Source organism: Nicotiana sylvestris, chromosome 6 (genome assembly GCF_000393655.2).
Source record: "Nicotiana sylvestris chromosome 6, ASM39365v2, whole genome shotgun sequence".
NCBI classification, from domain to species: Eukaryota; Viridiplantae; Streptophyta; class Magnoliopsida; order Solanales; family Solanaceae; genus Nicotiana; species Nicotiana sylvestris.
The window spans coordinates 22,242,022-22,314,110 of NC_091062.1; the positions used below are offsets into that span (position 1 = coordinate 22,242,022).

General features: G+C 41.2%; 3 pseudogenes; all 3 read left to right on the plus strand.

The window, feature by feature from the left end:
- Window positions 1-7,783, plus strand: part of LOC138870356 (zeatin O-glucosyltransferase-like) — a 7,796-nt pseudogene extending 13 nt beyond the window's left edge.
- A 30,570-nt stretch (window positions 7,784-38,353) lies between these two features.
- On the plus strand, window positions 38,354-39,921 carry LOC104216330 (sugar transport protein 12-like; annotated as a pseudogene).
- A 1,146-nt stretch (window positions 39,922-41,067) lies between these two features.
- LOC138870358 (zeatin O-glucosyltransferase-like) lies at window positions 41,068-47,100 on the plus strand (annotated as a pseudogene).
- Window positions 47,101-72,089: the final 24,989 nt, after the last annotated feature.

Here is a 72,089-nt window from a genome sequence, read left to right on the forward strand (position 1 = left end):
TAGGGTTACAGGCGGGTTGTAAGCGGGCTGAAGTTAACGGGTTGGTGGCAGGTTGGGATTTTTCGGGTCCTATAGGGCCCGTACTGGTTCGGGCCTAGCGGGTTTGGGCGGGTCGGGCTTTCGTTTTTTTTTTATTTTTAATTATCTTATATTTTTCTTTTTCAATGTTATTGATAGTTAAGTACTTAAGTGTTTTCAAACTTTTAAGGGTTAAAATTAAAGATTAGAATTGAACTTTTAAGGGTTAGAATTAAAAGAACAAACTAAAAATCTAAAATTTGCAAACTAAAAGTCTACAACATAAAACATATTAACATAAATGCATAAGTCTATATAAAAAATATTGAATAAGAGTATAAGACATTATGCAATATAAAAAATTCACAATATTTAAGTAACTTTGATATATTTATTGAATAGTATATAGTACTTCTAATTAATTTGCGGGCTATCGTGGGCTGAGGCCCGTTAAGAACCCGTTAAGCCCTTAACGGGTTGTGGCGGGTTCAGGTACCCGTTTGGCGAAAACTTAACGTTACTAGCCCGCCTCCCGTCCAACCCGTCCCAACCCGCACACATATGCACAGTAACGAGTTGGCCCGGGTTGAATCGGGTTGTTAGCGGGTCAACCCGGCCCGATTAACACCTTTAGTCTAAAATATAGGATAGAATTGGCACACAGATGAAAATAGTTCATCGTATAGCTAGTTTACTGTTTTCTCTCTTTGTATACTCCATCTTTTCTTTTTCTAATGTTTTGGAGTTTTTTTGGGTGTTTTTAGACTTTGTTATTTTCTATAGTAGTACTATTTTTCTTTCTATTCAATATGTAATCTTGTTTTCAGTAACAATTATTTCTTATGATATGCAAGAGTAGTTTTTTATAGTAGTAGAAGTAGACTCAAAAGAGCACCTTAATTAGCAAAAGGCACTCTTGACCGCAAAACTGTAATAAGTCTGTCTCAAAGGTGTGCAAAAAACGAATTGTCTATTAGGCTCAGAACCTTTTAGGTATAAAAAGATTAATGGTTAATACAAATATGCTTGTTAAATGTTCAATTTGCAGTCCGAAACAAAGTTTTGTCTAGAGCTTTTCGCGAGTTGTCACAATTTTGTCTAGATCTCTTCTCGAGTTGTCACACTTTTGTCTAGAGCTCTTCTCGAGTTGTCATGAGAATTATGTCATCAAACAATTATAACTAACTCAATTAGATATTGTTCACTTCATTAAAAGGCATGGACAAATAATATTATTCATGTACTTTCACTAAATATTCACAAACCGATCATCCATACAATAATCTTGTAGAGTTAATTTTATTCAGAACATTTTTCGCCTGTTTAAGGATATATATATATATATATATATATATTCTAAAGTTATACTCGTCTTATTTAGCAAAATTAATCAGGCCAATGAACTTCAACTACTGATCAATAGTCAAAAAAGAAATATCTCTTGTTTTTATTTCCCAGATCTGCATATGGCATCATGTTTATCACGTGAATTTTGGCACTTGACCATATAAGATAAGGCATTTCCCATCGTTAAGCCAAAGCTCATTGTACAATTTTCATTTCTTCTTTTATCACGTGATTGTGGTCATGGTTCCATTTCTTGAATATAGCCGTCTCAATCAGTTCTTCGTTCTTGCTCGTTTCATCGCCTCTCATAATATACCAGTACACTTCCTCAGCCTTGTTGATCAAAACCAAGATTTGAAACTGCGCGTCCAAAGTGATCTCAAGGCCTCTGACATTCATTTCAATGACCTTTTGATACCATCTTCTCCTTCAGAAACAGAAGATACCGAAAGTGCTGGCGCTAGTGTGCTTTCGATTGCTGTGTTTGATACACAAACTTGAAGATCCCATTCGTAAAATATGCCTTGAACTCTCCACCATTGCAAAGGATTGGTACTAATTCAGGACAATGCTATGAAGCATTCTATGGGGGATGTGTTTTCATTTCCAAATGTCGAGTCTTATATTTTTCACTCCGATTAAGCTTTTACTAGATACTCTTTGCTCCGTCAATGTCATGATCATGATTACATTGTTGTTGATGATGATCATGACCAAATAGTTTGGCAATTGCAGGACGAGTTTCCTACGATGGAGAGCTGAGGCATTGTTCGTTAGAATGGCACATGAATGGACACTCAACTCTAGAGAATTCATGAACTCCCATAGAGATGTGGAAGGAAAGTACCTTGATTTATTACTTGCCAATAATGAAAAATACAAGAAGCCATTGTGGGCTGTTGGTCCACTTCATATGCTGCTAGAATCACACGAATCTAGTGACAGAAATTGTATTGGTCAAAATATGACCACTTCGACCAGGGTGGCCACGATCCCATTCTTGCCACCGGATAGAAGAGGTCAATAGAGTTAACCTCATCCCTCCTTTAAGGCATTCGACACAGAAACAAGGGCAATGCCTTCCCACGACAAGGAAACCCCACTTAGCCAAACACGTCAAGTCGCGACAGGGGTAAGAGGGTTATTTCGACTATATATACAAGCAAAAGGAAATTCCCATAGGGGAGGGGGGCTCTCCCTCTCCCTCTCCCTCTTTCTAGAAAATATGTAAACACACCTCTCCAAAGAAAGAAGAGGATTGGTGATCCCATATCTTCATCAGATCCAAAAGGGTCCTAAGGTACTTGTATTTGTCTATCATTCACCTTTATTAAATGAAAGAAGATTCGTCTCACTGAAGATCGGGAGAATCTTTTCCTTTATTCACATTTTTTGTTACTTAATGCATCTTTCTTTATGTTATTAAATCTGGCCATAATCGCTATCAACATTTATATCCGGCTATGTTTTATAATTCATAATATTTATCTCGGATCTAGAGTTAATTATCTTTAACTAGGATTAACCCCTTCATCTTCTTTGATTGATTTGCTTAAAAAGAGTTTAAAATCTTTTGAGCCAAAAAATTTGGCGCCGTATGTGGGGATTTTCTAGTTAAAATTTTAGTTTCCTCTAGATCTGGAATTCAATTCCAGTTTCACGTTCTGTTCATGGTAGATATTAAATAGTACGGTTGTCTACCATAAGATGGAAAGACGAAATAGCTTTCTTAAACTCTCTTTCGCTTCTGCAGCTTCAAACTTTTAATATACTATCCGTATAAGAGAACATTCATACAACTTCCGCATTCTTTAAATGGCAAATCAAGGGCTTCAATTGCACGAAACAAACTCAAGAAAATGACAGCCCATAGAACGTTGAAGTGGAAAAAGCGGGCAGATGGAGCAATCTTAACTTTATGTTTGAAATATCATAATATGCTATCTGTACAACAAAAAAAATGAACTTTACTAAAGCGGACAGCCACACCAAAATTGGTAGCGGCCACTGAAAGCATAACCGAAGGGAATATGGTCACTCCTCTCCACTCGTCGACCGATCAAATCGAGGTAACAAACGCTTTTATTTTGTTTTAACTAACTATTTCTCTAAGTGGAATAGAAGTAGAAGCAAACTGGGACTCCCCCAGGATATACATCATATTCTCCAATGCAAGCAAAATTAAGCAAACTAGGACTCCCCCGGAAAATACATCATATTCTCCAATGCAAGCAAAATTAAGCAAACTGGGACTCTCCCAGAAAATACGTCATATTCTCCAATGCCAGCAAAATTAAGCAAATTGGGACTCCCTCAAGGAACACCCCTTAAGGCCAAGGGCCTTCACCAAAAGAAGAGTTCGACATCGACCAAACGATGACGGGTTAACATTTTGATAAGTTTGAAATAACACCCTTTAAGTCCAAGGTCCTTTGGCAAGAAGAAGAGTTCGACATCGACCAAACGACGACGGGTTAACATTTCGATAAGATCGAAATAACACCCTTTAAGGCCAAGGGCCTTCGCCAAGAAGAGGAGTTCGACATTGACAAAACGACAACGGGTTAACATTTCAATAAGTTCGAAATAACACCCTTTAAGGCCAAGGGCTTTCACCAAGAAGAAGAGTTCGACATCCACCAAACGACGATGGGTTAATATTTTGATAAGTTCGAAATAACACCCATTAAGGACAAGGGCCTTCGCCAAGAAGAAGAGTTCGACATCGACCAAACGACGATGGGTTAACATTTTGATAAGTTCGAAATAACACCCTTTAAGGTCAAGGGCCTTCGGCAAGAAGAAGAGTTCAACATCGACCAAACGACCACGGGTTAACATTTCAATAAGTTCGAAATAACACCCTTTAAGGCCAAGGGCCTTCGGCAAGAAGAAGAGTTCGACATCTACCAAACGACGAAGGGTTAACATTTTAATAAGTTTGAAATAACACCCTTTAAGGCCAAGGGCCTTTGCCAAAAAGAAGAGGTCGACTCCTACGGCCAAGAGCCATCGCCAAAAAAGAGGGGCTCGACCCTTACGGCCAAGGGCCGTCGCCAAAAAGAAGAATTCGGCCTCGTCCGAAATGACATTCGGCCTCATCCGAACCAACATTCAGCCTCGTCCGAATCAACACTTACGACCAAGGGCCATCGCCAAAAAGAAGAATTCGGCCTCGACTGAAACAACATTCGGCCTCGTCCGAATCGACCTTACGGCCAAGAGCCATCACCAAAAAAGAGGAGCTCGACCCTTACGGCCAAGGGCCGGTGCAAAAAAATAATAGGTCGACCCTTACGGCCAAGGGCCATCGCCAAAAAGAAGAATTCGGCCTCGACCAAAACAACATTCGGCTTCGTCCGAATCGACATTACGGCCAAGATCCATCACCAAAAAAGAGGGGCTCGACCCTTACGGCCAAGGGCCGTCGCCAAAAAAGAATAGGTCGGCCCCTATGGCCAAGTGCCGTTGCCAAAGAAGAGTTCGACATCGATCAAACGATGACGGGTTAAATTTCGATACGTTCGAAATAACACCCTTAAGGACAAGGGACTTCGCCAAAGAAAAAGAAATCGGCCTCGACCAAAACACCATTCGGCCTCGTCCGAATCAACATTCGGCCTCGACCGAATCAATATTCGGCCTCGTCCGAATCAACTTTCGGCCTCGTCCGAATCAACATTCGGCCTCGATCGAAACAACATTTGGCCTCGTCCGAATCAACATTCGGCCTCGACTGAAACAACATTTGGCCTTGCCCGAATCAACTTTCGGCCTCGTCCAAACCAACATTCGGCCTTGTCCGAATCAAATTTTGGCCTCGTCTGAATCGACCCTTACGGCCAAGGGCCGTCTCCAAAAAAGAATAGGTCAACCCTACGGCCAAGGGTCGTCGCTAAAGAAGAGTTCGACATCGATCGAACGACGACGGGTTAAGATTTCGATAAGTTCGAAATAACACCCTTAAGGCCAAGGGCCTTCTACAATGAAAAAGAATTTGGCCTCGACCGAAACAACATTCGGCCTCATCCAAACCACCACTCGGCCTCGTCTGAATCTACATTCGGCCTTGACTGAAACACCATTCAGCCTTGTCCGAATCAACATTCAACCTCACCCGAATCAACATTCGGCCTCGTCCGAATCAACTTTTCGCCTCGTCCGAATCAACATTCGGCCTTGATCGAAACAACATTCGGCCTTGTCTGAATAAACTTTTGGCCTCGTCCAAATAAACATTCGGCTTCGTCCGAAACAACATTCGGCCTTGTCCGAACTAACATTCGGCCTCGTTCGAAATAACACAGCCTCGTCCGAATCAACCTTGGTCCTTGTCCAAATCAACATTCGGCCTCGTCCAAATCAACATTCGGCCTCGTCCAAATCTACATTCGACCTCATCCGAATAAATCTTCGATCTCGTTTGAACCACGACGGGTTCACATTTCGACAAGCTCAACACAACACCCTTTAAGGCCAAAGGCCTTCGCTAAAAAGAAGGGTTCGACCTCGATCGAACGATGACGGGTCAATATTTCGACAAGATCAAAATAATACCCTCTAAGGCCATGGGCCTTCGCCAAAAAGAAGAGTCCTACCTCGATCGGACAACTACGGAATGATATTTCGATAAAAGTTTGAAAACGCACCCTCGGTGCTACGAGCCATCGCCAAAGAGAGTTCAAAAGTTTCCTAAGATCTGGTACTGTCAGAAAATATAAAGGGAAAGAAACACTGGGACTCATCACGTGGGAATCTACCTTGCACCAAAGTCGCGAAAATTAAAAACACAAAAGTACAAGGCGAATAACAACAAAAATTCTTCTTTATACAATGTCACTGCGAAAATAGTTGCGGATTACATACGGCATGGATCAATAGTCAAAAGAGACAACTATCTTTTCACTCAGTGTCGTCATCGCCACCGTCATCATTACCATCTCCATAAGGCTCGTCAACATCACCATCCGTACCCCTATTATCTTCGGGTGTCGCCACGTCATATCCATAATTTGTACGAGCCTCACGAGCTTTCGTTCGCGCTTCATTAAAAATTGCCTCAGTCACAGTGCCTGTTTCCCGCGCCACCCAAAATACGTAGAGCGCAACTAAGGAACAGAATGAGGGGTCAGATTCCTCTAAACTACGTCGTATGCGTGTTCCGTCCGTTGGGCCCGACGAGGCACGACCCCGACGAACAGAGGGACTAACTGTATTGGTCAAAATCTGACCACTTTGACCAGGGTGGCCACAACCTCATTCTTGCCACCGTATAGAAGAGGTGAATAGAGTTAACCTCATCCCTCCTTTAAGGCATTCGACATATCAATGAGGGCAATGCCTTCCCACGACAAGGAAACCCCACTTACCCAAACACGTCAAGTCTCAGCAGGGGTAAGAGGGTTATTTCGACTATATATACATGCAAAAGGAAATTCCCACGGGGGGGGGGGGGGGTGTCTCTCCCTCTCCCTCTCCCTCTTTCTAGAAAATATGTAAACATACCTCTCCAAATAAAGAAGAGGATCAATGATCTCATATCTTCATCAGATCCAAAAGGGTCCTAAGGTTCTTGTATTTGTCTATCATTCACCTTTATTAAATGAAAGAAGATCCATCTCACTGAACATTGGTAGAATCTTTTCCTTTATTCACATTTTTGTTACTTAATGTATCTTTCTTTATGTTATTAAATTTGGCCATAATCGCCGTCAACATTTATATCCGGCTATGTTTTCTAATTCATATTATTCATCTCGGATCTAGAGTAAATTATCTTTAACTTGGATTAACCCATTCATCTTCTTGGATGGATTTGCTTAAAAAGTGTTTAAAATCTTTTGAGCCAAACAAAAATCGTCATGAATGCCTAGAATTTCTCGACAAGCAAGATGCTACTTCAGTAATATTCACATCGTTTGGAACAAACACTAAGTTCTCACAAGAGCAGATCAATGAGCTCGTGCTTGGTTTAGAGTAGAGCCAACACAGATTTATTTGAGTACTAAGAGAGGCATATAAAAAGATGGGCGTGGAGAAATTCGAAGAGAAAGAAGGAAATAAGATTAAATTACCAGAAGGGTTTGAAGAGAGAGTGGAAGGAAGAGGAATGGTGGTGAGAAATTGGGTACGCCAATTGGAAATCTTGGGACATCCGTCTACGAGTGGATTTTTGAGTGATTGTGGATGGAAATCTTGTTTGGAGATAATTAGCATAGGAGTTCAAATAGCAGCTTGACCAAACAATGCAGACCAGCCCTATAATGCTGGTTTTGTAACTAGTTTTCTGAAAATTGGAATCTCTGTGTGGAGTTAGGCTCGTAAAAAAGAATTGGTGACAGTATACATGTCTTTTGTGCATTTGGGTGATGATCCACCAGAATACCAGACGACGGGTTTCAAAGATTTCCTGTCATAACCCGGATTTCCCACCCTATAGAGTCATGATGGTGCCTACTGATGAAAGCTAGGCAAGCCGAGTATTATAAATTCATTATCCCTTTTTATTAAGCATATTCAATAATTCAAAGTAATAAGTGATTTAAGCAACAAAATAAACTAAATAACCAGAAATGCAGAAGACGAAAACTTAATCATTAACCGAATATTTGCTACATAATTTGAAATACAATACTACCCAGAATTTGGTGTGTCACAGACTATCTAAGAATACCTAAAATAAAGTCTTAATGGAAATACACAAGTCTGTCTCTAAATAAGTAATAATAGAAAGTGAAAAGATAGGAGGAGACTCCAAGGCCCGCAGACATATGCAGGACTACCTCGGATTGCCTGAATGGACTGAAGACAACACCCTCACTACAGTCCTAATGCTCCGGTATTAGTATCTGCACATAGTGCAGAGTGTAGTATCAGCACAACCGACCCCATGTGCTGGTAAGTGCCAAGCCTAACCTCGGCAAAGTAGTGACGAGGCTAGGACTAGACTACCAAATAAACCTGTGTAGTTAAATCATATACAGCGTAAATAAAAGCAAACAATTACAGCTAAAGTTGGGCGGGAGAAACATGCCGCGGGGAGTAACAGATAATAATAGAATAACAGTAGATAAATGTTAGGAACACCATAAATCAATTACCAGGAAAAGATAAGGAAATAAGAAACAAGTACACATGTAATATCGTTGCACGCGTGCAACCCAATCCCATTTCATATAATACTGTTGCTGGCGTGCAACCCTCCCATTTCATATAGTACCATTGCAGACGTGCAACCCGCTCCCTTTTCATATAGTACCGTTGCAGGCGTGCAACCCGCTCCCATTTTATATAGTACCTAGTGAGTGCGGGTACCTATTGTGAGAGATGTGATATTGCCCGAGGGGCTGTTGCTGTTACATGTTATTTTTCGAGGGGCTAATTAGGAGTGATTGTAAGGTAGCCTGAGGGGCTGGTTCTGTTGATTTTTTGCCCGAGGGGTAGTTGTGGTACATATTTTGCCCAGGGGCTGTTTACATTTCTATTCTTTTACTCACTATTCTCATCACTCGTTTGAAACTATTGAAAGTGGTTTTAAAAAGGTTTTACTGAACTAAGTTGTTTTTACGAGTTTTATTAATTTACTATATTATTCTGGGCATATACTTTTTTGTTGTAGTGCTATGACGTGAAATTACCTGTTTTCTTACAGCTCAGCTACTTTTACTTTTATTACTTACTGAGTTGGCGTACTCACATTACTCCCTGCACCTTGTGTGCGGATCCAAGAGTCTCGGGACACGATAGTGAGTGCTGATTAGTCTTCCAGCAGGTATCCGGAGTTGACTAGGTAGCTATTTGACGTTCGCAACCCAGTGCTTCTCCTTCCTATCTTATTCATATTGTCTTAGTATTTTGTTTTCTGACTATGTTGTCCTTTCTTATTCCTAGACGAGTTGTAGTTGATCATGACTGGTAACACCCGATGTTGGGCTTTGTTATATATTTTCCGCACTGTTTATTTTCATTATATTATGGGATTTTAGCTAATTAATGGCTTAAAATGACGTATTATGAATTTCTGGTTAGTTTGGGGTTTGTGTCGGTTGTCATAGTTTCACATTAGGCGCCATCATGACCGGGTCAGTTTTAGGGTCGTGACATTCAACTCCTCGCACACATGATGCCTAGGATTTTGATGAAAGCTGGCCAGTTTACAGACTTAGGCCAAGATGTGTTTATGAAGAAATGGTTTTTTCAGCAAAGGTAAATTCAATGTGTCATTCATTCATTTTACTCATTTGTTTGGTTTGTTTAGTAACTAATTGTATCTTTTATTATTGTAGTAAAATCAATTGAGTATATGTAGTTAAATTTATTGACTCCCTCCTAACTAGTACTCTGATGGTGCAACTTAATGACAAGCAAATAGATTTATTCAGGAAAAAGAAATTACAGTAAATATCTTCAGGGGAAGGATGGACCTGTCACGACCCTAAACTAACCTGCTCGTGATGGCGCCTGTCATAAAACTAGGCCAGCCGACACAAACCCCTACCACCAACCAAGAAAGTATAATAAGCTATTTAAAGACATTAATAATCTAAAATCCCATAGAATAAAGTAGGATAAAATAGTGCGAAAACCAAAACACAGCCAAACATCAGGGGGTCACCAGTCATGAGCATCTACAACTTGTCTAGGAATATGAAAAGACAACATAGTCTTATACAAAGCTAGTACAGAGCGAAATAAATATTGGAAGGAAATGCACTGGGCTGCGAACGCCAAGCAGCTACCTAGTCAACACTGAAAAAAGCCTGCTGGAAGAAAATCAACACTCGCTAGCGTGACCCGAGACTCCTGGATCTGCACACAGGGTACAGAGAGTAATGTGAGTATACCAACTCAGTAAGTAATAAAAGTAAAGGCATCTAAGAAGTAAGAAAAGACAAAAACCATAGCATAATGCTACCACAAAACAGTATAAATCCAGAACAATGCAGTAAAGCAATAAAAACTTGTAAAAACATTTCAGTTCAGTAAAACCCTTTTAAAACATCATTCAGTAGTTCAAACGAGTGATGAAAACAGTGAGAAAAAGGAAAGAAACATAAAATAGCCCATCGGGCAAAATATTAACAGAACTAGCCCCTCGGGCTACCTCACAATCACTCATATCAGCCCCTCGGGCTACCTTACAATCACTTGTATCAGCCCTTCGGGCAATAACGTGAAACAACATTAGCCCCTCGAGCAGTATCATATCTCACAGGTACCCGCTCTCACTGGGTGTGTTCAGACTCCGGAGGGGCTCCTACAACCCAAACGCTATCACAAGCCATCTCGTGGCATAACAAAATCAGGCCCTCGACCTCTCATATATCACAATCAGTACACATGTTGCGACACTCAGCCCGATCCCATAATAATCCTCACCACACAGGCCCTCGGTCTAACTCAACCAGAATCTCTCAAGACCCTTGGGCAATAGTAAAACATGATGCTAAACCCAAAATATAATTTTGAAATATCGAAAACGGAGTAAATATGGCTGAGTTATGAAAGCAGCAGAATACAACATGACTGAGTATAATTATGAAGTAAAGACAGTGAGGAATAGCAGTAAAAAGCCCTTAAGGGTCCAAAACAGTTGGCACGAGGCCCAAATATGGCATTCAGCCCAAGACATGATAGTACTTTCCAAAACACAATGATATCAAGCAGTTCTAAATCAAATATGCGACTTAATATTCATACAGGACGGACCAAGTCACAATCCCCAACGGTCCATGACCCCACGCCCGTCATATAATGTGTGCGTCACCTCAAAGTAACACAACGATGTGAAATCCGGGGTTTCATACCATCAGGACAATATTTATAATCATTACTTACCTCAATCCGGTCCAAATTCTATCCTGTGATGCTTTGCCTCTCGATTCGACCTCCGAATGCTCCAAATCTATCCAAAAATAGATTTATACCATCAAAATTTTCTAGGGGAACAAAGCCCACTCGAAAATAACCAATTTACATCAAAAATTCCGAAATTGGTCAAACCCGACCCCCGGGCCCACGTCTCGGATTCAGATCAAGATTGCAAAACTAGAATCCTTATGCTCTCACGAGTTCATACATATCAAATACATCAAAATTCGACCATAAACGACCCCTCAAATCCTCAAATCAAAATCCCAAATTCCAAGCCTTAACTCTCCAATTTTAGGCTTTAGATTCCGTAAAGTTCATGTTTAATTAGGTAGAAATCATAATAGGATAGAGTATTAAGTCCATAAATCTTATCTCCAAGTGTTCCCTTTTGATTCCCTCTTCAATTCTTCTCAAAAAGCTCCAAAATCACTCAAAAATGGTGAAAGTTAGACCCAAAATTGCGGACAAAGACTATTTAAACATTTTGCCCAGGTGACCCTTTCCTTCTTCGTGAACGCGGTCAACGCCTCGCATTCGCGAAGTACAAAATCTGTTGACCACTTAAATCCTTCATCACGAACATGACATCCTGAATGCGAACGCGAAGCTTCAGCTCCTCAACCCATCGCGAACGCAACCTCTAGCTCGTGAACGCAAAACACAAATGAACATGGACCCAGCTGCTTCCATTTACTCTACGCGAACGCGAGAAACACATCGTGTTCCTGGTGAACACTGAACCTAACCCTTCGCGAGCGCGGGACCCACATCACGAATATGAAGGCCAAACTTCCTGCCTCACACGACATCCTTTCGCGAACGCGAATGCCAAATGTCTGCAACACCAATAGCAGATTTTTCTGCAACTTCTCAAACATGATTTTGATCCATTTAACCACCCGAAACTCACCTGAGGCCCTCGGGACATCAACCAAACATGACAACACATCCCATAACATCATTCAAACTTAGTCGAGCCTCTGAATCACTCAAAACAATACTAAAACACCAAAATACCATCGGATTCAAGCATAAGATTTCCAAAAACTTCCAAATTCCGCTTTCGATCAAAAAGTCTATCAAACCTCGTCCGAATGACCTGAAATTTTGTACACACGTCACAAAAGACACAACAGACCTACTATAACTTCCGGAATTCCATTCCTAACCCTATATCAAAATCTCCCATATTAACGGAAAACGCCAAAATTCCAATTTTGCCAATTCAAGCCTAAATCTCCTCCGGACCTCCAAAACATATTCCGATCACGCTCCTAAGACCCAAATCACCTCCCAAAGTTATCCGAATCTTCGAAATTCACATCCGAGCCCTTTTTCATATAAGTCAACATCCAGTTGACTTTTCCAACCTAAGCTTACTCAAAAGAGACTAAGTATCTCATTCCTTTTCAAAACCTCTCCGAATTCGAACGAACCAACCCGATAATACATAATACAGCTGAACAAGACAATAAGAAGCATAAATGGGGGAAATGGAGCGGTAACTCATGATACAATTGACCAGGCCATTACATCCTACCCCTCTTAAACAGGCGTTCGTCCTCGAACGGGTTAAAAAACATACCTGAAGCCTCAAATAGGTGAAGGTATCTACTCCGTATCTCCCCCTCGGTCTCCCAGGTAGCCTCCTCCACGGGCCAACCTCTCCACTGCACTTTCACTAAAGCTATGTCCTTTGATCTCAACTTTCGAACCTGACACTCCCAAATAGCCAGTGGCTTCACATCATAAGTCAAATCATCATCTAATTGAACCGTGCTGAAGTCCAAAACATGAGACGCATCGCCAATATACTTTCGAAGCATGGAAACATGAAATACCAGATGTACACTCGATAAGTTGGGTGGCAAAGCAAGCTCATAAGCCACCTCCCCAATCCTCCGAAGCACCTCAAAAGGCCCAATGAACCGAGGACTCAATTTGCCCTTCTTCCCAAATCTCATAACACCCTTCATGGGTGAAACCTTCAATAGAACCTTATCACAAACAATGTAGGACACATCTCGAACCTTCCTATCAGCATAACTCTTTTGTCTTGACTGTGATGTACGAAGCTGCTCCTAAATCACCTTCACCTTGTCTAAAGCATCTTGCACCAAGTCTGTACCCAAAAGCCTAGCCTCATCCGGCTCAAACCAACCGACCGGAGATCTACACTGTCTCCCATACAAAGCCTCATTTGGAGCCATCTGAATACTCGACTAATAACTATTGTTATAAGCAAACTATACGAGCGGTAGAAACTGATTCCATGACCCTCCAAAATCAATGACACAAGCGCGCAACATGTCCTCCAATATCTTAATAGTGCGCTTGGACTGCCCATTCTTGTGAGGTGAAAAGTTGTGCTTAACTCAACCTGAGTACCCAACTCTCTCTGCACAGCTCTCCAAAATTGCAAAGTAAACTGAGTACCTCTATCTGAAATGATGTAAACCGGGACACCATGCAAACGAACAATCTCTCGGATATAGATCTCTGCCACCCGCTCTGAAGAATAGGTAGTACACTCAAGAATGAAGTGCACAGACTTGGTCAGCCGACCCACAATCACCCAAATAACATCGAACTTCTTCAAAGTCTGTGGGAGTCCAACTACAAAATCCATAGTAATCTGCTCCCACTTCCACTCTGGAATATCCATCTGCTGAAGCAAGCCATCTGGTCTCTGATGCTCATATTTCACCTGCTGACAATTAAGATACAGAACTAGAAATTCGACAATGCCTTTCTTCATTCTCCTCTACCAATAGTGCTGTCTCAGATCCTGATACATCTTCATGGCACCCGGATGGATGGAATACCACAAACTATTGGCCTTCTCTAGAATCAACTCCCAAATCCCATCCACGTTGGGCACACATATCCGGCCCTGCATCCTCAACACCCATCATCACCAATTGTCACATCTCTGGCATCGTCGTGCTGAACTCTATCCTTAAGGACAAACAAATGAGGATAATCATACTGGCGCTCTCAGATGCGATCAAATAAGGAAGACCGAGAAATTACACAAGCCAATACCCGACTGGGCTCCGAAATATCCAACCAAATGAACTGATTGGCCAAGGCCTGAACATCAACTGCAAGAGGTCTCTCCCCAACAAGAATAAATGCAAGACTGCCCATACTCACCGTCGTCCGGCTCAAAGCATCGGCCACTACATTGGCCTTCCCCGGATGGCAGAAGATAGTAATATCATAATCCTTTAGCAGCACCAACAACCTCCGTTGCCTCAAATTGAGATCCTTCTATTTGAACAAGTGCTAGAGGCTACGATGATCAGTAAACACCTCACAAGACACACCATACAAATAATGCCTCCAAATCTTCAACTCGTGAACAGTGGCAGCCAACTCTATATCATGAATAGGGTAGTTCTTCTTATGGGGCTTCAGCTGAAGAGAAGCATAAGCAATAACTTTACCCTCCTGCATCAACACACACCCAATACAAACTCTCGAAGCATCACAATACACGGTATATGAACCTGAAGTTGATGGAAAAACTAACACTAGAGCTGTGGTCAAGGTAGTCTTGAGCTTCTGAAAGCTCTCCTCACACTCATCCGACCACCTGAATGGAGCACCCTTTTGAGTCAATTTGGTCAAGGGTGATGCTATAGATGAAAATCCATGAATGAACCAATGGTAATAACCCGCCAATCCAAGAAAACTACGAATCTTTGTGGTTGAGGACGATCTGGGCCAACTCTAAACCGCCTCTATCTTCTTCATATCAACCTGAATACCCTCACTGGACACCACGTTCCCCAATAAAGCCAGTGAACTAAGACAAAACTCACATTTGGATAACTTTGCATAAAGCTTATCCTCCCTCAACCTCTGCAACACAACTCTCAAATGCTCCGTGTGCTCCTCCTCACTACGCAAGTACACTAAAATATCATCAATGAAAACAATCACGAACGAGTCAAGATAGGCCGAAACACGTTGTTCATCAAATGCATTAACGCTGATGGGGCATTGGTCAGCCCAAAAGACATAACAAGGAACTTATAATGACTATATCTAGTCCAGAAGGTTGTTTTAAGAATATCCGAGTCCCTGATATTCAACTGGTGATAACCTGAACGAAGATCAATCTTGGAGAACACTCTCGCTCCCTGAAGCTGGTCAAATAAATCATTGATACGAGGCAAATGATACTTATTCTTGATTGTGACTTTGTTCAAATGCCTGTAATCAATGCACATCCTCTTCGTGCCATCCTTTTTCTTCACAAATAGAACAGGCGTACCCCAAGGCGTCACAGTAGGTCGAATGGACCCTTTATCAAGGAGTTCCTGAAGCTGCTCCTTCAACTCTATCAACTCTGTTGGTGCCATACGATATAATGGAATAGAAATGTGCTGAGTGACCTACACCAGATCAATACCAAAATCAATATCCCTATCCGGTGGCATGCCTGGCAGGTCTGCAGGAAACACATAGGGAAAATCCCTCACAACAGGAACATAATCGATACTAGGAGTCTCTGCACTGACATCCCTCACAAAGGCTAAGTATGAAAGACAACCTTTCCCAACCATCCACTGGGCTTTCAAGAACGAAATCACCCTACTGGCAACAAAATCAGTCGAACCTCGCCACTTAACACATGGAACACCCGTCATAGCTAACGTCACTATCTTAGCATGATAGTCTAATATAGAACGACACGGATATAGCCAATCCATGCCCAATATCACATCAATGTCCACCATACAAAGCAACAAAAGGTACACTCGGGTCTCCAAACCCCTAATAGTCACCACACACGACCGATACACACGGTCCATGACAATAGTATCGCCCACCGGAGTACATAAACAAATAGATGAAATAAGAGACTTACAAGGTATATCCAAATAACGAGTAAAATACGATGACACATATGAAAAAGTGGAACCAGAATCAAATAACACAAAGGCATCTCTGTGGCAAACCAAGACAATACCTGTAATCACAGCATCTTAATAAATAGCATAGGGTCTAGTTGGGAGTGCATAAAAATAGGCCTAAACACCACTTGATCGATCTCCCCCTCTGAGGCGACCCCTAGCTAACTGACCTCCATCCCTAGCTGGCTGGGTGGTGGTGAAGTAACTAGTGCTAAAGTTGATTGTTGGCTCCTCTAGTGAGATGAACCCCCAAGACAACGAGGACACTGACTCCACATGTGACCCAACTCTCCACACTCATAACAACCCCCTATTGTTGGAGACGGGGACTGAAGGGAACCCCTAGCACCGGGATGACTAGCAGAAGAACCTGGCATAGAGGAGCACTGAACTGATGGAGCACGGGACGAACGCTGGGCTAGAAGGGCACTGAGTGATGAATGTCCCTGATGAGAACTGTAAGAACCATGGCCCGATGATGCCCCATGATAACCTGGGTGAGATGACTGAGCATGCCTGAATGGACGGCCTCTGCCGTGCTAAAACTGACCCCCATGAGGAGTACCACTGAATCCACCCTGACCACAAGGCCTCTTAGCCTCCTTCTCAATCCTCTCCTGACCACGAACCATCTTAATTTGTCGAGCTATGTCAACAACCTCATCAGAAGTAGCACCACATACTCTCTTTCTAGTCGTAAAAAATCGAAGCTGAAAACTGAGGCCATCTATAAACCTCATGATACTCTCTCGATATATGGAAACCAACCAGACCGCATGACGAGCTAACTCAGAGAACCGCATATCATACTATGTAATAGACCTATCACATTGGCGAAGCTGCTTGAACTGCCTACGCAGCTCCTCACGGCGAGACTCAAGTACAAACTTCTCAGAAAGAGGACGGAGAACTGCTGCCAAGAAAGGGGTTCTGCGTCAATCGGCCTACGCCTCTGGTAAGCCTCCCACCAACTAAGTGCAGCCCATGAGAATTGGAAAGTAGAGAACGCGACCCCACTGGTCTCCAAAATACTAGCTATCTGAAGCATCCTCTGACACTTGTCCAAGAAACTCTGCGCATCCTCACCCTCTACACCACTGATAGTTGAAGGCTGAAGTCTACCAAACCTCTCCAACCTACGCTGCTCGTCCTCTGGCATAACATGAGCAACATAGTCCTGAGCAGCTACAATAGGCTAGGCTGGAGGTGCCCCCGGTGTCTGAAGTCCATGCATAACCTGCTCAGGTGTGCGAGCGGCGGGAGTTTGAGTGCCTCCCTGGCCTGAGAAGTAGCTGTGGCTATAGTAACTGAGACCGTCTGAGCTAGGCCAGTACACGCTGATAGAATTTGGGCCAGGGCCTCTTGAAGGCCTGGAATCATAATAGTCATAGCCGGTGCCTGAGCTGGTGCTGCTGGAGCGTCCATAACTGGGACCTGATCATGAACTAGGGCGGCTTGTAGATTTGAAGGTACTGCCCTAGCTATTGTGTGGGCTAAACTCCAGCACTTGCCACAGCCTCGACCGCATCCGCGGGCTCTAGTGGCCGCAACTGGTGGTACTGGTGGTCGTCCATCCTGACCGGTAGCACGTGTCCTCACCATCTGTGAGAGAATAGAAGAACAACAATTTAGTACTTGATAACTAGGGATTTTGATACATTTTATACTCTTTCTTGCTTAAGTTTTGATTAGAAATGTGTACAAAATAGTCCCAAAGGCTCACAAGTTGTGCTTGATTTCAGGTTTGATCAACAAAGTGACAAGAAGTGAAATATCAGCTCAAAAAGAGTGAAACTTGCACAAGTATCAAGACAAGACAAAGCTCAGGCAAAACAAGGCCAGTGCTGCCGCACACCATTCTGTGAGGTTTAGAGAGCATGACATTCAGGCACAAAGGCAATGTGGTCGCACTAGGTTTTGTGCGGTCCGCATTAAGATCAATGCGGCCGCACTCGATTTAGTGTGGTCCGCAGTAAGGAGGATCAGAGAGTTGCCAAATTTCGAGTTCAAGCCAATGCGGTCCGCGCTCCATTTTATGCGGACCGCACTAGAAGCCTCTGCAGCCGCAGTCCATTCTCTTCGGTCCACAGTACCCGAGTTCAGAGAGTTAGATTTTCAAGCTCAGAGCCCTAGTGCGCCCGCACATCATTTTGTGCGGTCCGCACTACCCTCGCAGGGGGTATTTTTGTCAAGATTTTCCAGCTTAGTATAAATAGTTTCTTTTCCCATTTTTAGGGTATCAGATAGTTTTAGAACATAGCTGCACTCGTGGGTTCGAATATTTTAGCCATTTTGGGCAATTTTATCTACATTTCATCATTGAATATTATTTTTTATCTTAGTAATTAATTAATATGAGTTGTTCTTCATCTATTTCATGTTTTTCTTCTTTTATTATGAGTAGCTAGACCCATAAGCTAGGGTTGTGGCTCAACCCTAGTGTGGGTAATTGATGGGTCTTGAATTTTAGGGCTAGATTGACTATGGGTGTTTGATATTTGGGCCAATTTCATGGTTAATTACTGAATTAGCGGTTGCAAACACTAGTTTGTGTTTAGTTGACTTGAGCTCTTCTTGAGAAAGAGAGCCTAAGTCTCCGAAATTGGTCCAACAAGGAATTGGGGCGTACTCAAGAGATTGATAGCCCCAATTAAAGAGTTAAACATCGAGAGAGTAATACCTGACTTGAACCTTGATTGCTTGTGCAAATTTACATACCCAATTGGTCTTGAGAAAGTCAATTCGGACAAAATCACTCGAACCACCGAGAGGTGTAGAGTGGGTAATATCGTGCAACAGTTAAATCATACTCCCTAATTATGTCAATCGTGTCTTAGATTCAATTACCCATCAATTGACCACCTAGGTGAAAGTCACTACCCTATTGCCTTTTAAGCCATTTGAACAACCCTCTTTAGTTTTACTCTTAGCTTAATCTATTCATTTACCATTGTAGTTTGATAAAAGTAGAAGTAAATCAAAAATACCAAAAATGATTAGAAGTGCAATTTAGAACACATATGCAATCCTAAACTAGATAGACACTCGATTCCAAATTCTAGCTCTCTATGGAAATCGATCCCGACCCTAAATAGGGTAAAAACTGCTCTGACCCTCTCTTGCTACTCAATAGTAGTGCGGAGTAGGCCTCGATCAACTTTTTGGCACCATTGCCAGGGAGCTAACGGTTTTGGCTATCTATTCAATTAATTTTGTTTGACGGGGAGCTAATGGTTTTGGCTATCTATTCAGTTAGTTTTGTGTATGGTTCTTCTTTCCTTCTTTGTTACTAACTTGTTTGTGTCATAACTAAAGTACCAAATGGCAGGGAACAATGCTAATGACCCTCTTAGAAATGTGATTGCGGGGGAGGATGTAGATGATGTCGGAGATGATGAGGTGCCTCATGTACCTCAAGGAAAACGTAGAGGTCGCCAGGCTAATGCTAATGTTAATGACAATATTCCATACCCTCCTCCGCCACTTCCAAGAGTGGCTCCTAGAGTGCTTCCGAACCAAGGCTATGCAAGTGCTATTGTCCCACCCCGAATCCGAGCAGGCAATTTTTAAATAACCAATGTGATGTTGACCTTACTAGAGCAACACGAGTACTTCATGGGCGCTGCAAACCAAAATGCTTACAAACAATTCAAGGGATTCGTGGATACATGTTGGGGGAGAAAGCAGACTAATGTGTCCGAGGATGCTCTTAGGTTGAGACTCTTCCCATTCTCACTTAGAGGGAAGGCATTGGATTGGCTCGAGCAGCTTCCCAACCATTCCACCACCACTTGGGATGAGTTGGCGGATACGTTCATTGCTAAATATTTCTCACTGGGGCATATGGCAGCATTGCAAGATGAGATATTGGCCTTCAAGCAAGAGCCCACGAAACCTTTGCATAAGATTTGAGAGTGTTATAGAACAATAGTGAAAGAATGCCCCAACAATAATATGACTGAGGTTATGATCCAACAAACTTTCTACCGGGCCATTAACACCACAAAGAAATGCATAGTGAACCAACTTGCCGGGGAAACTTTATGAAGCTGTCATATAATGAGGCATGTGATATACTTGGCGAGATGGCTGACACTTCTTCTGCATGGCAAAGTAGAGCCAATGTGCCTCAAGGTGACCCTACGGTCACTAATTTGCACAAGGAATTACATGATCATGGGCAAGCTATAGCTGAGCTAACAACTACAATGAACCAATTGGAAAAGGCACAGTTGCAACAAGTCCAAAATCCTCGCCAAGTGAATGTCATGGAAGGTGTCAATATGCTTGTCAACAAAAGAAGGCAACAAAACCAAGGGAATTCTGAGCAATTTGATGATGACTGTGATGGTTTTCAAAATGATGGTTATGATGAACAAAGTGAAGAGGTTCAATACGTGAATAATTATCAAGGCCAACGGGGCAACTCTTCCAACTGACAACAATGGAGACCTCAAGGAAATTGGCACAATCAACAACAAAACAATGGTAATTGGGGGAACAACAACCAAAACAACAACTGGGGAAATCAGAACAACAATCAGAGCAACCAAGGGAATTTGAATGGAAATAACAACAATTGGGGTGGCAATAACAATCAAGGTGGATGGAACAACGGAAACCAAGGAAACCGGGAGCAAGGCTTTCAAAGGCTCCAAATGTACCAGCAATCGAACAATCCACCCCCATTTCTATCCTATGGTCCTAGTTCTTCTAGCAATGATATAGGTAGAATTAAAATGATGATCGAACTGATGATGAAGAAGAATGCGGACTTGGATGTGCAGTTGGCTTCCCACAATACCTCTATTAGAAACTTGGAAGTGCAGTTAGGCCAAATCTCACAGTCTTTAAATACTCGCCCTAAGGGTGCTCTACCAAGTGATACGGTAGTGAATCCGAAAGGTAGGAACAACCATGTTATGGAGGTTACAACAAGAAGTGGGAGAGGTAGTGATGTGAATGCCTCCAAACAAAAGCAAATCTTGGATGATAATGTTGAGTTGCAAGAAGATGAAGTCCCTTTGGTAGTTGAAGATGCGGTTGATGAAAATGTGAACAAAGAAGTGAGGATTGATATTCAAGATGTCGAGGTGGAAACTCAAAATGATGTGAACCAGTCTAGGGAACACATAATATACATGCCGGAGCCGGTTGTGCCAAAAGCCAAGGCTCATTTGCCAAGGCCACCTCCACCTTGTCCTTAAAGGCTCGTGAAGCAGAAAAGTGAGAATTAGTTTAAAAAGTTCATTGTCATGATGAAGAGCTTGTCCATTAATATGCCTTTGGTTGATACTCTTGAATAAATGCCGGGCTATGCAAAATTCATGAAAGACTTGGTCACAAAGAAGGGTTCTATGGATTTTGAAACTATAAAGATGACTCACCAAGTTAGTGCTATAGTGCATTCAATGTCCCCGAAGCTTGAAGATCCTGATGCTTTCACCATTCCTTGCACCATTGGGAGTGCGGATTTTGGTAAAGCTCTATGTTATTTGGGGGCTAGTATCAATTTGATGCCCTATTCCGTTTTCAAAACTTTGGGTATTGGGCAGCCGAGGTCGACTTTTATGAGATTACAAATGGCAGATAGAACAATGAAGAGACCATTAGGTATTAGTGATGATGTGCTTGTCTGGGTGGAAAAATTTATCTTGCCAGCTGACTTTGTTATCTTGGACTGCGAGGTGGACTATGAGGTTCCTATCATATTGGGAAGACTTTTCCTAGCTATGGAGAAGGCATTGGTTGATGTAGAAGTAGGGGAACTCACCTTCCGGGTGGGTGATAAAATTGTGGTCTTTCATATGTGCAAATCAATTAAGCAGCCCAACAGTACAAAGGTGTGCTCTTTTGTTGACCTCGTCACATTAGTGATAATTGATGACACCGGTGCGATTATCAATGTGGAGGACCCATTGGAGGCTGTACTATTGAATCTTGATGTCAATAAAGATGCAAGCCGGGTGGAGTGCGTGAATGTTTTACATGGAATGGGCTCTTATTCCTATGAGCCTAGAAAATTATCTTTGGACCTCGAGAATAGAAAGACTCCACCAACAAAACCTTCAATTGAGGATCCTCTGGTGTTGGAGTTGAAACCACTGCCTCCACACCTCAGGTATGAGTTCTTAGGCTCAAATTCTACTTTGCCGGTTATTCTTTCTTCTTGTCTTACTAACCTGCAAGTTGATGCCACATTGGCGGTGCTTTAAAAGCGGAAAAAGGCAATTGGATGGACTTTAGCTGATATTTGGGGGATAAACCCCGCATTTTGTATGCACAAGATTATTCTGTAAGATGATGCAAAGCCTTCCTTAGAGCATCAAAAGAGGTTGAACGAGGCAATGCAAGAAGTTGTGAAAAAGGAGGTGATCAAGTGCTTGGATGCAAGGGTTGTGTACCCCATCTCTGATAGCTCCTGGACTTCACTGGTGCAATGTGTACTAAAGAAGGGTGGCATGACTGTGGTTTCAAATTCACAAAATGAGGTTATTCCTACCAGAACCATCACCGGTTGGAGGGTGTGCATGGATTACCGCAAGTTGAACAAAGTGACCCACAAGGATCACTTTCCTTTGCCTTTTCTTGATCAGATGTTAGATTGACTTGTTGTGCGTGCCTTCTACTGTTTCTTGGATGGGTATTCTGGGTACAACCAAATCTTGATTGCTCCGGAAGATCAGGAGTAGACCACATTCACTTGTCCATATGGCAATTTTGCCTTCTCTGGGATGCCTTTTGGGTTGTGTAATGCACCAACTATATTTCAGCGGTACATGATGGACATTTTCACCAATATGGTGGAACACATTTTGGAGGTGTTCATGAACGATTTTAGTGTTGTGGGGGATTCATTTGATAAGTTTTTGAAGAATCTTGATAGGGTGTTGGCCCGTTGTGAAGAAACCAATCATGTCCTCAATTGGGAGAAATGCCACTTTATGGTGGAAGAATGAATAGTTCTTGGTCACAAAATTTCGAAGCATGGTATAGAGGTAGATAAGATGTGATTTCAAGGCCCCCTCCCCCTACATCTGTCAAGGGAGTTTGAAGTTTTCTTGGGCATGCGGGGTTGTACCATAGATTTATCAAAGACTTTTCGAAGGTAGTGAATCCCTTGTGCAAATTGTTGGAAAAAGATGCTAAGTTCGTGTTTGATTAAAAATGTATGCAAGCCTTTGAACTTCTCAAGCATAAGTTGACCATCACTCCTATCATTACCACACCTAAATGGAGCTTTCCATTTGAGCTCATGTGTGATGCGAGCAATGTTGCGGTTGGGGTGGTTTTGGGTCAACGAGTGAACAAAATGTTTCATCCGGTGTACTATGCGAGCAAGACAATGAATGATGATCAATGAACTACACGGTGACCAAGAAGGAACTTTTGGCTATTGTGTTTGCTATGGAAAAATTCCGGCTGTATCTTATGGGTGCTAAGGTTATTACTCATACCGACCATGCCGCACTTCAGTACTTGATGATGAAGAAGGATTCCAAAGCGAGACTGATGTGATGCATCTTGTTACTTCAAGAGTTTGATTTGGAGATTGTGGACCGGAAGGGTAGTGAGAACCAAGTGGCGGACCACTTGTCCCGCTTGGAGGAGGAGGGGAGGCCTCGTGACATCTTAGAGATCAATGATTCATTTCCCGACGAACAACTCCTTTCGGTGTCGATGAATGATATGCCATGTTTTGCCGATGTTTCTAATTTCTTTGTGACTGGTATAATCCCGTGTGAGCTCTATTCTAACCAAAGGAAGAAGCTCAAGCAAGATAGTTTGGATTTCTATTGGAATGAGTCGTACTTGATCAAGATTTGCACAGATGGGGTGATCCGAAAGTGTGTCTCAGAGGAAGAGCAATTGAGTATCTTGGAGGCTTGTCATTCCTCTCCCTATGATGGCCATAATGGCGGGGCGAGGACGACTTCTAAAGTTCTTAGTTGTGAGTTTTATTTTCCAACTTTGTTCAAAGATGCGGGTGATTTTGTGAAGAGATGCGACGAATGCCAAAGAGCGGGTGGAATTTCAAAGAAAGATGAGATGCCTCTCAATACCATCCTTGAGGTTGATTTTTTGATGTGTGAGGTATTGATTTCATGGGCCCATTTTTTATCTCTTGTGGGAATACTTACATTCTTGTGGCGGTGGACTATTTTCAAAGTGGGTTAAAGTTGTGGCTTAGCCAACAATGAGGCCCGGAGTGTTGTTGCATTTCTCAAGAAAAGCATTTTTACAAGGTTTGGTACTCCGCGTGCAATCATAAGTGATGGGGGTCTCATTTTTGCAATAGAGCTTTCGATACTTTGCTCTCAAAGTATGGTGTCAATCATAAAGTTTCTACCCCCTATCATCCTCAAACAAGTGATCAAGTTGAAGTCTCCAATAGGGAAATCAAAAGCATATTGTCAAAGACGGTCAATGCAAATAGGACCGATTGGTCAAAGAAGTTAGATGACGCTCTATGGGCTTATAGGACTGCTTACAAGACTCCAATTGGTATGTCTCCGTATCGGTTGGTATTTGGGAAAGCTTTTCATCTACCTGTTGAGTTAGAGCACAAGACCATGTGGACTTTGAGGAATCTAAATCTTGAGTGGGATGTTGCAGCCAATCTTCGTGTGGAACAACTTAATGAACTTGATGAATTACGATTCCATTCCTACTCCAGTTCATCCTTGTACAAGGACAAGATGAAGTACCTTCATGATAAATATGCTCATAGAAAGGAGTTTAAAGTAGGTTTCTCGGTTACGTCTGTTTTCGGGAAAACTTAAATCAAAATGGAATGGACCTTTTGAAATGGTGTTGGTGACCCATTTTGGTGCTCTTGATTTGAAAAACAAAAATGGAGAGGTCTTCAGAGTTAATAGGCACTAGGTCAAGCATTATCTTGAAAAAATTGATGACAACCACGTGGTGGCACTTCTTCATTTCAAATGATGTAATGGTAACCTGCATCGTGCCGCGATGTTAAATTAGGGGCTTCTTGGGAGGCAACCCATGTGTTTTTCTTATTGTTTTATTTGATTTTCATTGTAGTTAGGATTGATTTTTGGGCTAACTGGTTGTGTGATGTTACAGGATTGTGTTGGTGCAGTGTAGGACATAGTGGAAAAAGTGTTCAGGCCTCTGAACTTTGCAATGCGGTCGCACTACATTTAGTGCAGACCGCACTCGTGAAGGGTGAAATGTTGACCTCTCTAAAGTTTTCCACTGCGATCGCACGACATTTTGTGCGGTTCGCAGTGGACCACTGCGGCCTCATGACATTTTGTGCGGACCGCAGTGTGTTGCCTCCTCAAACTTGGAAGTAGCTGTGCAGTGCGGACCGCGATCCATTTTGTACGGTCCGCACTGGGTTGGTAAGCTGGGCCCCATGTCCTTTTCTATAAATAGGGCCTGAGGCCCTCCTTATACAGTTTTCGAACCTTTGAATCTCAGCACTCTAAAATCACTGTTCAACATCCCCGTTGCTCGTAATTAATCATTTGGACTTGTTAGTCTTCATTTCATCTCACATCTGGTAACTCTACTGCTGTTTAATTGTTTTAATTTCATTATTTTCCTTCCTTCTTTTGTTTTTCTTGTCTTTCACCCTATTATTCCCGTATTTTCTTCAATTGATTAGGTTCGGGTAATTAATTCTTTGATTAGAGTATATTAAGGTAGTTAAAAACAATGGGCAATCACTTAGTACATTATTTAAGTGCAAAATTGGGCTTAAAATCAAAATTTATGAAACCCTAACTCAGTCTCAAAGCTGGGCACTCAGTGCAGACCGCAGTAACATTTTGTGTGGACCACATTGCTAATTGTCCTGAAAGCTGAACTATGGGACTGCGGCCGCACTATATTTTGTTCGGACAGCATTGGTCCCTGTGTGGCTACACTATATTTTATGCGGTCCGCACTGCCTGGATACAGAGTGTGGGTAGTCTGATCCCCACCTTTGTACGAACCGCTTGGCCATTTTGTGCAGTCTGCATTGACCCTGTGCAGCCGCACACCATTTTGTACGGTCCACACTATGTGACTTCTGAAAATTGTTTGCACCTTTTCCTTCATATTCTGCAATTCTGTTTCTAAATTGCTTGTATTGATACTAACAAGTTTATTGGATTGTGTTTGCAGACAATGGTGAAACAATGAGGTAAAGGTTCTAAACAGCCAGGCAGAGGTGAATCCTCCCGGGGAGGGAAACAGAAAATGGTTAAACTCACTCCCCAAGCCAGGCAAAACATAAAAAACATGAGGAAGATGATTAAAGCTACTGATAGGGCCATTGACATGTCTGGGATTGAGTACGAGCCCTCCCGGGAGATATCTTCAGACTCAATCCCAAAATACATCCCTGACTGGCCGGAAAGAAATAGACTAAGAGACATTGTTCCCACTGCCCTCGCTGCCCAAGCGTCGTTAAATGTGTCTTTTGGGTCGTTTGAGGGCTCAGCTAAAGGCAGTGGGGATGAATACTCCACCTCTCCCACAACTTCATTATCTGGAGAGGGTGCAGTAGGAGATGATGAGGAAGTAGGAGGTGAAGAAGTAGTTGGAGAAGGGGGTAAACCTCAGGTTGGCAGGATGGTTAGAACTAGGAAAATGGAGGTGTGGCAAGACGTGTTTGTAAGTGAAGTAGCATATCATAATTTCAGGGAATGGTGGCCGATGAGGAAATTAATCCCAAAGTGGAGTTTTATTGATAGAGATCTACTGCCTCACAACCCCAATGTGAGGAGGCAGTTTAGGGAGAGAGTTGGCTGGGAGTATTTTCTGGATGAATGTGTAGATGCCCATGAGCACTTTGTCAAGGAATTATACACCAACGTTGCCCACATCAAAAAGGGCTCCAAAGTGACCAAGGTGCGAAACCTGAATGTGCTATTTGACGGAAAAACCATAAATGGCTACCTTGGCTTTGATGAGGAGGATGAGTCACTATATATTGCGAAGATGGAATTGGGTGAGGAGGTTCGTCCCTGGTTGGCACAGTACATGGCAATCCTAGGTACCACCCCGGATTGGTTGACTGGGGGCGTCAAGTTTTTGAGATGTAGTTTGAATTTTGAGACAAAGGGGTGGGAAACATTTGTAAGTAGCAGGTTGGACCCCATGACTCATGACAACTCCCTCCCTCTTCATCGGGCAGTTTTGGTGGCTTCGATTATGGCGGGGTACCCAATCAATGTGGGAAATGTGATGTCGAGGATAATTACAATTGTGGGTGTTGAGAATGACAGAAACTTCCCGTTCCGTAGTTTTCTGACTATGTATTTCCGGGACATAAAAGTTGAAACGAGACCCTTCGACATCAAGGTCAAAGCGAAGGCCCCATTTTCTTAGTACAGCATGCAGGGGATGATAACCCCAAGAGCAAAAAATTCAAGGGAATAGCAACTGCTCTAACTGGCCAGTCTGAAGAGCTAGTTGTGGTAGTGGCTCCTACTCAGCCTTCCTCCACCTCCACTGATATCCCTTTTGGCCCATCCACCTCAGTAGACCCGGAGATACCATCTTCCCGTGCCTATACGATGACTGCCCACCGACTGAGATAGACTCTCCTCAGTATCAACAATTGGATGCAGGTTGCGTCATCCGTGTTATCTACCCTCACTACCACAATAGAGGCTCAGTCGGCACCTCCACCTCCACAGGTCCCCCAATCCATAGAGGATGCTCTTAAGGATATTTTGGCCAACCAGCAGAAAATCCTCGACACTCAGAAAGTGCTCACAGAGGCAGTTGATTCACACAGCAAGGCTATCAAGGAGCTTGCTAGGAAGCACAAGAAGTTGAGAAAGACGCGGGCTTCCAAGGAGTCTGTAAAGGCGCTAAGGGTTGATGTTGACAGAATGAAGGCAGATTATCTGCCTTTGGACTTATTGCTACAGGACCCAGTACCATCAACTCATCCCCATCTCGAGCAGTCCCAGAGGCCTCTCAAGAGGAAGAGGATGATCCCCAGAGCGGACGATGCACTCATCCAGTTGGCAGACCCACCGGAGACCTCCTCTAGTCATCCACATGATGCACCTCAGGAGCCTGTCCAGGCCTAGGTCCCAGCAGTAGGCCACATGGAACCGATCTGAGGTTCCCGAGCACAGTGAGGACCCAGGGACCACTCCGGAGCCCATGCAGACAGATAGGCCATAGGAAGTCCCTATATCCTTTTTCCCTTTCTCTTTTTGGTGCTTTATTTAGTTGAGTTGGCATTGGGGACAATGCCAGCTTTCATTTGAGGAGGTAGGCCCTACTTTTATGGATTTATTCGGATGATTGTATATATTTGATACTTTTTATGCTTTCTTTATCTTTTTATCTTTGGGTTGTATATGCTTTTAACATTTAGTTACATTTTTCGCACTTTTATTTTACTTTGGGTCTGTATATAAAGTTATGCTACATTGTACATATTCATCCCATCTATTGTATATTCGACAAATCCCCTCTTATGTATATTCATTTTACTTTCCGCAACTTTTCATTCTTAGCTTCTTATTTATGATTTGTAGCTTCTTGTTTTGAAAGTTTGCAATAAGCCTTTGGTTTTCTTAATGCCACGGTTCTTTCCAAAGGTGGAGTTTTTTGTGAACCGGGTGGCTCTCCCAAATGATGGATGGCATGACAACCTTCTTAAGAGTTTGAGTCTGTTTTAATTTTTTTCTTTTTAGTAGTTAGTAGTTAAGGGTGTCTCAATCAAAGCTTCACTTGGGCCTAGCACATTTGCCTTTGATCTTATGGTCAAAAATAAATTGTTGTGTTTAGGAAGCTGAAAGTCGTGACCTTGAGACTCTTGTGTTGAACAATAATCATCAAGTGGTTTTTCGGGACCAGTGTGTGCTCAAATCTTATCTAAGTGGGCCCCCGACTTTATGTCTTTAGCGACCCCATAGCTTGTGTGGTGAGTAATTGCATTGCAAGTCCATGTCCCGAGCCATTGGTTTAGAACTTGCCCTGAATGTTTGTTGAGGCAAAATCCTAAGTGAATTTTGACTTGAGACATGATTATAGGCTCTCCTTGGTCCAAATGATAGCTTGAACACTTCCATAACCTACCAATGATAAGATCCCTAGTCAACCCTTTTGAGCCTTAGACCTTTTCCCTTCAAGACCCATAATACAAGCCTATACCCGTTCTAAAAGATACCCTCTCTTGGCACCCGATCTTTCCTTTAGCACATGGCAAAAGCATAAGTTTGGGGGAAGATACGTGGACTGTAACAAAGTGGTAAAAAGGCACAAAAATGAAGAAAAAGAAAGGCAATGAAAAAGAAAGAAAAGCAAAAAGATAAAAAGAATATTCAATGTGAAAAAGAATAAAAAGGCACTCAAGAAACGCAATGAATGAAAGGTGTGGAAAGTTGAAAAAAAAGGAGAAAAGGTTTGAAATGTATAAGAAAGAGTGACAGTGTGTCTCTCTAACCTCTTAGAAAGAAGGGAAATGACTCTAAGTGTCAAGTGAATGTGTGCCAAATGAAACAAAAGAAGTGCTTAAGGGAAGATGGAACCTACTTAGACCAAACAGCTCCTACCCTGAACCAAAAGCCTTCACAATGTCTCCACAAAAGCCCTATATGATCTTAAGTTGAATGAAGCTACATTAGTGGTGACTCACATAAGGGGCAAGCATATGGTATTTAGAGCCAGACTTGTGACTTTTTCTTGAGATAGATGAGTGAATTTCCATTAACCCCGTTCTGAGTACCACTATTCTAAAGGTGAGGTATTCTTAGGGAGAGTTGAGGATGTGTGAGTTTGGGTTCCACAATGACCAAAGTAATAGATAGAGTTTTTTGATGTGTTGAGTCAACTCTTGATGATCCTATGTTGCACTTAATCTATAGAGTTTCAAAGAGTAAAAGTTTTTAATGATTCATTTGTATTGAGGGCAATTGATAGTCTCAATTGATTCTAGATGAGGTTACTTTGGGACAACTGAAATTTTCTTGGATGTTCTCTTGAGGAGTGGATCTTATTTTGTTTTCTTGAGGACAAGAAAAAGCTTAAGTTTGGGGGAGTTGATAACTAGGGATTTTGATACATTTTATACTCCTTCTTGCTTAAGTTTTGATTAGAAATGTGTACAAAATAGTCCCAAAGGCTCACAAGTTGTGCTTGATTGCAAGTTTAATCAACAAAGTGACAAGAAGTCAAATATCAGCTCAAAAGGAGTGAAACTTGCACAAGTATCAAGACAAGACAAAGCTTATGCAAAACAAGGCAAGTGCGGCCGCACACCATTCTGTGCGGTTCGCACTGTGAGGTTCAGAGAGCATGACATTCAGGCACAAAGGCAATGCGGCCGCACTAGGTTTTGTGCGGTCCGCACTAAGATCAATGCAGTCGCACTCGATTTAGTGTGGTCCGAGGAGGATCATAGAGTTGCCAAATTCCGAGTTCAAGCCAATGCGGTCCGCACTCCATTTCATGCGGACCGCACTAGAAGCCTCCACGGCCATAGTCCATTCTCTACGGTCCATAGTTCCTGAGTTCAAAGAGTTAGATTTTCAAGCTCAGAGCCCTAGTGCGGCCGCACACCATTTTGTGCGGTCCGCACTAGCCCCGTAGGGGTATTTTTGTCTAGATTTTTCATCTTAGTATAAATAACTTCTTTTCCCATTTTTCGGGTATCAGATAGTTTTAGAACATAACTGCGCTCGTGGGTTCAAATATTTTAGCCATTTTGGGCAATTTTATCTACTTTTCATCATTAAATCTTATTGTTTATCATAGTAATTAATTAATATAAGTTGTTCTTCATCTATTTCTTGCTTTTCTTCTTTAATTATGAGTAGTTAGACCCATAAGCTAGGGTTGTGGCTCAACCCTAGTGTGGGTAAATGATGGGTCTTGAGTTTTAGGGTTAGATTGACTATGAGTGTTTGATATTTGGGCCAATTTCATGGTTAATTACTGAATTTATGGTTGCAAACACTAGTTTGTGTTTAGATGACTTGAGCTCTTCTTGAGAAAGAGAACCTAAGTCTCTGAAATTGGTCCAACAAGGAATTGGGGCATACTCAAGAGATTAATAGCCCCAATTAAAGGGTTAAACCTCGAGAGAGTAATACCCGACTTGAACCTTGATTGTTTGTGCAAATTTGCATACCCAATTGGTCTTGAGAAAGTCAATTCGGGCAAAATCACTCGAACCGCCGAGAGGTGTAGAGTGGGTAATATCGTGCAATGGTTAAATCATACTCCCCAATTATGTCAATCGTGTCTTAGATTCAATTACCCGTCAATTGACCACCTAGGTGAAAGTCACTACCCTAGTGCCTTTTAAACCATTTGAACAACCCTCTTTAGTTTTACTCTTAGCTTAATCTAGTTTAATTTACCATTGTAGTTTGTTAAAAGTAGAAGTAAATCAAAAACCCTAAATTTGATTAGAAGTGCAATTTGGAACACATATGCAATCCTAAACTAGATATGTAACTTCTGTGGAAATCGATCCCGGCCCTAAATCGGGTAAAAGCTGCTCCGACCCTCTCTTGCTACTCAATAGTAGTGCAAAGTAGGCCTCGATCAGTACTCAGATCAACAGATTTGCACGGCAAGAATTCTAAAATATGAGGTTTTCCTAAAGGTTCTGCAGCCTTCCGAGGATAAATACAGATGTCTCCGTACCGATCTGCGAGACTCTACTAAACCTGCTCATGACTCGTGAGACCTATGTAACCTAGGCTCTGATACCAACTTGCCATGACCCTAAACGGACCTGGTCGTGATGGCGCCTGTCGTGAAACTAGGCCAGCCGACACAAACCCCCAACACCAACCAAGTAAGTATAATTAGTCATTTAAAGACATTAATAAGCTAAAATACCGTAGAATAAAGTAGGATAAAACAGTGCGGAAACCAAAACACAGCCCGACATTGGGGTGTCACCGGTCATGAGCATCTACAACTCATCTAGGAATATGAAAAGACAACATAGTCTGATAGAAAGCTGTACAAAGAGAAATAAAGATTGGAAGGAGATGCACTAGGCTGCGAACGCCACGCAGCTACCTAGTCAACTCCAGAAAAGCCTACTGGAAGACGGTCAGCAATCACTAGTGTGACCCGAGACTCCTGGATGTACACATAGGGTGTAGGGAGTAATGTGATTATGCCAACTCAGTAAGTGATAAAAGTAAAGGCAGTTGAGCAATAAAAAACATGTAAACCACAATATAATGCTACAAGCAAATAGTATAAACCAAAACAATGCAGTAAAGCAGTAAAAACTCATAAAAACATCTCAGTTCAGTAAAACCTTTTAAAAACATCTTTCAGTATCTCAAACGAGTGATGAAAATTGTGAGAAAAAGGAAAGAAACATAAAACAGCCCCTCGGGCAAAATATCAACAGAACCAGCCACTCGGGCTGCCTCGTAATCAGTCGTATCATCCCCTTAGGTAATAACATGAAACAACATCAGCCCCTCGGGCTATATCATACCTCACACTAGGTACCCACGCTCACTGGGGGTGTTTAGACTCTGGATGGGCTCCTACAGCTCAAGAGCTATAAAAAGTCACCTCGTCGCATAACAAAATCAGGCCCTCTGCCTCTCAAATATCAGAATCAGTACACATGCTGCGGCATGCAACTCGATCCCATAATAGTCCTCACCACATAGGTCCTCGGCCTTACTCAGTCAGAATCTCTCAAGCCCCTCGGGCAACAGTAAAACATGATACTCAGCCCAAAATATCATTTATAAATATCGAAAACAGAGTAAATATGGCTGAGTTATGAAAACAGCAGAATACAACATGACTGAGTACAATCATAAAGTAAAAATAGTGAGGAATAGCAGTAAAAAGCCCCTAAGGGTCCAAAACAATTGGCACGAGGCCCAAATATGACATTCAACCCAAAACATGATAATACTTTCCAAAACATAATGATATCAAGCAGTTCTAAATCAAATATGCGACTTAATAGTCGTACAGGATGGACCAAGCCACAATCCCCAATGGTGCACGACCCCACGCTAGTCATCTAACATGTGTGTCACCTCAAAGTAGCACAACGATGTAAAATTCGAGATTTCATACCCTCAAGACAACATTTACAATCATTACTTACCTCAATCCGGTCCAAATTCTAGCCCACAATACCTTTGCCTCTCGACTCGGCCTCCGAATGCTCCAAATATATCTAAAAACATATTTATACGATCAAAATATGCTAAGGGAACAAAGCCCACTCGAAAATAATCAATTTACCTCAAAACTCCCGAAATTGGTCAAACCCGACCCCCGGGCCCACTTCTCGAATTTTAATAAAAATCGCAAAATTAGAAACCTTACTCTCTCAGGAGTTCGTACATATCAAATACATCAAAATCTGACCATAAACGACCCCTCAAATCTTCAAATCAAAATCTCAAATTCCAAGCCCTAACTCTCCAATTTTAGGCTTTACATTTCATAAATTTCATATTTAATTAGGTAGAAATCATAATTGGATTTAGTATTAAGTCCATAAATCTTATATCCAAGTGTTTCCCTTTGATTCCCTCTTCAATTCTTCTCAAAAAGCTCCAAAGTCGCTCAAAAATGGCGAAAGTTAGACCCAAAATCGCGGACAACGGCTATTTAAACATTCTGCCCAGGTGACCCTTTCCTTCTTCGCGAACGCAGTCAACGCCTCGCGTTCATGAAGCACAAAATACGTTGACCACTTAAATCCTTCATTGCCAATGTGACATCCTGAACGTGAACGCGAAGCTTCAGCACCTCAACCCATTGCGACCTCTAGCTCGCGAACACAAGGCACAAATGAACCTGGACCCAGCTGCTCCCATTTACACTACGCGAACGCGGGAAACACATCGCGTTCGCGGTGAGCACTGAACCTAACCCTTTGCGAAAGCGGGACCCATATCACGAACGCGAAGGCCAAACTTCCTGCCTCACACCACATCAATTTGCGAATGCGAGAGCCTACTCGCGAACGCGAAGGCCAAATGTTTGCAACACCAACAACAGATTTTTTTGCAACTTCTCAAACATGATTTTGATCCGTTTAACCACCCGAAACTCACCCGAGGCCCTCGGGGCCTCAACCAAACATGCCAACACATCCCATAGCATCATTCAAACTTAGTCGAGCCTTCCAATCACTCAAAACAATATTAAAACACTAAAATACCATCGAATTCAAGCCTAAGAATTCCAAAAACTTCCAAATTCCACTTTCGATCAAAAAGTCTATCAAACCTCGTCTGAATGACCTTAAATTTGGCACATACGTCACAAATGACACAACGGACCTACTTCAACTTCTGGAATTCTATTCCGACCCCTATCAAAATCTCCCCTATCAACCGAAAAATGCCAAAATCAAATGGACCTTCTATGATTTTTATTACGGTATATGGTTTTGTTCGCCTTAGGTATTATATTCCGTATTGCTATTATTGGATACTGTTTTCCTTCCTTACTACCCTCTACTTCTTCTTTCCATTCCTGAGCCCAGGGTCTGTTGGAAACAACCTCTCTACCTGATTTAGGTAGGGGTAAGGTTTGCGTATAGACTACCCTCCCCAGACCCCACATTTTGGGATCAAACCGGGTTTGTTGTTGTTGTAACCGGAAAATGCCAAAATTTCAATTTTGCCAATTCAAGCCTAAATCTCCTCCGGACCTCCAAAACACATTCCGATCAAGATCCTAAGTCCGAAATAACCTCCTGAAGCTATCCGAACCATCGGAATTTACATCCGATCCCTTTTTCACATAAGTCAACATCCGATTGACTTTTACAACCTAAGCTTACTCAAAAGAGACTAAGTGTCTCATTCCTTTCAAAAATCTCTCTGAATATGAACCAACCAACCCGATAACACATAATACAGCTGAACAAGATAATAAGAAGCAGAAATGGGAGAAACGGAGCGGTAACTCATAAAACAACCGACCGGGTTGTTACATGACCCTTCCTAGTTTTATTAGTATCATTGAATAGGTCATGGGATAAACTTTTTGTTCGGTGAACTAGTTATAATTTATGATATTTGCATCTACCTTTATAAGATGAAACTACCTTTTTGTCGATTAACCATTGTTGCTATTATTTTTTGTTTCGATGCACTTCCTTTTTGTATTACAATAAGCTAGAGGTTGCATAATAGACAATGCGTCTAGTAATAAATTAGCTACTTGATTGCTTAATAAACACTTGGTCCATTAATAAACTAGTTATTTGGTTGAGTAATGACTCAAAGTCGCATCTAATAACTTCATCAAATATCACATTACATCAGTAGAACATTACATGTTCTAGAACACTTCCAACAAAGAAAACTTAGAATAATTAAATTATTCCTACCAACAACAAACTAATATTGCTTTTCATCATCCAAGCTGCCCCAAATCGGAGAATGTTGCACAAAAGCATAATCCATTTATTCAGTCTCATTCAATTTGTCTTAACCATCCCCCCAACATAATTATCTACATGAATCTGCCTTACTTCCAATTCAATTCTTCCATCATCATCATCTTCTACCTGAACATCCATTGCTAAAATATTTTCTAGTTCAACCACCTCCATTTGCAGAATTATTTTTCCATGCTTAAGAGCGTCATTTACGTACTTCAAACTACTAATATGGCCAGCAATCCTTAGATCTAGCAGATCATCGTCTCATTTCCAAAATTGACATCTTTTACCCTATCCAATGAAATCGAAAAAAAAATTATCAATAAACTTGAAACCTTAAAATTAAAAAAGGATGAATTATTAAATTTATCTTACCTTAGGTTTCAAACATTTTGAGAATTATCGCAGTGAGAGTTCTTTCTCGACCCAAACAACACACTCGATCCTTGGATCATCTTCTTCAACTATTTGACCAATGCTTTTTCAGAAGTAAAAATTGAACTTGAAATGTGAGTAATTTTGGTTTTTAGATAGCCGGTCAGATTGAAATTTTATAGGGGTCAAAAAAAAGATTTGGTTAGGGATATGGCACGTGGATATATTTTAATTAATTAACAATATGTATTGTCTTCCATCAACCACTAATCGTCGATAAACCCTTTTAATGGTCTATTAACCCTGAACCTTAACCCTTAACATTCAACCTAAATCAATATCCATCCTTAATGTTCGGTGTCAACTTTAGGTTGCGTCCTCCACTCTTATTGTGGTCGAGGATAAACACACGGTCCTTAACAAACCCCTTAATGGGGGTTTTGGATTTTTCTTTTTCCTTTTTTTTAAAAAAAAATCTGGAAATATTATATTTATATAGATTGGGACAAAAGTGTAATAATTAAAATAATAGGATACAGTCTAAACTTTCCCTTTTTCTTTATAATTAACTCAAATCCCATTTAAGCACTAATTAAGCAATAGGGTCAATCCTAAAATAATTAAAACTTGAAGATCAATTTGCAATCAAGTTTAAAAAAGGTTCAAGTGTCTAAGAGGAAATAAATTTATTATTTTTCAAATTCTTCACACGAACAAAGTTATTTTTTAATTAATTGAACCTTTGTGATACATAAATTTGTTTCCGTGTGAAGAATACTGAAGATGAAAAGAAATCAGAAAAAACAATGAACTCAGATATAGTTAGTATTACGAATCAAATCATTAAAATGCAAAGTTGAATCAATAACAATGAAATAGAAGAAGACAAAATATATTCTAAATGGGTTGCTATTAATTTTTTTTATACTTTTAGATTTTTTCCAACAAATGACGGTTCTCTATATTGTTTATGAATTAAGTTATTTGTTGTAACATATTAGTAACTCAATTTTGATCATTGTATATTGCCACTAGTCAATTTTTTATGCGCCAAAGGGCAACATTTTCATTTCCGAATTTCTAAAGGACCAATGTATTGATTTTCAATTTGTGTTATCTAACAACTTTTTGAAGAGTCCTTGATAAATATATTTTTGTGGTACTTGTTTGTTTAGTATTATATTATAATAATAACAACAATTTGCATGGGTATTCCCACAAAAGTTCCCAGAAATCACAACTAGGCATCTGGTAACTTTTGTGGTACAAAATTTCTTTATTTATTGAGCTCAAATACATTATTTGATACTCCATTCGTTTCAAAAATCATAATGCTATTTTTTTAGTACGTTTAAGAAACCAATAGTAGTTTTTAAAATTTAGAAATAACTCAACATAAATATTTTATTTTGCATTTAATGATAAACTTTTATAGTCACTCAGATGTTATGGTATGTTTACGATCACAAAATTCAAAAGTCTTCATTTTCTACTTTCTTAAATGTTATATCTAGTCAAACTACGTAATATAAATTGAAACAGATGGATAATATTTATCTAATTCTTTAAAGCTATATACTCATTGATATAGTTACACGCGTAACGCGCAGCCTAAAACTAATATAATATAGATATAGGTATAAATATAGATGAATTGATGATGATACGATGATAGGTTTACAGTTTTTCGATTCATTTTATTTGAAATTGCCCGTATATCTTTTTACATTGAATTTCCCATAACTTTTCCTGATTATATAAGATCACGGATATTCTATATAGAATTAAGCATGAAACGAAATACTCCATATCCTACTCAACTTAGGAAATTATATATATGCGGGTAATTATGTAAGTCATAAACATACTAAGAGGGTGTTTGGCTAAGCTTATAAGCTGGTCAAACTGACTTATAAACATTTTTTGGCTTATCTACGCGTTTGGTAAAATTAAAAGTGTTTATAAGTTAAGTGCTTAAAAGCCAAAAATCATAAGTTGGTCTCCCCGAACTTATCAAATTTCAGCTTATAAGCACTTTAAGTTTGACCAAAATATTTACTATTCTATCCCTAAAATACTTCTTTTTAAAACAAAACTCTTCATATACCCAGTTCTTCAGCTGCATATTATTAATTTCAGTATATTTATCCAAATACGTAACTGCTTATTATTTAAATTTGTTTCAGCATTTAAAAATGTTTATCAACTACTCTAAATCAGCTAAGCCAAACAGGCTCTAACTACAACAAAAGACAAAAGAAGAATAAAAGGATATCCTACTAGTTTTGCAAGTTATAAACCTATTCGATCTCGGTTTTTGACATCTATATATGCCCTTGTCTTTCCACGCCTAAGGACACCATCTCAAACACTTTATATAATCTTCACTTCTTTGTTCTGCATAGTATTTTTTTTGATCAATATCTTCATGGCTGGTGGAAACTTTATCCCCGGCGGTGGCGGAGACAATCTAGATGAGTACCCAGGGAAGCTAACACTGTACGTAGCCATGACTTGTATCATGGAAGCCATAGGAGGGTTGATCTTTGGCTACGACATTGGAATTTCAGGTGGAGTTACTTCCATGGATCTTTTTTTGAAACGCTTCTTCATGTTTGTTTACCAAAAAGAGGCTTTGAACACCTCGACCAACCAATATTGTAAGTTCGACAACCAGTTGTTGACCCTTTTCACGTCTTCTCTTTACGTGGCTGCCCTGTTTGCGTCCATTGTTGCTTCTCATGTTAGTAAAAAACGTGGCAGAAAAGTTACTATGGCCCTTAGAGGTCTCTTTTCTTGATAGGCGCCGTCCTCAACGCTGCTGCTATCCATATTAGCATGCTCATCTTGGGTCGTATTCTTTTGGGGATTGGTGTCGGATTTGCTAATCAATCTGTCCCTATTTATTTGTCAGAAGTTGCTCCCTACAAATACAGAGGGACTTTCAACGTGTTATTCCAAATGGCTATCACCATTGGGATTCTGATAGCGAATTTGGTCAACTTTGGACCTAGCAAAATGTCTGGCGGTTGGGGTTGGAGGGTTAGCTTAGGAGGTGCAGCCATGCCAGCACTAGTCATCCTGGTTTCCTCAATGTTTCTCTCTGATAGTCCGAGTTCATTGATAGACAGGGGAAAGAAAGAGGAGGCAGAACAATTGTTGAAAAAGATAAGAGGAGTTGATAATGTGAATGCTGAATTTAATGACCTTGTTATGGCGAGTGAAGCATCCAAGAAAGTAGAAAGGCCATGGAATAATCTTTTATTCGTTCGAAAGTATAGACCGCAGTTGGTTTTGTCAATTCTGATTCCATCGTTACAGCAGCTTACGAGAATTAACGTGGTCATGTTCTATGCTCCTGTGCTTTTCCAAACATTAGGGTTTAAGAGTAACGCTTCGCTTATGTCAGCTGCTATCACTGGCGGTGTCAACCTGGGTGCAACTTTTATTTCAGTATTTTGTACAGATAAGTTTGGGAGGAGAATACTCTTCTTCTGGGGTGGCATCTTCATGTGTATATTCCAAACAGCAGTGGAAGCTCTTATTGGGGCAAAATTCGGAACAACAGGGAATGCAACAGATTTGCCACTTTGGTTTGCAGCTTTAGTGGTTGTCTGCATCTGTGTATTCGTTGCTAACTTTGCATATTCATGGGGTCCGTTAGGATGGTTGGTTTCGAGTGAGATTTCTCCATTGGAAGTTTGATCTGCAGCACACTGTGTTATTGTATCCTTGAACATGTTTTTCACTTTCGGAGTTGCACAAATATTCTTGAAGATGCTATGTGGGATGAAGTTTGGTCTATTTATCTTCTTTGCGGCGTATGTGTTAATAATGATTGTGTTTGTCTACTTGTACGTGCCCGAAACAAAGAATATACCAATTGAAGAGATGTCTCAAGTTTGGAGAAAACATTGGTATTGGAAGAAGTTCGTGGATGATGCAGAACCAAAGCCACAAGAGAATGGCTTAAAGCCTTCAAAGGAGATAGTCTAAAATATAGGATAGAATTGGCACACAGATGAAAATATTTCATCGTATAGCTATTTTACTGTTTTCTCTCTTTGTATACTCCCAACTTTTCTTTTTCTAATGTTTTGGAGTTTTTTGGGTGTTTTTAGACTTTGTTATTTTCCATAGTAGTACTATTTTTCTTTCTATTCAATATGTAGCCTTGTTTACAGTAACAATTATTTCTTATGATATGCAAGAGTAGTATTTTAAAGTAGTAGAAGTAGACTCAAAAGTGCACCTTAATTAGCAAAAGGCACTCTTGACCGCAAAACCGTAATAAGTCTGTCTCAAAGGCGTCCAAAAAACGAATTGTCTATTAGGCTCAGAACCTTTTAGGTATAAACAGATTAATGGTAAATACAAATATGCTTGTTAAATGTTCAATTTGCAGTTCGAGACAGTTTTATCTAGAGCTCTTCTCGAGTTGTCACAGTTTTGTCTAGATCTCTTCTCGAGTTGTAACACTTTTGTCTAGAGCTCTTCCCGAGTTGTCACGAGAATCATGTCATCAAACAATTATAACTAACTCAATTAGATGTTGTTCACTTCATTAAAAAGCATGGACAAATAACATAATTCATGTACTTTCACTAAATATTCACAAACTAATCATCCATACAATGATCTTGCGGAGTTAATTTTATTCAGAACATTTTTCGCTTGTTTAAGGTTATATATACATATATATATATATATATATATATATATATATATATATATATTATTCTCTTGTTTTTATTTCCCAGATCTGCATATGGCATCATGTTTATCACGTGAATTTTGTCACTTGACCATATAAGATGAGGCATTTCCCACCGTTAAGCCAAAGCTCATTGTACAATTTTCATTTCTCCTCAGTCTTTCTTCTTTTGTTCCAATGGCTACCAATGAAGTGATTGTGGCCATGGTTCCATTTCTTGAATATGGCCGTCTCAATCAGTTCTTCGTTCTTGCTCGGTTTATCGCTTCACATAATATACCAGTACACTTCCTCAGCCTTGTAGATCAAAACCAAGATTTGAAATTGCGCGTCCAAAGTGATCTCAAGGCCTCCGACATTCATTTCAATGACCTTTTGATACCTTCTTCTTCTTCAGAAACAGAAGACACCGAAAGTGCTGGCGCTGGCGTGCCTTCGATTACTGTGTTTGATACACAAACTTGATGATCCCATTCGTTAAATATGCCTTGAACTCTCCACCATTGCAAAGGTTTGGTACTAATTCAGGACAATGCTATGAAGCATTCTATGGGGGATGTGTTTTCATTTCCAAATGTCGAGTCTTATATTGATTCAGCTTTTACTAGATACTCTTTGCTCCGTCAATGTCATGATCATGATCACATTGTTGTTGATGATGATCATGACCAAATAGTTGGGCAATTGCAGGACGAGTTTCCTATGATGGAGAGCTGAGGCATTGTTCGTTAGAATGACACATGAATGGACACTCAACTCTAGAGAATTCATGAACTCCCATAGATATGTGGAAGGAAAGTACATTGATTTATTACTTGCAAATAATGAAAAAGACAAGAAGCCATTGTGGGTTGTTGGTCCACTTCATATGCTGCTAGAGTCACACGAATCTAGTGACAGAAATTGTATTGGTTAAAATCTAACCACTTCGACCAGGGTGGCCACGACCCCATTCTTGCCACTGGATAGAAGAGGCCAGTAGAGTTAACCTCATCCCTCATTTAAGGCATTCGACACAGCAACGAGGGCAATGCCTTCCCACGACAAGGAAACCCCACTTACCCAAACACGTCAAGTCGCGGCAGGGGTAAAGGGGTTATTTCGACTATATATACAAGCAAAAGGAAATTCCCACGGGGGGGGGGGGGCTATCCCTCTTCCTCTTTCTAGAAAATATGTAAACACACCTCTCCAAAGAAAGAAGATGATCGGTGATCCCATATCTTTATCAGATCCAAAAGGGTCCTAAGGTTCTTGTATTTGTCTATCATTCACCTTTATTAAATGAAAGAAGATCCGTCTCACTGAAGATCGGGAGAATCTTTTCCTTTATTCACATTTTTGTTACTTAATGCATCTTTCTTTATGTTATTAAATCTGGCCATAATCGCCGTCAACATTTATATCCGGCTATGTTTTCTAATTCATATTATTCATCTCGGATCTAGAGTCAATTATCTTTAACTAGGATTAACCCCTTCATCTTCTTTGATTGATTTGCTTAAAAAGAGTTCAAAATCTTTTGAGCCAAACAATTTGGCGCCATCTGTGGGGATTTTCTAGTTAAAATTTTAGTTTCCTCTAAATCTGGATTTCAATTCCAGTTCTATGTTGTGTTCATGGTAGATATTTCGTAGTACGACTGTCTGCCATAACATGGGAAGACGAAATAGCTTTCTTAAACTCTCTTTTGCTTCTGCAGCTTCAAATTTTTAATATACTATCCGTATAAGAGAATATTCGTACAACTTCCGCGTTCTTTAAATGCAGAATCAAGGGCGTTTGTTATCATTGGATAAATTTGATTATGTATTTCAACTGTAGAAAACAGATAAGTGACTTCAAGGACTTATGAGTTCAATTGTCTTAAATGAAAAGAGCTTGGACATAGAAGTTAAAAACGTCCAAGTTACAAAGATGGAAGGGCTGCAATTGCACAAAACAAACTCAAGAAAATGACAGCCCATAGAACGTCGAAGTGGAAAAAGAGGGCAGATGGAGCAATCTTAACTTTATGTTTGAAATATCATAATATGCTATCTATACAACAACAAAAAACTTTACTAAAGCGAACAACCACCCCAAAATTGGTAGCGGCCACTGAAAAGAAAGGAATATGGTCACTCCTCTCCACTCGTCGATCGATCAAATCGAGGTAACGAACACTTTTATTTTGTTTTAACTGACTATTTTTCTAAGAGGAATAGAAGCAGAAGCAAACTGGGACTCCCCCAGGAAATACATCATATTCTCCAATGCAAGCAAAATTAAGCAAACTGGGGCTCCCTCACGAAATACATCATATTCTCCAATGCAAGTAAAATTAAGCAAACTAGGACTTCCCTAGGAAATACGTCATATTCTCCAATTCCAACAAAATTAAGCAAATTGGGACTCCCCCAAGGAACACCCCTTAAGGCCAAGGGCCTTCGCCAAGAAGAAGAGCTCGACATCGACCAAACGACAACGGGTTAACATTTTGACAAGTTCGAAAAAATACCCTTTAAGGCCAAGGGCCTTCGCCAAGAAGAAGAGTTCGACATCGACCAAACGACAACGGGTTAACATTTCAAAAAGTTTGATATAACACCCTTTAAGGCCAAGGGCCTTCGCCAAGAAGAAGAGTTCGACATCGACAAAACGACGATGGGTTAACATTTCGATAAGTTCGATATAACACTCTTTAAGGCCAAGGGCCTTCGCCAAGAAGAAGAGTTCGACATCAACCAAATGACGATGGGTTAACATTTCGATAAGTTCGAAATAACACCCTTTAAGGCCAAGGGCCTTCACCAAGAAGAAGAGTTCGACATTGACCAAATGACGACGGGTTAACATTTCAATAAGTTCGAAATAACACCCTTTAAGGCCAAGGGCCTTCTCCAAGAAGAAGAGTTCAACATCGACCAAACGACGACGGGTTAATATTTTGATAAGTTACAAATAACACCCTTTAAGGCCAAGGGCCTTCGCCAAGAAGAAGAGTTCGACATCAACCAAATGACGATAGGTTAACATTTCAATAAGTTTGAAATAACACCCTTTAAGGCCAAGGGCCTTCGCCAAAAAGAAGAGGTCGACCCCTACGGCCAAGAGCCTTCACCAAAAAAGAGGGGCTCGACCCTTACATCCAAGGGCCGTCGCCAAAAAAGAATTGGTTGACCCCTATGGCCAAGGGCCATTGCCAAAAAGAAGAATTCGGCCTCGTCCGAATCGACCCTTACGGCCAAGGGCCGTTGCTAAAAAAGAATAGGTCGACCCTTACGGTTAAGGGCCGTCGCCAAAAAAGAATAGGTCGACCCCTACGACCAAGGGCCATCGCCAAAAAGAAGAATTCGACCTCGACCAAAACAATATTCGGCCTCGTCTGAATCGACCTTACGGCCAAGAGCCATCTCCAAAAAAGTGGGGCTAGACCCTCACGGCCAAGGGCCGTCACCAAAAAATAATAGGTCGACCCCTACGGCCAAGGGCTGTCGCCAAACAAGAGTTTGACATCGATCGAACAAAAACGGGTTAACATTTCGATACGTTCTAAATAACACCCTTAAGGCCAAGGGCCTTCTCCAAAGAAAAAGAATTCGGCCTCGACTGAAACACCATTCAGCCTCGACCGAAACACAATTCGGCTTCGTCCGAATCAACATGCGGCCTCGCTCGAAACAACATTCGGCCTCGCCCGAAACAACATTCAGCCTCGACCGAAACAACTTTCGGCCTCGTCCGAATCAACTTTCGGCCTCGACCAGAACAACATTCGGCCTCGTCCAAATCAACATTCGGCCTCGCCCAAATCAACTTTCGGCCTTGTCCGAACCAACATTCGGCCTCGTCCGAACCAACATTCGGCCTCGTTCGAATCAAATTTCGGCCTCGACCGAACCTACATTTGGCCTCGTCCGAATCAACTTTCGGCCTCATCTGAATCAACATTCGGCCTCGACCAAAACAACATTTGGCCTCGTCCGAATCAAATTTTAGCCTCGTCCGAACCAACATTCGTCCTCGTCCGAATCGACCTTTACGACCAAGGGACTTCAACATCGATCGAACGACGACGGGTTAACATTTCAATAAGTTCAAAATAACACCCTTAAGGCCAAGGGACTTCACCAAAGAAAAAGAATTTGGCCTCGACCGAAACACCATTCGGCCTCGTCTGAATTAAAAGTCGTCCTCGACCGAAACAACATTCAGCCTTGTCCGAATCAACTTTTGTCCTCGTCCGAATCTACATTCGGCCTCGACCGAAAAAACATTCTGCCTCGTTTGAATGAACATTCGGCCTCGCCCGAATCAACATTCGACCTCGCCCGAATCAACATTCGGCCTCGCCCGAATCAACATTCGGCCTCGCCCGAATCAACATTCGGCCTCGACCGAATCAACATTCGACCTCGACCGAATCAACATTCGGCCTCGACCGAATCAACATTCGGCCTCGACCGAAACAACTTTTGGCCTCGTCCGAATCAACTTTTGGTCTCGTCCTAAACAATATTATGTCTCATCCGAACCAACATTCGGCCTTGTTTGAAATAACACAGCCTCGTCCGAATCAACCTTCGGCCTTGTCCGAATCAACATTCGGCCTCTTCCAAATCAACATTCGACCTCGTCCGTATCAATATTCGATCTCGTTGGAACCACAACGGGTTAACTTTTTGACAAGCTCGAAACAACACCCTTTAAGGCCAAAGGCCTTCGCTAAAAAGAAGGGTTCGACCTTGATCGAACGATGATAGGTCAATATTTCGATAAGATTGAAATAATACCCTCTAAGGCCATGAGCCTTCACCAAAACGAAGCGTCCTACCTCGATCGGACAACAACGGGATGATATTTCGATAAAAGTTTGAAAATGCACCCTCGGGGCTACGAGCCATAGCCAAAGAGAGTTCAAAATTTTCTTAAGACCCGGTACCGTAAGAAAATATAAAGGGAAAGAAAGACCGGGACTCGCCACGTGGGAATCTACCTTGCACCAAAGTCGCAAAAGCAAAAACACAAAAGTACAAGGCGAATAACAAAAAAATTCTTCTTTATACAAAGTCACTGCGCAAATAGTTGCGGATTACATACGGCCTGGATCAATAGTCAAAAGAGACATCTATCTTTTCACTCAGTGTCTTCATCGCTGCCGTCGTAGTCACCATCTCCATAAGGCTCGTCATCATCACCATCCGCACCCCTATTAGCTTTGGGTGTCGCCGCGTCGTATCCACAATTTGTACGAGCCTCACCAGCTTTCGTTCGTGCTTCCTCATAAATTGCCTCGTTCACGGTGCCTGCTTCCCGTGCCACCCAAAATATGCAGAGTGCGACTAAGGAACAAAATGAGGGGTCAGATTCCTCTCAGCTACGTCGTACGCATGTTCCATCCGTCGGGTCCGACGAGGCACGACCCTGACGAACGGAGGGACTAACTGTATTGGTCAAAATCTGACAACATCGACCAGGGTGGACATGACCCCATTATTGCTACCAAATAGAAGAGGTCAATAAAGTTAACCTCATCCCTCCTTTAAGGCATTCGACACAGCAACGAGGGCAATGCCTTCCCAAGACAAGGAAACCCCACTTACCCAAACACGTCAAGTTGCGGCAGGGGTAAGAGGGTTATTTTGACTATATATACAAGCAAAAGGAAATTCCCATGGGGGGGGGGGGCTCTCTCCCTCTCCCTCTCCCTCTTTCTAGAAAATATGTAAACATACCTCTCTAAAGAAAGAAGAGGATCGGTGATCCCATATCTTCATCAGATCCAAAAGGGTCCTAAGGTTCTTGTATTTGTCTATCCTTCACCTTTATCAAATTGAAGAAGATTTATCTCACTGAAGATCGGGAGAATCTTTTCCTTTATTTACATTTTTGTTACTCAATTCATCTTTCTTTATGTTATTAAATCTTGCCATAATCGCCGTCAACATTTATATCCGGCTATGTTTTGTAATTCATATTATTCATCTCGGATCTAGAGTCAATTATCCTTAACTAGGATTAGCCCATTCATCTTCTTTGATTGATTTGCTTAAAAAGAGTTTAAAATCTTTTGAGCCAAACTGAAATCGTCATGAATGCCTAGAATTTATCGACAAGCAAGATGCTAATTCAGTAATATTCACATCATTTGGAACAAACACTAAGTTCTCACAAGGAAAGATCAATGAGCTCGCTCTTGGTTTAAAGCAGAGAAAGAAGGAAATAAGATTAAATTACCAAAAGAGTTTGAAGAGAGAGGGGAAGGAAGTGGAATGGTGGTGAGAAATTGGGTACCCCAATTGGAAATCTTGGGATATCCATCTACGGGTGGATTTTTGAGTGATTATGGATGGAACTCTTGTTTGGAGAGCATTAGCATAGGAGTTCAAATAGCAGCTTGATCAAACAATGCAGACCAGCCCTATAATGCTGGTTTTGTAACTAGTTTTCTAAAAATTGGAATCTCTGTGTGGAGTTAGGCTCATAAAGAAGAATTGGTGACAGTATACCTGTCTTTTGTGCATTTGGGTGATGATCCACCAGAATACCAGATGACGGGTTTCAAAGATTTCTTTCACGATCTGGATTTCCCACCCTCGGGAGTTGTGATGGTGCCTGCTCGTGAAAGCTAGGCAAGCCGAGTATTATAAATTCATTATCCCTTTTTATTAAGCATGTTCAATAATTCAAAGTAATAAGTGATTTAAGCAATGGAATAAACTAAATAACCAAAAATGCAGAAGACGAAAACTTAATCATTAACCGAATATTTGTTATATAATCTGAAATACAATACTACCTAGAATTTGGTGTGTCACGGACTATCTAAGAATACTACAAATAAGGTTTGAATGGAAATACACAAGTCTGTCTCTGAATAAGTAAAAATAGAAAGAGAAAAGATAAGAGGATACTCCAAGGCCTGCGGACGTCTACAGGACTACCTCGGGTGGCCTGAATGGACTGAAGACAGCACCCTCTGTGCGGTCCTAATGCTCCGGTATTAGTATCTGCACACAGTGTAGAGTGTAGTATCAGCACAACCGACCCTATGTACTAGTAAATGCCTAGCCTAACCAGACTACCAAATAAACCTGTGCAGTTAAATCATATACAACGAAAATAAAAGCAGATAATTACAGCTAAAGTTGGGCGGGGGAAACATGATGTGGGGAGTAACAGATAACAATAGAATAACAGTAGAGAAATGTAAGGAACGCCATAAATCAATTACCAGGAAAAGATAAGGAAATAAGAAACAAGTACACATGTAATACCGTTGCAGGCGTGCAACCCGATCCCATTTCATATAATACCGTTGCAGGCGTGAAACCCGCTCCCATTTTATATAGTACCATTGCATGCGTGCAACCCGCTCCCTTTTCATATAGTACCGTTGCAGGCGTGCAACGCGCTCCCATTTTATATAGTAGCCAGTGAATGCGAGTACCCAATGTGAGAGATGCGATATTGACCGAGGGGCTGTTGCTGTTTCATGTTGTTGCCCGAGGGGCTAATTAGGAGTGATTGTGAGGTAGCCCGAGGGGCTGGTTCTGTTGATATTTTGCCCGAGGGGCAGTTGTGGTACATATTTTGCTCAGGGGCTGTTTACGTTTCAATTCTTTTACTCATTGTTCTCATCACTCGTTTGAAACTATTGAAAGCCGTTTTAAAATGGTTTTACTGAACTAAGTTGTTTTTATGAAATTTTATTGATTTAATGTATTGTTCTGGGCATATACGTTTTTGCTGTAGTGCTATGATGTGAAATTACCTGTTTTCTTACTACTCAGCTGCTTTTACTTTTATTACTTACTGAGTTGGCGTACTCACATTGCTCCCTGCACCTTGTGTGCGGATCCAAGAGTCTCGGGACGCGATAGTGAGTGCTGGTTAGTCTTCCAGTAGGTATCCGGAGTTGACTAGGTAGCTGCTTGGCGTTCGCAGCCCAGTGCTTCTCCTTCCTATCTTATTCAGATTGTCTTAGTATTTTGTTTTCTGACTATGTTGTCCTTTCTCTTTCCTAGACGAGTTGTAGTTATCCATGACTGGTAACACCCGATGTCAGGCTGTGTTATATATATTTCGCACTGTTTATTTTAACTTATATTATGGGATTTTAGCTAATTAATGGCTTAAAATGATGTATTATGAATTTCTGGTTAGTTTGGGGTTTATGTTGGCTGTCTTAGTTTCACATTAGGCGCCATCACGACCGAGTCAGTTTTAGGGTCGTGTCATTCAACCCCTCGCACACATGATGCCTAGTATTTTGATAAAACCTGGCCAGCTTACAGACTTTGGCAAAGATGTGCTTATGAAGAAATGGTTTTTTCAGCAAAGGTAAATTCATTGTGTCATTTATTCGTTTTACTCATTTTTTGGTTTGTTTAGTAACTAATTATATCTTTTATTATTGTAGTAAAATCAATGGAGTATATGTAGTGATATTTATTGACTCCCTCCTAACTAGTATGCTAGCGGTGCAACTTAATGACAAGCAAATAGATTTATTCAGGAAAAAGAAATTACAGTAAATATGACGGACCTGTCACGACCCTAAATGGACCCGCTCGTGATGGTGCCTGTCGTAAAACTAGGCCAGCCGACACAAACCCCCAACACCAACCAAGCAAGTATAATAATCCATTTAAAAACATTAATAAGCTAAAATTCTATAGAATAAAGTAGGTTAAAACAGTGCAGAAACCAAAACACAGCCCAACATCACGGTGTCACTAGTCATGAGCATCTACAACTTGTCTAGGAATCTGAAAAGACAACATAGTCTGATACAAAGCTAGTACAAAGTGAAATAAAGATTGGAAGGAAATGCACTGGGCTGTGAATGCCAAGCAGCTACCTAGTCAACACGGGGTGACCCGAGACTCCTGGATCTGCACACGGGGCATAGGGAGTAATGTGAGTTTACCAACTCAGTTAGTAATAAAAGTAAAGGCAGTTGAGCAGTAAGAAAACACAAAAACACAGCATAATGCTATAACAAAACAGTATAAATCCAGAACAATGCAGTAAAGCAGTAAATACTCGTAAAAACATCTCAGTTCAGTAAAACCCATTTAAAACATCATTCAGTAGTTCAAACGAGTGATGAAAACAGCGAGAAAAAGGAAAGAAACGTAAAATAGCCCATCGGGAAAAATATTAACAGAACTAGCCCCTCGGGCTACCTCACAACCACTCGTATCAGCCCCTCGGTCTACTTTACGATCACTCATATCAGCCCCTCCGCAATAACGTGAAACAACATCAGCCCCTCGGGCAGTATCACATTTCATACTAGGTAGCCGCTCTCACTGGGTGTGTTCAGACTCTGGAGAGGCTCCTACAGCCCAAGCGCTATTACAAGCCACCTCGTGGCATAACAAAATCAGGCCCTCTACCTCTCATATATCACAATCAATACACTTGCTGCGGCACTCAGCCCGATCCCATAATAATCCTCACCACACAGGCCCTCGGCCTCACTCAATCAGAATCTCTCAAGACCATCGGGCAACTGTAAAACATGATGCTTAGCCCCAAATATAATTTAGAAATATAAAAAACGGAGTAAATATGGCTGAGTTATGAAAACGGTAGAATACAGCATGACTGAGTATAATTATGAATTAAAAACAGTGAGGAATAGCAGTAAAAAGCCCCTAAGGGTCCAAAACATTTGGCACGAGGCCCAAATATGGCATTCAGCCCAAGACATGATAGTACTTTCCAAACACAATGATATCAAGCAGTTCTAAATCAAATATGCGACTTAATATTCGTACAAGACGGACCAAGTCACAATCCCCAATGGTCCACAACCCCACGCTCGTCATCTAACATGTGTGTCACCTCAAAGTAACACAACGATGTGAAATCCGGGGTTTCATACCATTAGGACAATATTTACAATCATTACTTACCTCCATCCGGTCCAAATTCTATCCCGCGATGCCTTTGCCTCTCTACTCAGCCTCCGATTGCTCCAAATCTATCCAAAAACAGATTTATACCATCAAAATTTGCTAAGGGAACAAAGCCCACTCGAAAATAACCAATTTACATCAAAAATCCCGAAATTGGTCAAACCCGACCCCCGGGCCCACATCTCGGATTCTGATCAAAATTGCAAAACTAGAATTCTTACGCTCTCACGAGTTTGTACATATCAAATACATCAAAATACGACCATAAACGACCCCTCAAATCCTCAAATCAAAATCCCAAATTCCAAGCCCTAACTCTCCAATTTTAGGCTTTAGATTCCATAAAATTCATGTTTAATTTGGTAGAAATCATAATAGGATCAAGTATTTAGTCCATAATCTTATATCCAAGTGTTTCCCTTTAATTCCCTCTTCAATTCTGCCCAGGTGACCCTTTCTTTCTTCCCGAACGCGGTCAACGCCTCGTATTCGCGAAGTACAAAATTTGTTGACCACTTAAATCCTTCATCACGAACGCGACATCCTGAATGCAAACGCAAAGCTTCAGCTCCTCAACCCTTCGCGAACGCAACCTCTAGCTCGTGAACGCGAAGCGCAAATAAAAATGGACCCAGCCGCTCCCATTTACTCTACGCGAACGCGAGAAACACATTGCGTTCCTGGTGAACACTGAACCTAACCCTTTGTGAATGCGGGACCCACATCGCGAACATGAAGGCCAAACTTCCTGCCTCATACCACATCCCTTCGCGAGCGCGAATGCCAAATGTCTGCAACACCAACAGCAGATTTTTCTGCAACTTCTCAAACATGATTTGGATCCATTTAACCACCCGAAACTCACCCGAGGCCCTCGGGACCTCAACCAAACATGCCAACACATCCCATAACATCATTCAAACTTAGTTGAGCCTTTGAATGAGTCAAAACAATACTAAAACACCAAAATACCATCGGATTCAAGCCTAAGATTTCCAAAAACTTCCAAATTCCACTTTCGATCAAAATGTCTATCAAACCTCGTCCAAATGACCTGAAATTTTGCACATTCATCAAAAATGACACAATAGACCTACTCCAACTTCCGGAATTCCATTCTGAACCCTATATCAAAATCTCTCCTATCAATCGGAAAACGCCAAAATTCCAATTTCGCCAATTCAAGCCTAAATCTCCTCCGGACCTCCAAAACATATTCCGATCACGCTAGTAAGTCCCAAATCACCTCCCAAAGCTCTCCGAATATTCACAATTCACATTCGAGCCTTTTTCACATAAGTCAACATCTAGTTGACTTTTCCAACCTAAGCTTACTAAAAATAGACTAAGTGTCTCATTCCTTTTCAAAACCTCTCCGAATCCGAACCAACCAACTCGATAATACATAATACAGCTGAACAAGACAATAAGAAGCAGAAATGGGGGAAACAGAGCGGTAACTCATGAAATAATCGATCGGGTCATTACATCCTACCCCTCTTAAATAGACGTTCATCCTCGAATGGGTTAAAAAACTTACCTGAAGCCTCAAATAGGTGAAGGTATCAACTCTGCATCTCCCCCTCGGTCTCCCAAGTAGCCTCATCCACGGGCCAACCTCTCCACTGCATTTTCACTAAAGCTATGTCCTTTGATCTCAACTTTTGAACCTGACGCTCCCAAAAAGCCACTGGCTCCACATCATAAGTCAAATCATCATCTACCTGAACCGTGCTGAAATCCAAAACATGAGACAGATCGCCAATATACTTTCGGAGCATGGAAACATAAAATACCGGATGCACACTCAATAGGTTGGGTGGCAAAACAAGCTCATAAGCCACCTCCCCAATCCTCTAAAGCACCTCAAAAGGCCTAATGAACCGATGACTCAATTTTCCCTTCTTTCCAAATCTCACCCTTCATGGGTGAAACCTTCAATAGAACCTTATCACAAACCATGTAGGACACATCTCAAACCTTCCTGTCAGCATAACTCTTTTGTCTGGACTGTGTTGTACGAAGATGCTCCTAAATTACCTTCACCTTGTCTAAAGCATCCTGCACCAAGTCAGTACCCAAAAGTCTAGCCTCATCTGGCTCAAACCAACCGACCGGAGATCTACACTGTCTCCCATACAAAGCCTCACATGGAACCATCTAAATACTTGACTGATAACTGTTGTTATAAGCAAACTCTACGAGTGGTAGAAACTGATCCCATGACCCTCCAAAATCAATGGCACAAGCGCACAACATGTACTCCAATATTTTTGAATAGTGCACTTGGACTGCCCGTTCGTGTGAGGGTGAAAAGTTGTGCTCAACTCAACCAGAGTACCCAACTCTATCTGCACAGCTCTCCAAAACTGCAAAGTAAACTGACTACCTCTATCTGAAATGATGGAAACCGGGACACCATGCAAATGAACAATCTTTCGGATATAGATATCTGTCAACCGCTCTGAAGAATAGGTAGTACACACAGGAATGAAGTGCACGAACTTGGTCATCCGATCACAATCACCCAAATAACATCGAACTTCTTCAAAGTCTGTGGGAGTCCAACTACAAAATCCATAGTAATCTGCTCCCACTTCCACTCTGGAATATCCATCTGCTGAAGCAAGCCACCCGGTCTCTGATGCTCATATTTCACATGCTGACAATTAAGACACCGAGCTACAAATCCAACAATGCCCTTCTTCATTCTCCTCCACCGATAATGTTGTCTCAGATCCTGATACATCTTCATGGCATCTGGATGGATGGAATACTGCGAGCTATAGGCCTTCTCCAGAATGAACTCTCGAATCTCATCCACATTGGGCACACATATCTGGCCATGCATCCTTAACACCCCATCATCACCAATTGTCATATATCTGGCATCGTCGTGCTGAACTCTATCCTTAAGGACAAACAAATGAGGATCATCATACTGGCACTTTCTGATGCGATCAAATAAGGAAGACCAAGAAATCACACAAGCCAATACCCGGTTGGGCTCCGAAATATCCAACCTCATGAACCGATTGGCCAAGGACTGAACATCAACTGCAAGAGGTCTCTTCCCAACAAGAATAAATGCAAGACTGCCCATACTCACTGCCTTCCGGCTCAAAGCATCGGCCATTACATTGGCCTTCTCCGGGTGGCACAAGATAGTAATATCATAATCCGTTAGCAGCACCAACAATCTCCGCTGCCTCAAATTGAGATCCTTCTATTTGAACAAGTGTTGGAGGCTACGATGATCAGTAAACACCTCACAAGATACACCATACAAATAATGCCTCCAAATCTTCAATGCATGAACAGTGGCATCCAACTCTAGATCCTGAACAGGGTAGTTCTTCTTATGGAGCTTTAGTTGACGAGAAGCATAAGCAATAACTCTACCCTCCTACATCAACACACACCCAATACAAACTCTCGAAGCATCATAATACACGGTATATGAACCTAAAGTTGATGGCAAAACTAACACTGGAGCTGTGGTCAAGGCAGTCTCGAGCTTCTGAAAGCTCTCCTTACACTCATCCGACCACCTAAATAGAGCACCCTTTTGAGTTAATTTGGTCAAAGGTGATGCTATAGATGAAAATCCATGAACGAGCCGATGGTAATAACCCGCCAATCCAAGAAAATGAATCTTTGTGGCTGAGGACGGTCTGGGCCAACTCTAAACCGCCTCTATCTTCTTCGGATCAACCTGAATACCCTCATTGGACACCACGTGCCCCAAGAAAGCCACTGAACTAAGCCAAACCTCACATTTGGAGAACTTTGCATAAAGCTTATCCTCCCTCAACCTCTGCAACACAACTCTCAAATGCTCTGCGTGCTCCTCCTCACTACGCAAGTACACCAGAATATCATCAATGAATACAACCACGAACGAGTCAAGATAAGGCCGAAACATGTTGTTCATCAAATGCATGAACGATGATGGGGCATTGGTCAGCCCAAAAGACATAACAAGGAACTCATAATGACCATATCTAGTCTTGAAGGATGTCTTAAGAATATTCGAGTCCCTGATCTTCAACTGGTGATAACCTGAACGGAGATCAATCTTGGAAAACACTCTGTCTCCCTGAAGTTGGTCAAATAAATCATCGATACGAGGCAAAGGATACTTGTTCTTGATTGTGAATTCGTTCAAATGCCTGTAATCAATGCATATCCTCATCGTGCCATCCTTTTTCTTCAAAAATAGAACAGGCACACCCCAAGGCGACACAGTAGGCCGAATGGACCGTTTATCATGGAGTTCCTGAAGCTGCTCTTTCAACTTCATTAACTCTACTGGTGCCATATGATACGGTGGAATAGAAATGGGCTGAGTGATCGGCACCGGATCAATACCAAAATCAATATCCCTGTCCAGTGGCATGCCTGGCAGGTCTGTGGGAAACACATCGAGAAAATCCCTCACAACAGGAACAGAATCGATACTAGGAGTCTCTGGACCGACATCCCTCACAAAGGCTAAGTATGAAAGACAACCTTTCCCAACCATCCGCTGGGCCTTCCAGAACGAAATCACCCTACTGGCGACAAATCAGTCGAACCTCGCCACTTAACCCGTGGCACACCTGGTATAGCTAAGGTCACTATCTTAGCATGACAATATAATATAACAAGACACAGAGATTGCCAATAAATGCCCAATATCACATCAGTGTCCACCATACAAAGCAACAAAAGGTCCACTCGGGTCTCCAGACCCCTAATAGTCACCACACACAACCGATACACACGGTCCATGACAACAGTATCCCCCACTGGAGTAGACAAATGAATAGATGAAACAAGAGACTCATGAGGTGTATCCAAATAACAACCAAAATACGATGACACATATGAAAAAGTGGAACCAGGATCAAATAACACAAAGGCATCTCTGTGGCAAACCAAGACAATGCCTGTAATCAGAACATCTGAAGCAATAGCATTGGGTCTAGCTGGGAGTGCATAGAACCGGGTCTAAACACCACTTGATCGATCTCCTCCTCTGAGGTGACCCCTAGCTGGCTGGGTGGTGGTAAAGTAACTGGTGCTAAAGTCAATTGTTGGCTCCTCGGCTGAGATGAATCCCCAAGACGATGAGGACACTGCCTCCACATATGACCCAACTCTCCACACTCATAACAACCCCCTAGTGCTAGATACGAGGACTGAAGGGAACCCCTAGCACCGAGATGACTAGGAGAAGAACCTGACATAGAAGAGCCCTGAACTGATGAAGCACAGGACGAATGCTAGTCTAGAAGGGCAATGAGTGATGAATGATCCTAATGAGAACTGTGAGAACCATGGCCCGATGATGCCCCATGATAACCTGGGTGAGCTGACTGAGCATGCCTGAATGGATGGCCTCTGCCGTGCAAAAACTGACCCCCATGAGGAGTACCACCGAATCCGCCCAGACCACGAGGCCTCTTAGCCTCCTTCTCAATCCTCTCCTGATCATGAACCATCTCAATCTATCGAGCTAGGTCAACAACCTCATCAAAAGTAGCACCAGATACTCTCTCTCTGGTCGTAAGCAATCGAAGCTGAAAACTGAGGCCATCTATAAACCTCATGATCCTCTCTCAATATGTGGAAACCAACCAGACCGCATGACGAGCTAACTCAGAGAACTGCATCTCATACTGTGTAACAGACCTGCCACCTTGACGAAGCTGCTTGAACTCCCTGCGCAGCTCCTCACGGCGAGACTCAAGTACAAACTTCTCAAAAAGAGGACAGAGAACTGCTGCCAAGAAAGGGGTGATACGTTAATCGGCCTACACCTCTCGTAAGCCTCCTACCAACTAAGTGCATCCCCTGAGAACTGGAAAGTAGAGAACGAGACCCCACTGGTCTCCAAAATACACGCTGTCCGAAGTATCCTCTAAACACTTGTCCAAGAAACCCTGGGCATCCTCGCCCTCTGCACTACTGAAAGTTGAAGGCTGAAGTTTACCAAACCTCTTCAACCTACGCTGCTCGTCCTCTGGAATAACATGAGAAACATAGTCTTGAGCATATGCAACCGGCTGGGCTGGAGGTGCCCCCGGTGTCTGAAGTCCATGCACGTCCTACTCAGGTGTGCGAGTGGCGGGAGTCTGAGTGCCTCCCCTGGCCTGAGTAGTAGTTGCGGCTATAGTAATTGAGACCGCCTGAGATAGGCTAGTTCACACTGATAGAATTTGGGCCAGGGCCTCTTAAAGGCCTGGAATCATAATAGGCATAGCCGGTGCCTAAGCTAGTGCTGTTGGAGCATCCATAACTGGGACCTCATCATGAACTGGGGCAGCTGGTAGATTTGAAGGTGTTGTCCTAGCTATTGTGCGGGCTACACCCCCTCCATTGCCATAGCCTCGACCGCGTTCGCGACCTCTAGTGTCCCCAAGTGGTGGTACTGGTGGTCGTCCATCCTGACCGGTAGCACGTGTCCTCACCATCTATGAGAGAATAGAAGAATAGAAGTTTAGTACTTGATAACTAGGGATTTTGATACATTTTATACTCCTTCTTGCTTAAGTTTTGATTAGAAATATGTACAAAATAGTCCCAAAGGCTCACAAGTTGTGCTTGATTGCAGGTTTAATCAACAAAGTGACAAGAAGTCAAAAATAAGCTCAAAAGGAGTGAAACTTGCACAAGTGTCAAGACAAGACAAAGCTCAGGCAAACCAAGGCTAGTGCAGCCGCATACCATTCTGTGCGGTCCGTACTGTGAAGTTCAAGGAGCATGACATTCAGGCACAAAGGCAATGCGGCCGTACTAGGTTTTGTGCGATTTGCACTAAGATCAATGCGGACACACTCAATTTAGTACGGTCAGCAGTAAGGAGGATCAGAGAGTTGACAAATTCCGAGTTCAAGCAAATGCAGTCCGCGCTCCATTTTTTGCGGACCGTACTAGAAGCCTCTGCGGCCGCAGTCCATACTCTACCTTCGTAGTGCCCGAGTTCAGAGAGTTAGATTTTCAAGCACAGAGCCCTAGTGCGGCCGCACACCATTTTGTGCGGTCCGCACTAGCCTCGCCGGGGTATTTTTGTCTAGATTTTTCAGCTTAGTATAAATAGCTTCTTTTCCCATTTTTAGGGTATCAGATAGTTTTAAAACATAGCTGCGCTCGTAGGTTCGAATATTTTAGCCATTTTGGGCAATTTTATCTACATTTCATCATTGAATCTTATTGTTTATCTTAGTAATTAATTAATATGAGTTGTTCTTCATCTATTTCTTGCTTTTCTTCTTTAATTATGAGTAGCTAGACCCATAAGCTAGGATTGTGGCTCAATCCTTCTGTGGGTAATTGATGGGTCTTGAATTTTATGGCTAGATTGACTATGGGTGTTTGATATTTGGACCAATTTGATGGTTAATTACTGAATTAGTGGTTGCAAACACTAGTTTGTGTTTAGTTGACTTGAGCTCTTCTTGAGAAAGAGAGCCTAAGTCTCCGTAATTGGTCCAACAAGGAATTTGTCCGTACTCAAGAGATTGATATCCCCAATTAAAGGGTTAAACCTCGAGAGAGTAATACCTGACTTGAACCTTGATTGCTTGTGCAAATTTACATACCCAATTGGTCTTGAGAAAGTCAATTCGTACAAAATCAATCGAACCACCGAGAGGTGTAGAGTGGGTAATATCGTGCAACGGTTAAATCATACTCCCTAATCATGTCAATCGTGTCTTAGATTCAATTACCCATCAATTGACCACCTAGGTGAAACTCACTACCCTAGTACATTTTAAACCATTCGAATAACCCTCTTTAGTTTTACTCTTAGCTTAATCTAGATTCATTTACCATTGTAGTTTGATAAAAGTAGAAGTAAATCAAACACCCCAAAAATGATTAGAAGTGCAATTTGGAAACACATACGTAACCCTAAACTATATAGATACTCGATTCCAAATTCTAGCTCTCTGTGGAAATCGATCCCGACCCTAAATCGGGTAAAAGCTGCTCCGACCCTCTATTGCTACTCAATAGTAGTGTGGAGTAGGCCTCGATCAACTTTTTGGTACCATTGCCGGGGAGCTAACAGTTTTGGCTATCTATTCAGTTAGTTTTGTGTATTGTTATTCTTTACTTCTTTGTTACTAACTTGTTTGTGTCATAACTCAAGTACCAAATGGCAGTGAACAACGCTAATGACCCTCTTGGAAATGTGATTGCGGGGGAGGAGGTAGATGATGTCGGATATGATGAGGTGCCTCTTGTACCTCAGGGACAACATAGAGGCCGCCAGGATAATGCTAATGTTAATGACAATATTCCAGACCCTCCTCTGCCACTTCCAAGAGTGGCTCCTAGAGTGCTTCCGAACTAAGTCTATGCAAGTGCTATTGTCCCACCCCGAATCCGGGCGAGCAATTTTCAAATAACCAATGTGATGTTGACCTTACTAGAGCAACGCGGGTACTTCACGGGCGCAAAAAAATCAAAATGCTTACAAACATCTCAAGGGGTTTGTGGATACATGTTGGGGGAGCAAGTAGACTAATGTGTCTGAGGATGCTCTTAGGTTGAGATTCTTCCCATTCTCACTTAGAGGGAAGGCATTGGATTGGCTCGAGCAACTTCCCAACCATTCAATCACTACTTGGGATGAGTTGGCGGATACTTTCATTGCTAAATTTTTCTCACCGGGGCATTTGGCGGCATTGCAAGATGAGATATTGGCCTTCAAGCAAGAGCCCACGGAACCTTTGCATAAGATTTGGGAGTATTATAGAACAATGGTGAAAAAATGCCCCAACAATAATATGACCGAGGTTATGATCCAACAAACTTTCTACCGGGGCATTAACACCACAAAGCAATACATAGTGAACCAACTTATCGGGGGCAACTTTATGAAGCTGTCATATAATGAGGCATGTGATATACTTGACGAGATGGCTGACACTTCTTCTGCATGGCAAAGTAGAGCCAATGTGCCTCAAGGTGACCCCACGGTCACTAATTTGCACAAATAAATACATGATCATGGGCAAGCTAAAGCTGAGTTGACAACTACTATGAACCAATTGGCAAAGGCACAGTTGCAACAAGTCTAAAATCCTCGCCAAGTGAATGCATTGGAGGGTGTCAATATGCTTGTCAACAAAAGAAGGCAAAGAAGGCAACAAAACTAAGGGAATTCTGGGCAATTTGATAATGACTGTGATGGATTTCAAAATGATTGTTATGATGAACAAAGTGAAGAGGTTCAATACGTGAATAATTATCAAGGCCAACGGGGCAACTCTTCCAACCAACAACAATGGAGACCTCAAGGCAATTAGGGAAATCAACAACAAAACAATGGTAATTAAGGGAACAATAACCAAAACAACAACTGAGGCAATCAGAATAACAATCAGAGCAACCAAGGGAATTGGAATGGAAATAACAATAATTGGGGTGGCAATAACAATCAAGGTGGATGGAACACCGGAATCCAAGGAAACCGGGGGCAAGGCTTTCAAAGGCCCCCAATGTAGCAACAACCGAACAATCCACCACCATTTCCATCCCAAGGTCCTAGTTCTTCTAGAAATGATATGGGTAGAATTGAAATGATGTTCGAACAGATGATGAAGAAGAATGCGGACTCGAATGCACAGTTGGCTTCCCACAATACCTCTATTAGAAACTTGGAAGTGCAGTTAGGCCAAATCTCACAGTCTTTAAATACTCGCCCTAAGGGTACTCTGCCAAGTAATACGGTAGTGAACCCGAAAGGTGGGAACAACCATGTTATGGTGGTTACAACAAGAAGTGGGAGAGGCGGTGATGTGAATGCCTCCAAACAAAAGCAAATCTTGGATGATGATGTTGAGTTGCAAGAAGATGAAGTCCCTTTGGTAGTTGAAAATGCGGTTGATGAAAATGTGAACAAAGAAGTGAGGATTGATATTCAAGATGTCGAGGTGGAAACTCAAAATGATGTGAACCCGTCTAGGAAACACATAATAGACATGCCGGAGCCAGTTGTGCCAAAAGCCAAGGCTCATTTGTCAAGTCCACCTCCACCTTATCCTTAAAGGCTCACGAAGCAGAAAAGTAGGAATTAGTTTAAAAGTTCATTGTCATGAAGAAGAACTTGTCCATTAATATGCCTTTGGTGGAGGCTCTTGAACAAATGTCGGGCTATGCAAAATTCATGAAAGACTTGGTCACAAAGAAGCATTCTATGGATTGTGAAACTATACAGATGACTCACCAAGTTAGTTCTATAGTGCATTCAATGGCCCCGAAGCTTGAAGATCCTGGTGCTATCACCATTCCTTGCACCATTGGGAGTGCGAATTTTGCTAAAGCTCTATGTGATTTGGGGGCTAGTATCAATTTGATGCCCTATTACGGTTTTAAGACTTTTGGTATCGGGCAGCCGAGGCCGACTTCTATGAGATTACAAATGGCAGATAGAACAATGAAGAGACCATTGGGTATTATTGATGATGTTCTTGTCCGGGTGGACAAATTTATCTTGCCAGCTGACTTTGTGATCTTGGACTGCGAGGTGGACTATGAAGTTCCAATCATATTGGGAAGACCTTTCCTAGCTACGAGGAAGGCATTGGTTGATGTAGAAGCAGGGGAACTCACCTTCCGGGTGGGTGATGAAATAGTGGTCTTTCATGTGTGCAAATCAATGAAGCAGCCCAATAGTACTGAGGTGTGCTCTTTTTTGACCTCGTTACATCGGTGATAATTGATGACACTATTGCAATGATCAATGTGGAGGACCCATTGGACGTCGTACTATTGAATCTTGATGTCAATGAGGATGCAAGCCAGGTGGAGTGCGTGAATGTTTTACATGGAATGAGATCTTATTCTTATGAGCCTAGGAAATTATCTTTGGACCTCGAGAATAGAAAAACTCCACAAACAAAACCTTCAATTGAGGAGCCTCTAGTGTTAGAGTTGAAACCACTGCCTCCACACCTCAGGTATGAGTTCTTAGGCTCAAATTCTACTTTGCCAGTTATTCTTTCTGTGAGCACGTGATTTTTGCCTTACGAAAAAAACTACTACAAAATAAATCAAAAAATAAAATAAATTTCTTTTACTGTGTAATTTTTGAATTTGCGTGGTGTTAAATACTTGTGTTATGTCCGTAAGTGTTTACATTGTCATAATAAAATGAAAAAATAAAATAAAATACATATTGCATGCATATAGGATTTAATTATGCATTTAAGAGATAATTTAAATAAAATCACAAAAATATGCATTGGTTCTATTTTAAATGTTTCACTGTGTGATTGATGTTTTGTCTATGTGTTAAATAATTGTTATAGAGTAATTAATATATTTTTGTGAAGTTAAAATTGTTTTATAATTACAATTAGAAATTTAAATTAGAAAAAATGAAAAATATATATATATATATATACACAAAATCGGACCTGGATTTAAATCCAGGCCCAAATCAAATTACCCCCACAGCCCAATCCAGGTAGCCCCAAGACCGGTCCAATCCATACAAGCCAAAACAACAGCGTTTGGTCGTAGCTTCTCAGGGGCCGTTGGATTAAGTCCATCCAACGGCCAAGATTTCATCACCCTAACCCGAGACCTTTACCCGATCCAATACCCGGTTCAACCCGTCCCCCTAACTTAAACCAAACGACACCGTTTGGTTAAGTGAATAGATCTCAGCCGTCCATCCTACCTAATCCAACGGTCAATATCCACCCACCATTCCCCTATATAAACCCATAATCCTTACCCCGGCCCCCTAACTAAACACCCCCCTCCGTTCCTGTTCATCATCGTTCCAAACCAAATCCCTAAACCTAGCCGCCCCTATTCCCCTTCGCCTGAAACCCGGCGGCATCAACGCCGCCGGTCTGCACCTTAACACCCCAGAACCGCCTGAACACCCTCTATCCGAATATGTTAGCCTCTTGGCTCGAATCTTCCTGAAGGTTCTCGAATCTTCCTGAAGGTTCTCGAATCTTCATTTGAAGATTCGAGCCGAGTTTAGATCTAAACCAAACAACCCCTAGTTAACACCATAGTACCCCCTAGTATGCCTTGTTATGGATCTGAAGTTAGTTTGGCTCGAATCAGTTCTGAACTTCTCGAATCTTCTTTTGAAGATTCGGACCAAACAAGAACAAATTCAGATCCATTTCAAACTAACACCAAATGACCCCTAGGCTACCCTCACCCTTGTATCATGTTTGGTTCCCTTCGAATCTGCCCGGAAATGTTCGGATTTAAGATCCAAGAACCTGAAACCCTAAAAAATTTCCAATCTTGGAATTTCTCCAATTCGAGTAAAGGGTTGAGGTCTAAGAGACTTTAATCGAGGTATTCTCAACTGAGAATACTTCGAATAAAGTCTGTTTGATTTCAAACAAAAATCCGAAGCCGAGTTGAGTTCGAGTCTGATTAAAATTCAGAGGTATTTTTCTATTTCTTTTGTGTATTCTACGTGTATTGTTGTCTGTATTAATAGCTTGTAAATTTTTTATATTTTTTATTTTGATTAATTATGTCATTTCTGTCTCCTACCTATCTACTTGATCCGAATGTGAATTGTTTCTATTGATTGTGATTTATTACAATGTGTGTAATCGACTAGATTAAGTTCGTCGATTAGTTGTATTGTGAATCTTGCTTTTGAAAATGTTGACTGAGACAGCCTGTCTTGAATAGATTATTTTACCATAACCAGTTAATTAGTTATTGTTAATCAGTTAGTTCTTGTTTAATAAACCAGTAAATTCAAATGTATGATGTGTATGTATTGTTTTCTGAACAGGGCATTGTCAGTATATTGACCATGACCCTGTGTGTGTTTGATCTTGGTTCAATGTTAAGTCCAGTCTGAATTGTTATGATAATTTCAGTAATATGTTGTTATGATGTTAGTTCTGAATTCAGTGTAATATTGCTGTAATGTCAAGTTTGAATTCAAGTTTACAAAATGTTGGTCAAATACAATTGTGTTAGGAGGTTAATAAGATTGGTTATAGCTGTAAATCAGAAAGATAATTAAGTTTATACAGATTTTAGAATCTGTTTTGCAGTAGGTTCTGATTTTTCAGTAATAACATCAGGATTTCAAAGGGGTACTATTGGGATTGAAATAATGTGATAGTGTGCTGATAATGGAGTATTAATGGCTATTAGTTAGTAATAAAGGGGAACAAGGGATAATGGGGCTGCTGAAAAACAGGATAAATAGCACTTAGTTTTAAAATATTCAAAAGTAGTTTTAATGGAAAAACTTTCTGATTTTTAAAGGGATAAAGGGTCCATCCAGCATTAAAAGGGTGCAACCAGCCCTGTATAAATACAGGAGCTGGACAGATAGAGGGATAAGTTTTTTTTTTTAGAGAGGAGTTTTCAGAGAGAGTTTTCAGAAAACTTGAAGAGAGAAGAGAGTTTTACACCCAAATTTGGAGAGCTTAGAGATAGTTTAAACAGAAATTTGAAAAGGAAGATAGAAAGAAAAGAAAATAGAAACATTAAAACAGAATCCTACATCGGAAATTAGTATTGAAGTTGATTCTGTGTTTTTGAAATTGAAAGTTTTTTTTTCAGTCTGCTTTGTTCTAAACCTCAAAATCAGAAATATTATTCTTGGTATTGAATCTGTCCGGATTTGTTCGATCTCATTCTTCAGTTAAAAATCTGAAATTTCTTAAAAGTACTTTTACTGTGCATCCGGGCTCTTTGAATCCTATTCTTGTTCAGGCTTGTTGTGTTATTGGTATATTCTACTGATTTTGTTATTGCTGCTACTGCTGAAATTTACTCCTCCTACCTTCATTTTCAGGTACATGTCTTTTAAATTTTATGTTGGAAAGAGATTCAACATGACAAATAAATAGAGTTTGAATTGTAATACTGTCTTCTACTCATTTGAGTTCTTTAGTTGAAAATTTCAGCTTTGGTTTCATGTTGGTTAACCAGTAGTGAGTTCGACTCGATGGCTACAAGTTAATTGTCTTATTTTGAAATTTATATAAAACTTTGTAATAATGTTATCCATGTCAAATTTCATTAGTTTAGTTATCTATGAGTTGTGTAAATAGGAAGCATGACAGAAAGTTGGCTTTTATTTACACTTTATGGTATTGTTAGATAGGTATAGCATAATATGGCATTATCAAAGAAAATATGCTATTAGTTTATTTTGTTAGTTAATTAGTTGTTGTTTAAAGCTAGATGATGATTGGTTGCAATTTGCTATCTTTCGGCATAACATTGGTTGTGTTCATAATTTATAGTTGAAAGATGCGTTAGTATAATCCGTATGTTCAAAATGTCAAATATGGTAAGTAATATTGTATGCAATATCATTTTATTAAGTCAACAAGATTTGTTCTCTTTTTTAATAATAAAGGGCTTAGGAACTTATACAATGTGAAAATTAATAGTTAGTAATAATTCACATAGATTGAGAATCAAATTGGTTTGATTATATCTATATCTATCCTAACTCAATCATAGGCATAATTAATTAAATTAATTTCGTCTATTAAGATTAAAACGAGTATATGAGAATAAGTTGAGATGTATATGCACAAATTGCAACACTTTAAATCAAATGGTAATTAGAAATAGAATTTGCATTAAGTAAATAATGAAATTTCTTGGAAAATATTTCCTTCCTTTATGAATCATTCATTTTCAGTTTCATATGCAATTTATTCTTTGGCATATATATATATATATATATATACGTCATATTTGTTTTAAAAGATAGTATTAATCATATTTTTATTCTGTCCTTTAAATCTGAATAATTGGAATGAATATAATTTGTATTCAGAAATTATAATCAATGGACAACATTCAATAAATTGATGAATTCTTTTTCAAGAATTAAGGGGTATCTTAAATGAAGATTTCTCATAATATAATAAACAATTTGTGGAAAAATCCCTGATATCATTGCAAATATTTTGCGCAATTAGGGATACGTTCGCGTACCCTGATTATATTTTTAAAAAGCAAAAAATTCGGATTATGCGTACGCGCAATTTCGAGCGAATATTTAATAAAAGGATTTTTCCAAAGGCGTTAAATCAATTTCATAAAAACCCGAGATGTATGGTTCATTATTCAAGAAAAACAAATATTCTTGATTCGACACAATTTCGAAAAACGATTGTTTAATAAATATATTACCAAAAGTTATCGTGTACACGTACGCATGACACAATTCCGCATTTTTTTAAAATTTATAACACGAATATACGTACGCGTAATTCGATTCAAAGAAGGGTCCTCAATCACAGTAAGTATAAGCGGTAGTAAAATCATGTAACATCAATATTATTTAATAAAATCAAGATAATTAAGCCAATAATAAAAACAGTTAAGCGACTGTGCTAGAACCACGGAATTCGGAAATGCCTAACACCTTCTTCCGGATTAACAGAATTCCTTACTCAGGATTTCTGGTTCGCAGAATAATAAACAGAGTCATATTCTCCTCGATTCAGGGATTAAAATTGGTGACTTGGGACGCCTTAAAATTCCCAGGTGGCGACTCTGAAACAAATAAACAAATCCCGCTTCGACTGTCCTTCAATTGGAGAAAACTCCCCATGCGCCCCGCGGGCGCGGTAAAAAGGAGGTGCGACAGCTCTGGCGACTCTGCTGGGGAACTTCAAGTGTTATTGTAACCCAGAACCATTGGTTCAGGGTTTAAAGAATTCGAGCTTAAAATATCTGTGTTAATTGGCTTTATTTACTATATGATTTTCAACTGTTTATATGCTAATATGCTAAATGTTTTTTTTACCGCTTTAATATTATTTGAATTGTGAATATATACAACTGCTACGAAACCCCCTTCTTTCTGAGTCTTCTGAATTTATGGTGTACACGTGCGCGTGACCCACCTTTCTGTTAAAGTCATACCAAATAAGACGGAGTTGGGACAAGTAACTAGGCCGGGCAGACTTTCGTGCTCCCGGTACGTTGCCCCCGCTTCGGCTCAAACTGTCCGTTTGGGTAAGCCAGGTTTAGAACAATCAACCTAAGGTTTTACACTTAGAATAACTCAGCCATGTACCGGATCCCTAGTAGGAACGTCTATTTGCATCATACACATTTGGCCTTGGAGACTCAACACAGGGGTTGGGTCTGTCTAGGACAGGTGAACCCAAAAATTAAAAGACCATCATGATGCATCCTACTTGCTACTTGTGCATTCATTTACCTCGAACATGCTTGTTGACCAGTTTAAATGAAATCATGGTAAGAAGAGAGGAATAAAATGGGTTGTTTTAAAAATTTCAAAAAAAAAAGTTTTAAATCTTGAAATAAAGGTATTTTAAAAAAAAATCGAAAATTATTTTTTATTAGAATAAATTTTCAAAATGAATTTTGACTTTATTAAAATTAAATTTCAGATACGAAATGAGCACCACACAAAGCCCCTCATCCACAAGTACGGAAGAATTTCTATGTCAGCTTCAAATGTGGTGGTATGATTTAGACGAAGAACGGTCAAAAATGGGTCGTCAAGCATTTGGGAAATCTCACGGACATTATGAAAGTTAAACCCCGTGATGATCTGATTGCGGCATTAGTAACTTTTTGGGACCCTTCTCACAATGTTTTGCATTTCTCTGACTTCGAGCTTACTCCTACATTAGAGGAGATAGCTGGATATGCTGGTTTTGACGGAAGTTTAAGAAAGCAAAGCTTGATATTCACGAAGGCTCCTACAGTACATCGATTCTTCGGTCTTTTGAACATCAGCAGTCAAATCAGGAAAAGCAATGTCATCAATGGATGTTATTCCTTCAACTTTTTGTATTCCAGGTTTGGAAAGTCAGATGGGTTCGAAATTCATGAGAAAGGCCTTACTAATAAGCAAAACAAAGACACTTGGCAGATGCACCGTCGATTTGCTTTCATGGTGGCTTTTCTAGGAGTCATGGTCTTCCCAAATAAAGAGCGAACAATTGATATTCGCACCGCAAAAGTTGTGCAAATCCTCACCACTAAAGAAAATCACACCCTTGTCCCCATCATTCTATCAGATATTTATCGGGCTTTGACTTTATGCAAATCAGGAGCAAAAGTCTTCGAAGGATGCAAAATTTTGTTGCAAATGTGGGTGATTGAACATCTCCAACAACAGCCCAAGATCATACAGTATGGGTCAAACAATGATAATTGCATCGAAAGCTATGAGGAAAGAACAAAAAATTATCAGGTTCCAGAAGGGATAGAAGCATGGGTATATCATCTAAAGGCTTTAACGACAAATCAAATTGAATGGACCCTGGGATGGCTCCCGATGAGGGAAGCAATACATATGTCAACCTCAAATAGTTATCTACTGCTATTGGGATTGAGAAGCATTCAGCCGTATGCACCACTAAGAGTCCTAAGGCAACTAGGGAGATATCAAATAGTTCCTGATGATGAAGATTTGAGTATGCAAGTAATCGAATTACACCCAGAAGCCACTATTCCCGAAGCTCTACTTCAACAGATGTGGAATGGGTGCCGATACTTGAAAAGTGATACTCAAGTCCTAGACGCTACAAAGGGTGAGATAAATCCTGGATATGCAAGGTGGTTCGAAAAACGGTCTCGCGTGGATGATGTACCAGAACCTGAGCTAAAAAGGCCAACAAAAAGACCCCATGTTCAAAACTTCAATGATAAAATCCAAGAGCGGTTGATCTGGGGAGAAAAAGAAAAAGGGTACAAAGCAACTATCCATGCCCTAAAAGAAAATCTAAGAAGCCTCAGTTTGGAGAAAGATTTGCAAGCACAAGAAGCCGAAGGCGAGAAAAAGAGTCTAGCTTGTGAGAATGAAAATCTTCATGCTCGATTCCAAAAAATGAAAAGAGTTTCTGAAACGCCAAAGAGGAGCTGGAAGGATCAAAAAACCATCGCCAATCTCTTTGAAAGAATGCAAGATTATGATTCCATTCTTGCGGAAAACGAAAGGGCATTGAGCAAAGCAAAAGAAAGGATCCAACAATTAAACGAAGAAGCCAGATCTAACAAGGAACGCCAAGATAGGCAATCCGAAAAAGACAAGGCACAATTCAAGAAGGAAAAAGACTATTGGATGCGATCAGAAGACCAGCTTCGTGCACAACTAGAAGAGGCAAGAAGATGCAACAGAGAACATCAACAAGCAGACCTCGACAGGGAAAGATCGCAAGCAAGATTAGAGCAGGCCAAACTCCGAGCTCTGTTAGAATCAGCTCTAGATCGTGAAAACCATGTCAGAGATATAGCCACCACTCGTCAGCAGCAATTGCAAGACCAAGACCAACGTCTCCAAGGTTTCAGGGCACAAATCCACGACCTGGCAGTCTTCACATCTCAAAGTTATGTAAACTGCCAAGGAATGGATTATGAAAGGTTTACAGAGCATGCGCCCACTTTTGCTCGTCATCTAGCAATGGAGTTGGAAAGGATGTATCGAACGCTGGGAGGCCATCCGGGTCAAGCCCCACATTGAGCAGATAACCCAATGTTTGACAACAAAAGTGGAAAGTGGGGCACGTTGTGAGATGTTAAGAATTGTATCTTTTATTTTGATTTAAGTGTGTGTGTTTTCAAGCCATTTTTTTAAAAGTTTTCAAATGTAATTCCATCTTTGTGTAATGAATAAAAGTGATTGCCTTTGGTCCGAACTACGCAAGGTCTGATTCATGTAAGAGCATGATACGTAGGCAATCTCTCAGATTCGACCACCACGATAAAAGATATATATAATAAATAAAAATGAATAACAATAAAAATTTCAAGAAGGCTGGGACGACACAAGCAGCCGAGCAAATGCATAATAGAAAGGGATTATTTGTCTAGGAGCATTGCATCTCAACGTGTGATTATATATGTGTTAAACTCTCAAAACTAACAAATTTGCTCATTTTCAGAATTCAAGCAGTTAGTTTCTCTAAAGAGTATACTGGCATATTATCACTATCACACAAGATCAAAAGGACCAATACCCGAAAGTATGTCTATCCCAGATGTTGACACAGGTATGGAGATAGAGGAGATGGATGTCGGGAAAATGAAAGAAGAGATGTTTAAGCTCAAGCAGCAAATGGCTGAGATGTACCAAGCTTGGTCTACAGGACAGTTACCCCCATCTTACCCAAATAACCCTGCTCCATCAATGACCCAAACTCAGGATAATATCACCACTGAATTATCCCCAAATTTCCCCATTTACCAGCACTACCGACGCACCACCTCTCAGACACCACAGTCTCCACCTCCAAAACCTGTTCCGTACTTTCCTCCAACTATGACTCCTATTTTCGTAGCACCTCCCCCTGCTACATTTCACAAATCTCCTAGTGATCCTACATTCCAGGCCCAGGACAACCAATATTACCCCCCGGAGCCCACCTTCAAAGCCTCCGAAATCAATTCAACTGCTCCTCGGTTTGATCTCCCAACCGAAATTGACAAGCCAGCCAAAAATGCTGAACAAGAAGAGATGTTCAGGAAGGTCAAAAGTCTAGAACAATCGTTCCGAGACATGCGGGGATTAGGTGGGCAAGTCAGTGTAGCATACAAAGATTTATGCTTATTCCCCAATGTACAATTGCCAGTTGGCTTCAAGATGCCCAAATTTGACCTATACAGCGGGCACGGCGACCCAGTAGCCCACTTAAGGGGTTTCTGTAGCAAGATGCGAGGAGCTGGGGGAAAGGATGAATTATTGATGGCTTACTTCAGTCAAAGTCTAAGCGGATCAGCTTTGGAGTGGTATACACGCCAGGACCATGGAAGATGGTACACCTGGGATGACCTGGCACAGGCATTCGCATACCATTTCCAATACAATCTGGAAATCATCCCAGATCGATTATCTTTGACCAAATTTGAGAAGAAACACAATGAAAGTTTCAGAGAGTATGGTTTTCGGTGGAGAGAACAGGCAGCAAGAGTGGATCCTCCTATGAAGGAGAGCGAAATGGTAGACTACTTCCTCCAAGCCTTGGAACCGACTTACTATGCCCATTTGGTTTCAGCGGTTGGGAAATCATTCAACGAAGTAGTGAAGATGGGAGGTATGGTGGAAGAAGGCCTCAAGACAAATAAAATCATGAGCTATTCAGCAATTAAGGCAACTACTCAAGCTATTCAAGGCGGGGTAGGAGGAATCGGAAGAAAGAAGAGGGAGGAAGCAGCAGTAGTTGATTCAGGAATTTGGCCGGGACCCAGAGGTTCACCGCTTTACTATAATCAACAACGACCTCGCCAATCAGCTTACCACCATGATTCATCCCAACACTACTATCACCTTTCAGAGCCTCATTTTTCCATTAACCATGCTCAAGCATACAATCAGCCACCTGTTCACACCAATTGGCGTGCTCCCGTCACACCAAATACTTACCCACGAGCCTATCCCGGACCAGGTTTCAGGCCTAGGCCAGCATTCAGGGGAGAAAGGGAACAGAAAAAGAAAACTTACACTCCATTGGGAGAATCTTACACTAGTCTGTTCCACAGGCTGAGACAGCTAGACATGTTGAGACCAATACAATCCAAGCTACCCAATCCTCCTCCAAAGAATCTGGATTACACCATTAGCTGTGAATATTGCTCCGGTGCACCAGGCCATGATACGGAGAAATGTTGGCATTTGAAAAATGCAATACAAGAGCTGATTGATACTAATAAAATCGAGGTTCAAACCCCCGAAGCCCCAAATATCAATAGAAATCCAATGCCAGCCCATCAAGAGGCTAATATGATAGAAATCATACAAGCTGATGGGGAGACAAAGAAGCCGTCACAAACTGTCATGATGATCAAGTCTCATGAAACCAAGCCAGATAAGCAGTTAATGGAGGAGAAGCCGGTGTCTAAGCAGAACAAAAATGGTGATGAACCGTCTATGATAGTCGATGAGGGATCATCGAGCAAAGTTGCCGCAAAACAAGAAAGGCCGAAAGTGATAGTACCAGGGGTTGCTAACAAACCCGTTGTATTCGTGGAAGGAGCACGTACAGATCGGGTTATTATTGCACCTGTAATCCAGCTGCCGATCATCAACAACAAAACCATCCCATGGAACTATGAACGGATGACCGTAATGTACAAGGGCAAAGAAATCAAGGAAGAAGTGTGTGAGGTGCAAGGCTTGACTCGTTCGGGAAGATGTTTTACTCCCGAAGAGCTGAGAAAAACTAAAAACAATCCAATGCCAACAAAGAGAGCTGTGACGGAAGAAGAGGCGGAGGAGTTTTTAAGAAAAATGAAACTCCATGATTATTCTGTTGTGGATCAATTAAAGAAGACCCCCGCTCAAATTTCATTGTTGTCATTACTGATCCATTCAGAGGAACACCGTCTGGCGTTGATGAAAATCCTGAATGAAGCTCATGTTCCTGAAAAGATCTCTGTAAATCATTTGGGCAAAATAGCCAACAGAATCTTTGAGACAAACAGAATTACATTTGCTGATGATGAATTACCTGTGGAAGGTACCGAGCACAACAGAGCTCTTTACCTCACCGTGAAATGTGAAAACTCCATAGTAACCCGGGTATTGATTGACAATG